Source organism: Taudactylus pleione, unplaced genomic scaffold (genome assembly GCF_031769625.1).
Source record: "Taudactylus pleione unplaced genomic scaffold, aTauple2 ptg000148l, whole genome shotgun sequence".
NCBI classification, from domain to species: Eukaryota; Metazoa; Chordata; class Amphibia; order Anura; family Myobatrachidae; genus Taudactylus; species Taudactylus pleione.
In genome coordinates, this window is record NW_028284550.1 from 1,676,167 (window position 1) to 1,748,255 (window position 72,089).

General features: G+C 42.2%; 3 protein-coding genes across 3 annotated transcripts; all 3 read right to left on the minus strand.

Annotated features, from left to right (window-relative positions):
* Window positions 1-4,437: 4,437 nt before the first annotated feature.
* Window positions 4,438-33,367, minus strand: LOC148522272 (olfactory receptor 5V1-like). The gene is made up of 3 exons (XM_088474148.1): window positions 32,453-33,367; window positions 29,878-29,962; window positions 4,438-4,541 (listed from the first exon to the last, which is right to left on the minus strand). The coding sequence occupies exons 1-3, from the start codon at window positions 33,353-33,355 to the stop codon at window positions 4,438-4,440; spliced, it is 1,092 nt and encodes a 363-aa protein (XP_088330274.1). The 5' UTR covers window positions 33,356-33,367.
* A 9,708-nt stretch (window positions 33,368-43,075) lies between these two features.
* On the minus strand, window positions 43,076-44,011 carry LOC148522273 (olfactory receptor 5V1-like). Its single transcript, XM_088474190.1, has one exon. It carries the CDS (start codon window positions 43,997-43,999, stop codon window positions 43,076-43,078), a length of 924 nt encoding a protein of 307 aa, XP_088330316.1. The 5' UTR covers window positions 44,000-44,011.
* Window positions 44,012-59,397: 15,386 nt separating this feature from the next.
* Window positions 59,398-60,342, minus strand: LOC148522274 (olfactory receptor 5V1-like). Its single transcript, XM_088474191.1, has one exon. It carries the CDS (start codon window positions 60,331-60,333, stop codon window positions 59,398-59,400), a length of 936 nt encoding a protein of 311 aa, XP_088330317.1. The 5' UTR covers window positions 60,334-60,342.
* Window positions 60,343-72,089: the final 11,747 nt, after the last annotated feature.

Genomic DNA, 72,089 nt, shown 5'->3' on the forward strand with positions numbered 1-72,089 from the left:
TTTGTGACATAGTGTGCCCCAATTAGGAGAGATTTCTTCTTTCTGCTTGTTTTCAAATCCAGTTTATCAACTCTTAGGGAGCACCTCTGTCATTTACGTGAATATAGATTTTCTTTTCACCATGATCTATTCATAATATCCAATTTTCATTACTCTGGAATTACCAAGTTGGTTCAGTGCGGCGTCATTTTTTCCTTCCCCTTCTACTTCCCCTTTTTTCTTACAACCTGTGAAGTGACAGGAGCTGAATGGTTGGTACTTTATCTCTGTCCACTTTATTTCTCTCCAAGCCTTAGTGCATAGACCCTTTAGTGTTATCTGTTACTTGTTTTAACCTGTTTTGGATTTTTGCACTGTACGACATTTCAGATAGTTGTGGCAGTTTATTATTATTATTTAATTCTAATTATTATTATTATTATTATTATTATTATTATGATTATTATGATTATTATGATTATGATTATTATTAATTGACCAGAGATTAATACATTTCAACATTAGAGATGAGCGGTTTGGTTTTACTCACTTATGTCCGAATCGCAACCAGCATCTTATTGGCTATCTCATGTTTTGGATAACCCATAAGATGTCCAAACTTTTGTCAATTCAGTGAAAAGAACGGAGTCAAAACCAACCTGCTCATCTCTATTCAAAATACATCGCCATTGTAATGTACCAGACTTAATGCCCGAGTTCCTTTGTGTGACACTTGCCCTATTTCATCGGGTATCCTGTGTTTCTAGTAGCGCCACTGTCCCTCTACTCACCTCTCCTGGTCCGGTCTTCAGCAGTAGTAATTTGCTGGTGCGGCCGGTCATCCGCTGACCGGTGTTACTTCCTCTCTTCCCGGCTGTAGCATCTCCGAGCGGCAATTTTTCAGCCTGCACCTTCCTTTTGGTTCCTTTGTTCATCCTCTAGATCAGTGGTTCTCACACTCTGCTCTCAGGCTTTTATATTGATACACTATTGATACACTTTTTATTATATTTTTGCTGAAAAATGTTTTTATGAGAAATACTCGTTGTGGATTACTAAATTACTGTTTTCATACCATTGGGCAGTGAGTTACTGTCACTTATTCTATTCCCTCGTTATCTATCTTTTTTCTTCCCATCCCGTTCTCCTCCCCTGTCCCTTTAAGGACTGCGCCGAAAACAACTCTATTACGATTTTCTATATATTAAACATATTAAGTTGTTCAAACTTACAAGTAAACGTGAAGTTCGTTATTTCCATGACGGTACGATGGCTGAAATTTCCATATTTTAATAACCATCACAGAGAGCCTCTTCCAGTATGACAAGGGTCAGCACAGCAAAGTCCTATTTCCCTTTATATAGGATGCTAAGGGTTGGCTTATTGACTGGATAGTGAGTTATGGGGGTTACATCATCCCAGTTCAATTAAACGTCTCTGCTGCTGAAACTCCCATGTTCCCTGTAATCAGAGTCTCTACGGCATCGCTGCTTACTTCTGAAATTTATTTTGTTTGTTCCAAATGTTTTTGTGAAGATGTCAAACTTTTTTCCTTATTCCAACTGCGATCTCTGCATTAGCTTAAAGTATTGAATCGGAATAATTATTTTTTTTTTTTGGGGGGGGGGGCTCCCACGGCTATTATTTTTCATATTCTACGCACAGAAGCCTTCACGGATATCTAAAGATGGCGTTGCCAATCGGAGCCTGGTGCATCGCTTTCCAGAGCTGGGTGCATATAGAAAATGCAGACAAACCCCCGAAGACTGCATTTTCGGAGGTTTGACTACAATGTTTGAGTTGCTGCATCCCGCCCTTGGAGATAGAGTGTAGGAGCTGGCTAAAGCAACCAATCAGCTTCTGTCATTTATCTAGCACAGTCTATGAAGTGACAGTTTGAAGATTTATTTATCTGCAAGGGTTGATACATCTCTCCTTATGTATGTTTTTGCTTTTGCGTGGCTTTTTATACCGACTGTATATTATAATTGATAAATTATGTTTTATAATTAATTACATATTTAATGATGTAGGAAGAATTTTTTTTCTTTATTTTTTGGAAAAATGCGAGACTGAAAAATCACCAGTGCTATTCCGGAAAGAGTCCCCCGAGCACAGATAAACGCAAATCTGTTTATAATAACTCTAAATGTCTCTAAATCTGGTTGAAGTTGAGGCGGTCCTCCACTCGGAAACATTCGCGCACGGTCACATCTGTTTAAAAAGTGAAAAGTTGGAAAAGTTTATTTCTTCCTGCAAAACCATCACTGATAAATGCACCTTATTTTTCTCCAATCACTTTCACTGTAAGTTTCAATTCCCCTCTCTCTTGGCACATGTGTACATTTTTCATTTCTCCTTTGCTCAACAAGATCTTTAACAACTTAACACTTTCCGGCAAAACTGCCCAGAAATCAGTTAAATGGTTAAATAGTTTAAAAGGAATCTCCCTCTTCATGGAACAACGAGGAAAAGCCAAACTTCATTACCATTGTCTCACTTCCTGCCAGGCCAGAAACCAATTCTCCACGGTGTCATAGAGGCTTTGGGAATAGAAAATCCTGAAATAAAAAGATGTCTGCTGACTTGTCAGTGTTTTCTACAGGAATCGTCCGTCTTAGAAATTAAAAAATATAAACAAAAAAGACCAAGGGCCTGATTCCCAGACTTACTGGACTGCAATCACAGCTGTATTCTCTGACAGATCGCAGTTGCTAAAATATGCTAATGCCTTCCAAAGCCAAGCCGAGCACAGGGACTCCCACTGCTGCCTTCTTATATCCGTACGATGAGGTGCAACAGTATACATTGGTACCATTGACGCAGATCAGCCAGTCAGACAGCATGTAAGGTCATGCCGTAAACGCTACAGCTCTCCTGACACGCTGAGGGCTGTCAGGCTGCGAAGGAGAGCGCAATGGCTACAATATGCACGCCCATGAAACGGCGTCTAAACAGTCAGTCACGCCTGCGTTTTTCTAATCACCCCAAAAGCTGACTACAACTCACTCGGGGGCAAATCTATAACGGGTGCAGGGTGTGCGGTGCACACGGCCCCAGGGGGACCCACACCGCACACCCATAGTCTTATACCCACCAACCCGTAGTCCTGCTCTGCAGAGCAGCAAATACTGGGAAAATGCCTGCAACCATTTTCCTGGGGCCTCGAGCATGAGCAGTACTGCTGTCCCCGGGTGCCATTTTCCTGGAGACCTGAGCATGCGCAGTAGATTTTGGCACTAAGCCAGAGAGAGAGAGGTGGGGGTCCGCACTGAGTCTGCACACGGGCCGCCTCCGCTCTTAAATTGCCCCTGCATTCACTCACTTTGCAGGTGGTTCCTCTAAACGAACCTAATCGCTGGGTGTTCGTGGTGTGGCATTCATGCTTGCGCAATAGCAAACAGTCGCTCGATCTGTGAAAATATCTGCATTGCATAGAACTCTGGCTCAGGCCTTAAGGCATTTAAAATATCTAATGAAACACTTCCCATTTATCAAAATTTTGATTGGTTGAATGTGTCACATGCAACGTTCAGCCAACCACTGCTTGGGAAGAGTGAACCTATTATCATATAATTGACCCTGATTGACATCAGGTAATCACGTTTGTGTGATGACCTAATCGCAGCTGCGGCTGGCGCGAGCATGTCACACCTAATGTGCAGGGCGCACACCCCCAGCTCCTATTGTGCATGCTGTGACCACTAGGTGTGACTTACGTGTGTACCACAGTGTATACACACAGCGACTGGACAGAAAGGACCGGGAACAGGGGGGTAGTATTACGGGGCAGGAGGGGGGACGGGAAGGTTGAGGTGACCCAGCAGATACTAGTAAATGATCCAGGTATTTCATAATTTACCATGTTCATTTGTGCAACCATTGGCTAGAGAGCTGAAGGGTGGAGTCAGATATCACATGTTTTCTTTACATTTTTAATTGACTTAACATTGATTCTTTTAGGTAAAGGAACCTGGCCAGGTTTTAGGGAGGTTAGGGTCCCAGTCGGACCTCCCGTTGGTGTACGCTGGGTAGAACTTTGACCCGGGGAGCCTGTTCTGAGCTACGAATGGCCAATTCATAACTGGCCCCTTCCTCCTTACTGGGTGAGTAAAGGTCACTAGGGGTTTCTGGATCTGTCATTCACCTACATACATGGAGTACATATATGAATGGTGTACAGGGGTCAATTTTTAAGAGTATGTAGTCATAATCCTGGTTGTTGGGATGCTGGGGCACAGAATGTCGACTCCAGTCAGAATCCTGTAACCACATGTCGACCACTGGCATCCTGACGGTGGGGTTAGGGTTAGGCACTAGGGAGAGGGTTAGGGTTAGGCACTGGGGAGGGGGGGGGGTTAGGATACATACCGACAGGTGTCATATTTTAATCCTGTCGGGTTGCCGACGTCTGGATTCTGATCGCCGGGATCCCGAACACCAACATCCAGTACCCAACTAATGTTTAAGCTTTGCCTCCAGCTCCACTTTGTCTAGGAAAGGGATTACATCAGAGCAATATCTTGTCTTGTGCACCATAATGATGATGTAGGCTTTGGCCACTGGAACCCAGAAGAACCCAATAAAAGGTTAATGATGAAACTACGATAATTAATTGACCTCAAATGCAAGAACAAGATTTTGCATAGAAAGTTCTTGCAGGCACAAACCATCTTGATCCATCACATGTTATGTCTCTCTAAGCGTAAGGAGGCGTAAGCTCCAAATATCTCCAAATCTACATATGTTGGATGGGTAAGAGTTGTCTATACACATGTGATGTATAAAAATGCTTCGTTTTCACCAATAAAATGATCTTCCGCCCAACTCTGCATCAGAACCTTAGTATTTAACAAACTCTAAAACTGCAACCGATTTTGGGGTCTATTTACTAAGCCTTGGATAGAGATAAAGTGTACGGAGATAAAGTACCAGCCAATCAGCTCCTAAATGTAATTTTTTTTACACTGTGACATGGCAGTTAGGAGCTGATTGGCTGGTACTTTATCTTTGTTCACGTTATCTCCATCCAAAGCTTAATAAATAGACCCCATAAGAGTTAGCTAGTTACTTTGGACTAGATTTATCAAACATTAACTGTCAGTTATCAATGGACTGTTGTGAAAAATGGGGTGTGGCCATGCCATCATGGGGGTGTGGCTGCGCTGCCTCGGTAGGCCCAGACTCCAGCCCATGTGCCCAGACAGGCCCATGGACTTTTTACCCCCCCTTTCCCGGTGTGTTTTTTTTTTTTGTACTTTGTTGGTATGTCACCTCTATTGATTAATGCAATGCACAGCAGTGAGCAATCCCAGCAGTACAAAGCATAATCCAAGCAGTGCAGTGACATCCAGTGACGGGTACAGGAGTACGGATAAGGCAAATAGCTGTAGCCAGAGTCAGCAGTCAGTGGTGAGGGGAAGGCACAACAGCTCTCAATGGGATATAGTCAGGAAGAAGCCGATGATCTAAATGCCAGCTGGCTTCCCGACTGTGTAATCCCGGCAAGGTACTATTTCCAGGCGTCGAAATCCCGACGCCTGTCATTAGACCTACGCCGGCAGCCAGACACCCAGCATCCCGATTGAAGGTAAGCTGGGCGCGGACAGCTGCCGGGGGGGGAGTTAGGTTAGGGGGAACAGGGTTAGGCACCCCAGAAGGGGGGGGTTAGGGTTAGGCACCCCTGGGGGGAGGTTAGGTTTAGGCACATAGAGGGGGGTCAGGGTTAGGCACCCCTAAAGGAGGGTTAGGGTAGGGAATTAGGTTAGCGATCAGGATCTTCACCCCTGCCAGGCTTACGCTGTCGGATTTGAACTACTGGCCATGCAGCCAGCGGTAATACCTTCTACACCCCTCTCAATGATCCTGTGCCATCGTATGGATGAACAGGCAGTGTCAGAGTCGACTATTGGGATGAGGCTGCAAAGTGCAAGGGGAAAAACATGAGGGAAGAGGGCTCAGCCCAAGAGTTTACATTCTACAGTTAGAGGTAAACAGTCAGAGGGTGATCTGGGATGGAGACAATGAACATCTGCCTAGAGGGCTGTAATAAGCAGTAATGGGGGTATATAGAGTTACAGCTTCAATACGACCTCATTGTCTTTCTCAAGGACATAGGTGTGCGCAGAACAAAGCACAGGGGTTTTGCCCTCTGCCAGGTCATGGACTACTCACCTGGGCGGCCAGGTGACTCCAGGTGAAATTCATCGCCAACTTGTCATCGTATCACAGAAAGAGGATTGTGTTTAATCCACTCAGTGGTATCATGAAGGGGGTGCGGGCCGTACCCAGGTATCACCCTCGGAGGGGGTGACACCAAAACGCCGACTCCTCTGCAGTGACGGGAGCTGGGTGCTGCAGTGTGGCATTCTCCTGCAGCAATCGGCTCTTGTCATAGAAGAGGAGCCAACAGTGCTGACTCCGTCCCCGGGGAGCATGGATAGTCAGAGTATGCATTGGGTGTCACCAGATCTGGTGGTGCCTCTGGGTGCACTGCCTTTGATAACGGCAGGACATACTTTCAAGATGAGCAGCGACTATCTTACACAGAATTAAATACGTCTTTGATTTTAGGACTTGTCTATGCTCTGTACTCTTGATTACATCTGGATAAAGGGCAGAGATCTTGGTGCCTCCTTTTATAGATTCATCAAACTTAAAAGTGCAAATCCAATCAGGAATTTCCCAAACAGAAAGCTGTGAGTTGCTGTAATTAGTTACATCCTGAAGTGAGCCAGCTCTGATCCCTGAATGCTTTCACTGCTGTTACTGTTTATGTAGCACTTATTACAGGAAAATGTAGTAACCACTACTAGTGCTGCGGTCGGCTTTCATGTTCTCTGACTATTTATAGACCCGTCACAATGATTGTAAATACCTTTATCATATTTTACACATTATAAATCTAATGAACACCTAGGGGGTCTATTTATTAGTGGTTCTCAAATTCCGGAAATAAGTATATATACATTCACGATTACTGCATGCATTTATAGAGAAATCCCTGTTATTACTCAGCTCCTAGCAGGGTCGGACTGGCCCACAGGGGTACAGGGAAAATCCCTGGTGGGCCCCACCCTCTCCTCTAGGGATAGTGTTCCAGACTGTACACTGAATTGTACATGATTCCTTTATTAGAGGGGCAGATACCTTGTGAAGCAGGACCACTGATAAACATCGGTTCTTGGTTTGCTTCTATAGAAGCTACATCAATATTTGCCTAATGGTTAGCCAAGCAACTGTGGTGTCTGGCCACACCCCCTCTGGTGGATAACCACACCCCTTAAGCATGGGGCCTTATTACTGTATTACCCTGGTGGGCCCTTTATGCCCCAGTCCGACACTGGCTCCCAGCGATACTGGCCCAGAGCTGCCTCTGTACATGCACAATGGCATTGAAAGCTTAGCTTTGGGCTTTCATATTGGCTAGTTTCAAAAATAAAATAAAAATAATAAAGTATAAACACATTATTTAAACAAAGTAACTAAATAATAATTTTAAACATTGGTATATTTAAAAAAAAAATTGTTGTAAGAATAAAGCTTCTTCAGATGCTTTTATTCCATGAACGCATCTTGAGATATTAACGGAACAGGAGGTAAAAGTAATGTTAAATGGGCTTCCCCTTACACTCTTTAGATGCACAGTATATGGCAATGTCATACAAGCCCTAACGGTGGCAAAAACCCCTATTGTCAGTAACACGTTTTTCGCTGTTACTAAATAGACCCTGTTGACACAAACAGTTCTAAGTATTTTCATTTGTACTAAAGAGTCTATTTATCAATGGAAGAAGAGCCCTAGATCATACTTGCCTACCCTCCCAATTCTGCTGGGAGCCTCCTGAAAATCGGGCACCGCTCCCGGCCCCTGGAAAGTCAGGGAAGCCGACCCATCCGGTCCCCCTAGCGGTTACACTAGAAACTCCTGCAGCAGGGGAGGGGGGGCGGTGACGCGCTTTGCGCTGTATCGCATCATTGTGGCCCCACCCCCTGCTTTACAATTCTGTTAAGTTTGGCATTGTGCAAAGAGGGGACGTTGCTATGATGACACAATCGTGCTGTCACGCCCATGCTCTGCCCCCATTGGAGCATCATCGCCGCATCATGACCCCTTTCAGATGTAACACGCCCCCCGCTGTGGAAGCCTGACAGCTCCCTCCCGGAAGTAGGGATCTGAAAGTAGGCAAGTATACCCTAAATCCAGCGAAAGCAGAAGTTTTCACTGGAGATAAGGCCTCTAGGCCTGGCCAACTGATTGTGATGTCAGCGATGTTGATTGCAGGCGCTGAAGTGACTTTGTCAAAATCAGTCATATGGCGAAACGCGTCTATTTCAGGACTGTACTTGTGTCATGTGTGTAGAATTCTGTAGATCTGGCCTGCGACCCTTGGGTCATACTGAAGTACAGGTGAGACGTGGAGGTTGTATGTAACTCTTGATCATGAGTCAGACAGGTAGTACGGTACACTAGTGACAGGAATTGGAACCAGACTGGAGTGATGCTGGGATATGGGCCTGGAACCGAGGGGGATTGACCTATACCCTCCTGGGTGGCCCTTAGCCCACTGACCAGAAAAGCCAGTAGAGATAAGGACACACTCCAGTGACAAAGGTGACCTCCCAGGAACTCGGGCCAACATAGTACCGGCAGAATGGAATCAGAACATTATGTACAGTATGCAGAGCCAAGCTTGGGGAAGCTAGAAATCTGGCTCTGCAGTGACACAAAACCTGAAACCCAGTCAGGAACTCAAGCACTGAGCCTGGATAAGAAACACCCCAGCATGAATACTGTATTCTGCACACTGACCACAGCCCTGGAACCTGCACACCTTCCTCAGCGCCAGCCCCAGACAGCAACACACTGCACAGGGAAACCAGTATTCAGTCAGCACAATAATGTAACCGCTAACCGGAGAGCTGAGTGTAACACCGGAGTACTGAGTAAGGCTTGCACGTAATGTCCCACTAGTACAGCAGCTGGGTGAATTAGCACGGAGGCAAATTATGTAGTACACTGAGAAGAATCTAGTTCACAGGAACAATGGAAACAGCAGTACTGAGACATGGGAGTGTATTTATTAAAGGTCGATGTTTGGTCGATTTTCTAATTCAGGGTCTAAATCAGGGGAGGGCAATAAGCGCCCCTCCAGCTGTTGTTGAACTACAAATCCCTGCATGCCTTGCAACTGTTTTAACATGGCCAAATAACAAATCTGTGGCAGGGCATGCTGGGATGTGTAGTTCTACAACAGCTGGGGTTCTGCTTATTGCCCACCCCAAGTCTAATACATTTACTAACATGACTTTTGACAATTTTTTTTTAAACAATGTCAAAAACCATCTGTTAGTATATGTGTGATTTAGGGGTATATTTACTGAAAATCGATTTTGGGTACATTTTTGGCCGATGTTTGGTCGATTTTGTGTTTCAGGGTCTAAAACACACATTAGATAACCGGGGTTTGCATAGAACAGAGGGCCTGATTCAGACCCGCTCGCAAGCGCTATGCGCTCGCAAGCGGGTCGATGGTGGCCCAGTGCGCATGTGCACGACGGAGCCGGTTCTGTCGTGCGCATGCGCGAGACCCGGATAGCAACAGGCAAACTGTCGCTCCGGGTCTTGTACCAAAGGGGGCGTGCTGTCGATGTTGAGTGACAGCACTCCCCCTTTGGTGGGCGTGCCGGGGGAGTGGCTGCCCAAACCGAGGCGTTCCCATGTGAACGCCTCCATTTGGGGCTGGCCCCACTGACATCATGAGTGAGAGCCGAAATCTCTCTGGGGCTTGCGGCAACGAGACCCTACCACAAGGGTCTCGTCGCAAGCCTGATGGTTGCGATGGTCTTGACCATCGCGACCATCTTCCTGGCCACTCTCTATAGCTGTGGGTGGTCAGCCACAGCTATGCGAGCGGCCAGGAGGCCGTTCTAAAAAACAAGAAGGCCGGCCCTGATTCAGAGCGAGCGCTCTGTTAGAGCGTCCGGCTCTGAATCAGGCCCAGAGGGCATATAAACCTCTAGACAGGGAATGATGGGGTTAATAAAGTGAAAGGAGTGGTAATTTAGGATTGGCAGTTGTTAAAGTCACAGGGATATGTTGTTTGTTGTTAAGGGGCAGTGGTTACTGGGCTTGTCAGTAATAGCTGTAGGATATTCTGCCTCTTTGATTCTGATCTCCCACCCTCCCTTCCCTATTGTGTCTGCTTTATTTCATAGTGGGAAAGACCGGCAGTCTATAAAGCATCCATATTGCTGCAGTAGGAGTGATGCACTCCCTTCAATCCACTGGTTAGGCTGGTTTCACCCTACTGGGGTCAGTGGTGCCTCTCATCTGGGTGGGCCAAAATGGTGCATCGGTATGGGTGTGTTATGATTCCTGGGTGTGTTATGATTCGATGGTAAATGTAAAGGCAAGTGATGACAGCCTTGAGGGCTGGAATGTATTGTACTAGTTGTGCCGAGGGCAAGAGGTGTGATGCAGCCTGTGGGCTGTAGGAGCAGCCTTGGGGGCTGGTAGTGGCCTTTCTAGTCGTGGCCAAGGGACTGATGGTGTGAAGCAGCCTTTGGGCTGTTGGAGCAGCCTTGAGGGCTGATTGTGACCTGGAGCCCCAGGACCGTTGCAGCCTTTGGACTGATGATACTCAAGCGAGGTATGCAACAGAAGGTGGGGCTGTTACTAGTGCCGCCGGGATGACACTGGTGATGGTGTGCTAATTTGCGCACCTGGAACGCAGAATGGGTACCAGTGTTGCCGGGATGACACTGGCGATGGTGTGCGAGGTTGCGCACCTGGAACGCAGAGCTGCTACCAGTGCCACCAGGATGACAGTGGCAACCGGATGATGACAGACGCTTCTGGGATAGGAAGCGCTCCGTGCTGCTCAGATGGTACAAGCAGCACGTGTGGATGGGATGCGGGTGGAGCCGCCTGGATGGAGTAAACGGCACACACGAAACACAGCTAGACTGCCTCAGAAACTCGACTGACAAGCAGGAGAGGAACCGGAAGTACGAAAAAACTTCTATCACCGACATGGAGTGATGGACTGGCTGGAATTTAACAGGAACAAGGCCCAACAAGAGCAAGTCTCCCTTAATGATAGACCAGTGTGCAGCTGTGCACAGACAGGGGAATTAAGAAGCATGCACCTGACACTGCACACAGACAGGCAGTAATTAGTGCAGTGCTTTAGGATGGAAGCTGCAGATCCTGACAGGGTGTTGGATACCGTCTTACTTGCTATAAAGGGAGAGTGCCCCTTGCAAGTATTTTATATCTCACTTACCATTAATTAGGATATCGTCCCTGGTAAGTGGGGGACATCTTTTGCCTAAGTCAAGTGGGTGCCGGTGATTGGCCGTTCTTTCCTCTGCCACCATACTCATTATTGTAAATAAATAAAGCTGACCTATTATTTTTGAACCACATTAACTTGGTCTGTGTCTTTATTTTGAGCAAATATGGTTTTAAAGAACTTATGGTTACATCCATCATCTGACGATAGAGAGTTTATACTTTGAGATGTTTTTTGACATTGTTTAAAAAAAAAGATGTAAAAAATCATGTTAGTAAATGTCGACCAAAAATCGACTTTTAGTAAATACACCCCCAGGTGCAGGTTTAAATAGGGAGTGATTCAGCAGATTTGTGAGAACTTGCAACTCGCCACCAAGGACTCATATTGCCTTGTGCAGAGAACCATCATCTTGTCTGGCTCAGTTATACAACTTCCAAATAAAGGTACTGGATCAGAAGTGTTCAGATTTTTAATTTTTTTTGGAATATTTACATAACATAATGAGATGTCTTGGATGTATATATGGGATGTCAGCACTCATGATTCTGGCGGTGTGAATACTGACTGGATTGGAATACCTACACCTGCCGGTAAGTACCTTACCCTTACATTTAACCTCCCCCCCCCCCCCGCAGCCTAAACCATAACCTTAACCCCAATACTTACCGTCGGGATTCCGGGGACCGGGATTCTGACTGGTGTCAGGTTTCCAATGCCGGCATCCTGACCGCCGGGATGTCGACTACATCCTGATACATGGAGGCAATCTCCATTCACAGCCTGAAGTTGGCTGAACGATGGTCTGGTGGATCGGACAGGTTTGGAATCCAGGCTGTGCATTAACCATTCTCAGGCCATGACCTATCATCGTTCAGCACCATACACTGAAAGATAAGCGTTCATTACCATTCACTGTCATTGAGTTGGCTGGTTTACGCGGTTATCACATAATGTATGGCCAGCTCAAATGTCCCCTCCATATAGAAACTTGATCAGTGCTGTTCTTGTATAGCTAAACAATTGTATCTGTTTTTAATTAATTTTATCTTTAGTAAATTGAACACAGATTGGATTCTACTCTTTAACATCGGCGTTACCCATTTCCCTGGATTTGTATCAACAATTTATTTTGGTAAAACATGTAAAGTAGATTTAAAAAGATAGTTTAAGAACTTTCAAAATCTTATTCCTCACCGTACCCTCCAGGACCTTCTGTAATAATTGCCGACGTATGCCGATCTCCAGGGGTTGGTTGGTTGATCTCCCTGCACAGAGAGCAAAGTCGCTCTCACGTAAATTGTGTGATAATCACTTTTCCATCTCAAGGGCAGACAGTGGAGCAAAATGTTGAATCATAGCTCCCTGGACACCTTATTATTTATTCTGTCTTCATTTCAACCAAGATATTAATAATATAGAAAAAAAAACAAAATACACCTCTACACAGCTGTTTTAATGCAATTTATTATAATTTTTGTTCTATTTTTTTTTCTACAATACATGTATATTTATGACCTTTTTTGTACATATTCTGCATTGCTATACATTAAGGTGTAATCGTTAAATACAAATTAATTTTAAGGCAAACAAGAGTCATTCGGCAATTACCATCAAAGAAATAAAAAGACTAGAAACCAGGATCAGCGTATAAAAAATAATCGCATCCAGCAGCGGCTCTTATCCTCTCACCTGAGGGGGCTGCCGCTGTGGCTGGTCTGGACTGGTGTTCCCGGCGCCTGCGCAATAGATCCGGCACATGCGCAGTGGTGACGCCGCGCATACGCATGACACCGGCTTCTGGGGGCTGCATTGACTGCAGCCCCGAGAAGCTGTGTAGGGCTGCCCGAAAGGCAGAGCAGCGGCTTCCACTGGAGGCCGCTCTCTACTAATCGCAGCCCGGACTGGCAGCTCCAGGGGGAGGAGACACTTCCCCCCCTGGAGCTGCCTGTCCAGTGCGTGACTGGCAGGTGGTGCTTCCAGTGGGAAGCCACCTCCAGTCACAGTGTAGCCAGTGCAGTCACAGACTGCAACTGGCTCACTGAGGTGGTGGATTTTCCTGGGGGGGCTGCAGCCCCGTCCGCCCCTAGGTAAAATCCCATAAAGTGGAGAGAGACCAAGTACCAACCAATCAGCTTCTACCTATCACTTATCTAGCGCAGTCTATAAAATGAGTTTGAAGCTGATTGGTTGCTATGGGCAACTTCTCCACTTTATCTCTCTCCAAGGTTTGATACATCTCGCCCTGGGCAAGCAATTTATTTTTAAAAAACTTTTATATTTGTACCTTTTGGAGCTGATGTGATTTCAGTAAAATCCCATGTAAACTGCCTACTGAACCAAACGGGGTTAGGTCTCAAAGAGTCGGATTAATAGCAGGGCAGCCGGGGCAGTCGCCCAGGGACCCACACACACTGCCCCCCCCCCACACATAGCTACATCACTAGTGTGGGGGGCCACTGTAGCATATGTTTAAGCTTTTGGGATGCTGATAGTTGGTGGAGTTGAGCGAAGCTTTCAAATTGGGTAGCATCCGGGAAGCCGACGGATGTAATCCTGACCGCCGGCTTCCCGACTGTCTAATCCTGGCAGGGGTCTAATGACAGACGTTGAAATCCCGGCACCTGTCTTTAGATCTACGCTGGGAGCCCGACACCTGGCTTACTGATCGAAGGTGCACCGAGCGCGGTCAGCCGCGGGGGGGTTAGGTTTAGGGCTCCCGGGGGAGGACTTGGGGTCAGGCACCCCCCCCAAGGGACTTAGGTTTAGGTGGCGGGGAAGGGGGGAGTTAGGTTTAAGCACTTAAAAGGGGGATTAGGGTTAGGCACTTGGGGGGGAGGTTAGGGTTAGGCACCCCTAAGGGAGGGTTAGAGTTAAGGGGTAGAATAGGGTTAGGAAATACTTACGTTGGACGATTGGGATTTTCACCCCTGCCGGGCAGCCGCTGTGAATCATACTGATTCCTTTCAAATCCTGTTAAGCCGCATGATATGCTGATCCATTGGTTAAAACATAATTTCTTATTTTTAATTACTGTCCAGGTTTCTCGAAATCCAGAACAAGGAAAGCTGGAAAATAGTTTTCCAACTTTGTTGTCCTGTCTAAAATTGCTTCAAATTCTATTGAGTATATTGATGGTATTAAAACTATTCTACATCCTTTGATCTTGCGTTCACTCCTGACCCTCATACAGATTGGAGCGTAGGATGAGTTTCAATGTCAGGGGCTGATCCAGCGCAATGCCAATAGTTTTGCAGATTGAGCCATTGTTCGCTATTGCGCATGTGCGAACGCCCCTCTGCGCACGTGCAGGAGGTTGGGATATATCCATTTTTGCCTCCATACCGGAATTTGTAATCGCCGGTATGCAGGGATACTTATCCTTTTAGGACACCTTTTCCGATAAGAGCTCCTCCGGCTGTGAGAAGACTTCCGGATCTATGACACATGATTCCTATTGCGCATATGCGTCCATCCGCAAGCCATGGGGGACACCATTGCATCATTAGGATTGGTGTCACCCGGTGCGCCTCCTCGCCGGGTTGCCCCATCTTTGGACTCCTTGCGCACACCTGTAAAAGGGGACAAGGCCTCATGCCCGTGGAGCCATGCCCTCTGTTGTATGACATTTTGGGGGAGTTACTGCGTGTCTCGCCCATTTGCCCAACACAATGGGAGCTTCTTGACAACCCCCAGACTTGGTTTTTGGGAGGTTTTAACACATTTTTACATTAATACATTCCACCCACAGAGACATTTGTGGTCCTATGACATTACTCACACCAGGAGGCAGCTGATACATAGGGACTTCTACAGATGACTTTTCAAGACCTACAGTAACTTCTCTAATGAATAACAAAGGTGAAGTAGTGGGAACAGAACAGGACTATGGGGAGATGGATCAAACCTGCTAGGGAGCAGAGCAGTCGGCCATCGCAACCAATCAGCTTCTACCTCTCATTTTATAGACCGTACTAGGTAAATGCTATTTAGAAGAGTTGATACAGTTCCCCCTATATACTGTAACAATGACAAGTAAACAAATATTGGTGCGGTCCACTCACTTTTCGTTGTGATAATGGACGTGCATTATTTATAGGACATAAAATGGACAACCCGCCAATAGACCGTTCCATGTTAATCAGAGTAAAATATGGTGGACCCCTGACTGAAAGGATCATCTCACAAATACTTGGGTGAAATAGCAATGGCAGCTGCTTAGGTGCAAAGCTGAACGCTGGCATTGGTGAGGAACCTATAGTATAGCCAGGGCCATTAAAAGCCTGCCTCGGCCCATTACTGACAAGGGGCATGTGGGAGGCGTAGCCACGTCCCCTTAGATAAAAAAAAACAAAAAACCTATGACTCTGCGTGCTGGGGAGGGGGCGCTGTGAGCCCTTCAGCCCAGCACAAATCCAGGGAGGCGGCATGATCAGTGTGATGGCTCCCTACACGGACAGAGGAGAGGAGACTGCTGTGGCTTAGTGACAGCAGCAGTCTCCCAGTACAGTCAAGCACACAGCAGCGTGTGCTGGGCTGCTGACAGGTAAGAAGGAGGGGGTGCGGCATTGCACCCGGGACCTCCCCCAACAAGCCCAGGTAATTAGTACCCGTTTCCCCTTCCCACTTGGTGCCCCTGAGTATTTAGCGCAGGTGAGTTTTTGATTATAAAGCATTTTTTATATATTCCTGAAGAGAAACACAACAAGCTACAAAAATGAGCTGTGGAAGGAATTCTCGTTTGGTACAGTGAGAGTTCCAAAGGATACAGAACTCTAGACCCAAGAACTGACATGGTGACTTTCAGTAACAGGGCAACTTATTTTTCTTAGAAACCTTATGTAGTTTAGTTATAGAGAAAATCCAAAACTAATCAGATCACCAATACATCTTATGAACAAACTCAGGGCGTGATTCACAACGGATCGCTATTCTGCTAATATGCACGCAGCGCAGGTGCTAATATCAGCGGTGATATGTCAATGTCTGCATTGACGTCCACTTCCCCTTACTCACATCCGTATACTTGGGCAACATAGCGAAACAATCGGTAACTTTGAGTAACATTGGATCCCAATGCACTGGCACACCTACTTTCATCCTACCCCGTCACCACCCACAAATAGCGCTTCCTGTTAATCACTCTGCCATGGGTCTGCGTAGTCACTGCGATTGTAATTTCGATTGCAGTGGCCGGCAACAATCATCCAATTGCGTGCTTATAAGCAACTGCGATCCTTGCTGAATCAGGCCCTCAGTTCAGTGTAGGATCGGGAACTATTGATGAGAGTACACAGTCAAGAACAGAGGACAAATTAGGCCATATAACATCCTGGGAAGACATTCCTCATCTATCCGAAAGGAAGCCACCAGGGACAAAGGGACAGAGCGGAAATAAAGTCCATATACGACAACTAAATCTGGAACTCTCTCCTATCTGCTGGGCTCCTTTGGACTTTGCTGCAGTACCATGTCCCACCTGTGGTGCTGCTCTCCTCTGGACTTTGCTGCAGTACCACTGTCCCACCAGTGGTGCTGCTCTCCCTAAACTGGGTTTATTACCTGTTCCACCTGTTATGAGTTCCACCTGTTTGCATAGTATTCAGACCTGCTCCTCTGCCTTTCCCATGGAAAGATCATCTCGTTACAGTCTGTGCTTCGAACCTGCATCGTGTTACCCTCTTGGAATTCATGTGTGTGATCTGTGATTACTCACCTGCTCAATCCCTGAGGCTTATTGTGAGTTTCCAGTTCTCCTCACTTTGACCTATTTGATTATTTTCCTGGTTATTCCTCGTGGCTAATACAGTACATGTGCTCTAGTGTACCAGATATTGGCCTGTTTGACCACCTGTTTCTGAACCTGTGCCTTCACCAGTGAGTTACCTACAGCACTTGCAAAATGCTCACAACCTCCATATGTGTCCTCATGCATGTAACCTCCCAAATGCCAGCAGGGAGAAAGGCCACAGGCTGCAAATAGACATTAAGGGGTATATTTACTAAAGTGAAAGTTTTTAGAAGTGGAGATGTTTTCCCATAGCAACCAATCAGATTCTAGCTATTTTTTTATGCAATTTAAAGTTTTTAGTAAGATCACCAAAATCGTTAACAAGGTATGAAATACCGACCTGGTACAAACCTTTTTTTTTTTTCAATAACCTCTAAATATATATATAAAATAAATTAGACATATCGCAGAGCGCAAAATATATAAAACCATAGACATCAAGAGCTCAAAACAATTAGTAAAAAAAAAAAAAGTAGAAAAGAAGAAATGGGGAAAAGGAGAAAAATAGGGGTGTCACCCGAGGAAAAAGTTCAAACAAAATAGAAAACCAAAAAATTTACTTAGCATCCACCCTGAACAATACTTAGATAGGAGGGAAACTCTTTAAACAAAAGCCAAGGGGTCCAGATTGCGCTACACTCGTTAAATTTAGTAATGCCAGACATCATGAGATCATCCATAATCATGTAGAACTCCAGGCTAGAGAACCATTTAGTTATAGTGGGGGAGATTTCCAATAAACTAGGATCACAGCGTTGGTGGCACTATTTGAATGTTTCAGAAGTGATTTTCTGTAGGACGATACTGGTTCAGTGATCAAATTGAGGAGCCAACTCCGAACTAACTCCCTGAACCAGGTTCTCCCTAGATATGGAAATCACTAAATTCCAAAAGTGCTGTACAGCTACGCAGTCCCATCAAATATGAAGTGGGGATCCTACAGCTGAGGCACATCGCCAACAAGAGGCAGGAACCCCTGGGAACATTTTAGCAAAGATTCTATTATCTATTATCTTCTAGAAGGTGCTAGGTGAATGTTAAGTAGAATCTGATTGGTTGCTATTGGCAACATCTCCACTTAGTGAATATACCCCTTAAGGTTACTTGCATTACTGATGATAAAGTTGATCAGTATAATTCCTCACTACTGGACAAGGGATATTCACAAAAGCATGGAGAGAATTATAGGCAGTTGATGGTTTGCAGCCCCGATGATAATGAAATGATTGAAGTGGTTGTCACCATGGCTCTCGTCTTTCCGATGTGTGCTCTCCTGATGTGTAGCTATGTATCACATCGCAAGGAGAGTCAGCGCTCCTTTGTGAATGCATATAACCGAATCGGTGAAAATGTAACCATTCCATACCACCCATCTGAAGGCCAACCTTACTCCAGGAGTCTAGCGCTCTACGGTTGGGTAGCCTATATGTGGATTCTAGTGGACTGCTTTTTATTTGTGCATCACTTTTCTCCAGCCATTTGGCACAAAAAGCTATCTATATTTGTATGTTCACCAGCGGTGCCTCTGGTGTATTGGATACCAAGCTATACTTTGCAAGATCCAATCATTTACCCCACAATACTCCGCTCAACAGCGTGGTGAGCTGTGATATCAGCCGGATGCCACCTTCATTTTCTACACGTCGGAGCTTACAGCAGCTGGAGCGGCACAGCTCTGAGATACACTTCAGTGTGGGACACCAACATAGCAGCCGGACTTTGCTCTTTTCTACACGTTGGAGCTATCAGCTGTTGGAGAGGCTATTTGGGACATACAGTAGAGCGGTACACTGCACCTGGTATCGCACTTTGTCCCTACTCATACGCCGGTGCTGGTGAGTGCCGCAGCGGTGCTGCATTTGGATACCAGAGTCCTCTCTGTGTGGGTGGGCATACCGCTGGCACGGTAACCCACAGGACATTAACCTCGTTATTGGGGTCCGCACTGGTGACTATAATAGCTACTTTACTCAATTCAAATCATTTTTACCCCCAATAAGAGGGGATCAAATACCATTCGATTACTGTATTTGCTAATGTTTCTAACCATTGGTTTGGGATGTTTCTTCCAGTGTACCTCTAATTAATAATTATATACCAATGAGTACACTTTAAATGAAGTTTATGTGATGCATTTTATGTGATGTTATATTATGTTTTTTTACTGAACTGCAGTTCTAATTACATGTTTGAATAAATTCATATAATTAATTACACCTGTACATTTGTGTATAGACGACTGCGCAGACATCTTTTTCCCTTTTATCTATATTATTGAGGGTTACTGGCAGAATACCCTCTGGTGTCAGCAACAACTGTCTATACGTAACAGTAGTTGAGCGGATCTAGCGCACCCACTTCTTCTTTTATGGTTTTAGTAGTGCAGTTTCGACAAACTCCTGCAACCAATGTGCAATCACAAGTGCTAAGATTAATAGTAAAACCACAGCGTGGACTACTTGTCCCTTATCCTGTAGTGTTAGTCATATGTGGTTAGTTATATTTTCTGGTACATACAGTATCACTCCGTCAGGGCAGCCACCCCCCCAGCCCGCCCACCAAAGGGGGCGTGCTGTCACTCAACATCGACAGCACGCCCCCTTTGGTGCGAGACCCAGAGCGCCGGTTTGCCCGTCGCTATCCGGGTCCCACGCATGCGCACGACGGAGCCGGCTCCGTTGTGCGCATGTGCTCTGGACCACCATCGACCCGGTTGCGAGCACTCAGCGCTTGCGACCGGGTCTGAATCAGGCTCTAGGTGTTATCATAGATTCACTCATGTCCAACTTAGCATGTGACTCCAAAGCTAACGCTGACCGATCTTCAACCCTAGTGGCCGATTGGTAGGCTATACACACTTACGAATCGGCCGCTCTGTGTGTCTGGGCTGACATCACAACTGGACGCTTATTTAAATTTGTCCGTATAGGCGGTCCCTGCAGCCAGTGTACGGGCAGTCGGCGAGTAGCTCGTACACAAAGCCAGATACACCGATATATATTTTGTTATCAGCTATGATGCAGGGCCGACCTGTTATGTCTATGAACGACGTCGTTCATAGACATATCGGGTGTGCACACCCGCCGATGTACTCGCGATATATCTTTTGTCGATCGAACAATATATCGACAAGTGTGTACCCAGCATAACTTGTTCTGGGTGACTAGTGACTCATTAAAACAATGTTATTGACCCTTCTGTATGAGCTAAAATTGTTCAGCCAGAAATGATCGATACACTAACATTGATTTAAGCAGTGGCTTTCAACTCCAGTCCTTAACTACATGTCATGTTTTCTGGATTCCTTGAATTTTGCTTAGGTGAGCTTGTCTATTTTGCTGGGTCAATAATTATCCCACCTGCTTTCATAGACAGAAATCCTGAAAACATGACCTGTTGGAAAAACTTGAGGGTTGAGAACCACTGGTTTAGAGCTCAGACACGGGTACTAAAAAACAGAAGGATATCCAAGTGTCATAGCACATAAGAAAATACTGTATCATTTGAAACTTGGCGATATTAAATACACATTGCAAAATTTGGAGGAGGGCCCTTTGCTGCATTCTGCTTTGCATGGTCTGCCCAGCTTGTTTGGAGTTTTAGCCCTGATGCACCAGACCAGCGCAGGCTCAGAGGGGGCCCAGCAGGGTTGTTCTGAGCATCTGTGGCATTGTGGCCCATACTCTGGCAGTGGCAATAGCTCTGCCACCGTATGTGGTGATTAATATTCGTGCATTTAAAAGTGGCAGTCAGTGACTCTACACTTTCTCTTCCCAGCACAGAACCTTTTGCTGCACAAACCTACTAATAAAACATAAACATATACTAGGTCACCTACACTGTTATATGTACAATTATTAACTACAGTAAATTACACATAAACCTTCATTAAAACACATTTGTGCATTTAGCGTATCCCAGCATATATGTAACTATGGGGGCCAAACAGGGGCGTATCTATAATGGGTGCAGGATGCGGGGAACACTGGCCCCTGGTTCCAGGGGGGCCCCGCACCGCACACCCTGCACCCATAGAAATGCTTACCTCTCCATAGTCCCAAGTCGGTGCGGAGGTCTGGCGCTGTAAAAATGACTGGAAAATGGCCGCCGCAGCCATTTTCCTGTCGTATGCGCAGTACAGGGAAAATGGCCACCGCGGTCATTTTCCCGGTGACCGGCGCATCCTCTATAGACTCTGGGCGCACTCTAGTGCCCAGAGTCTATAACTCCAGAGCTGGCCGTGCACAGCTCAGTGCGCTGCCTGTCACCGGACAGAGGAGGGGGCCCGTGTCGGAGACTGCACACGGCCCCCCCCTCTCTAGAAACGCCCCTGGGGCCAAATGTAATAGGGCGAGAGTTTAGAAAATGTGAGAGTTTAGCAGTAATCTTTACATTGGTTGAGTTTCATCTTCAAAATGGGAAACCATCTGGATGAGAGTTTAAATCGTGAGAGTTTTTTGAGTTTAAAAACATGCGAGTTTGCAGGTTCTCGGACTCTGTTACATTGACCGAGTTTAAAAAAGAGTTTGCTGCTAATCTCTATAATTTTCTAAACTCTCGCCCTATTACATGTGCCCCTGGATCTCCAATATGAATGTGTAGACTGATTTAGCCAAACTGATATTGGCTGTAAATAAAACTGTAAATGCTATTTCCAGAATACGATTCAGTTATGCTCATGTTATTGGGAAATGTCGCCATCTAGTGGCAAATCAGAAGAATGAGATACTTAAAACCATTCAATCATTCTGTAAAGACTCATTATACTGTATACACATCAAACATTTAAAGTGTATAGCTTATTGCTCAGCCCATTATTATGCAGCTTATTGTATACCAGCATACCTTCCAACATTGGGGTGGATGGTTTCGGGATAAATGGTCACGGTCTCATGATGTTTGAGGAGGTGCACATTCTGTACTACTGGCATGAATACAAATAGATATCCACTAATATGTAATGGTGGTGATAGAACTAAACACAATAATGTATCGCTTATGGAATGTGATAGAATTATATGCTGTAAAAAAGTAAAATGCTAGAAAACAGAACGGTGCTTGTATGAAACCAGTGATTGTGCGTGTAGCATTAGAAGATATTGACTGCACTTAGCTGGATAGAGGATAGTTCCCAACAGCCTCAATCAAGGGGTATTCCAAAGAATCTTTGAAGGTGTATGATATGATATATGGAAAAAGGGCCGTGTCACCAACCGTGACACCAACTTGTCTACCGAACAATGGCCCTCATTCAGAGCCGTACGCTCTGAGCAGAGCGCACGCTCTGAATGAGGGCCGGGCTCCATGAAAATGGAGCGTCCTCCTGGACGCTCGTATAGCTGTGGGTCACCACCCACAGGCTATACGAGCGTGCATTGTGATGGCCGCGATGGTCGAGACCATCGCGACCATCGAAATTGTGAGCCAGAGCCTGCGGTTGAGGTTTTCAACAGCAAGCTCCGGAGTGATTTTGGCTCTATCAGAGCCAAAACCACTCCCACTGACATCACTAGTGATGTCAGTGGGCCGGCTTTTGATGGGAGGCGTTCCCGTGGGAACGCCCCCATCAGGGAGGCACGCCCCCGGCATGCCCACCAAAGGGGGCGTGCTGTCAATCAACATTGACAGCATGCCCCCTTTGATCGGACACAACGAGCAAAGGACTTTCCTTCGCTCGTCGCGTCTGGCGCATGCGCACGACGGAGCTCCCTCCGTCGTGCGCATGCTCAGTCCATAACATCGACCCACTTGCGAGCGGACAGCCGCTCGCGAGTGGGTCTGAATCAGGCCCAATATCTTTTTGGGGCTTGGTTTCTTTCTTTCCTGAGCCACTGAGGGCACTGGGCCCTATAGTAATTGTAGCAGGCCCTTAATAGGTCACCATTAGGCCTGAGCCACTGATGGCGCTAGGACCTACAGTAACTGTAGCAGGCTCTTGATAGCTGGGCACTACAGCTGTGCCACTGAGGGTTCTAGGCCCTTTGGTAAATGTATTGGGTCCTTGCTATGCAGGCCCTATGCACTGAGGGCACTAGGCCTAATTGTAGCAAGCCCTTAAAAGGTGAGCACTAGGCCTGAGCCACTGATGGTGCTAAGCCCTATAGTAACTGTAGCAGGCTCTTGTTAGTGGGCACTAGTTCCGAGCCACTGAGGGCACTAGGCCCTACAGTAATTATAGCAGCCCCTTGATAGGCAGGTAATAGGCCCTATAGTAATTGTAGCAGGCCCTTGATAGGTGGGCACTAAGCCCTAAAATAATTGTAGCAGGCTTTTGTTAGGCAGGCACTAGGCCAAAGCAGCTGACACCATTAGGCCCCTAAAATAATTGTAACAAGTTCTTAATAGGAGGACCCTAGGCCCTATTTGTACTTGTGTCCTTGATAGGCAGGCACTAAGCCTTAGACACGGAAGGCACTAGGCACTTTAATAATTGTAGAAGGCTCTTGATAGGCAGGCACTAAGCAAGAGCCACTAAGGGCGCTAGGCCCTAAAATAGGTGTAACGGGACCTTGATAGGTGGGCCTAAGGCACTGAAGATGTTAGGTCCTATAGTAATTGTAGCAGGCCCTTGATAGGCAGGCACTAGGATAAAGCCAATGAGGGCACTAGGCCCTATAGTAATTGTAGCAGGCCCTTGATAGGCAGGCACTAGGACCAAGCCAATGAGGGTGCTAGGCCCTATAGTAATTGTAGCAGGCTCTTGATAGGCGGGCACTAGGCCTGAGCCACTGTGGACATTATGCTTTAATTGGTGTGTAAGCCCATTGATAGGCTTCATTGAAGGTAGACTGTGGTAAGGTACCTACTTGTGTTTATTACATTTTGTGACTGTATTGTTGGGGAATATAGTAATAGTGTTTTGTCTATAAATTAGTGCTCTACACCCAGCCTGCAGTCGTCATTGTTGTTATATCTGGTCAGTCAGGGTTATAAGGTCCTGATACCTGCTCTGTTGTGGGTGTGACAAGCATAGAGAAACCTCAGTGTTGTACAGCAGTGTGATTTAATTGTAGGTACTGTGATCGTGACTGCATCCATCAAGGTAGAGTAGTTAGTTGCATTCTGGTGCTTGGCATAGGGGTGTAGCTACTGTAAGTCTGAGGCCAAGAGTTCCAATGATCACCTTACACTGAAGCCAGTGGAGGTCATCCAGACTTTGCTCATCTGCCGTCCTTTGCAGGGTCCAAAGGTCGGGATTTTCACTCCTGCACCGTCAGCTTCCAACCCATATACCATGACCATCATTCATCGGCAGCCAAAAGGTGAGAACAGATGGAGCAAAGTAAGTGGGTGACTACACCTGCATGGCAGCAGGCTTTTATCACCACCCAGGCACCTCTCACAGTTGGAGGATGCATCTTGTGATTTTTAGCACTGTGTATGCTCTACAGCCAATCATACATATATATGGGTAATCCTGAGTCATACGCATCTTTGTTTGCAACACCACTTGCAGCTGAACGGTGTAACTGCGTGTCATCTAGGCTAAGCTTACTGAGGGAGTGTTGAGGGCATGTGCTTGGAATTGTGGGCTATGCGGAGTTGTGTGTACGCAAACATCCATCTGATTTCAGGCACAGAAACAGACAAAATCTTAGGTGCACAACTCCAAATTACTGATAATATATAAATGCAATATAATTTTGCAATCAGTAAAGGTTTTTAGCATAATCATGGCCAAGGTTATGGGCCTACCCACCATATCCAGGTAACCTCTAACCTAGGGTAGGTCCCTAACATACTAGGGTTCAAATCCAGAGCATAGGACACCCCTAAATCAGCGCAGCCTAGCCACCCCAGGGCATTGCAATAGTGAGAAAAGTGAAGTAAAAAAAAGTAAGAGCAGCTATGGCTACAATAATTTCGCATTCATATTCTACTGTCTAATCTTAAATAATTATAAGAGATTTTATATAAATTCCAGATCTATATTATCATTCAAACCTTGTGGCTTAAGGGACTGCATTTTCAGAATCCATGCAGCCTCTTGTCTGCAAAGGACTCTGGACCTCATTCAGAGTCGGTAGTTGTGGCCGCACGGTCGTACGCCACCGATGTTCGCTGAACTGCGCATGCGTAAAGTTCGCAATGCGCGTGCGCAAACTGGCTGCTATGATCAGAAATTTCTCTCTCCTTGAACACAGCCAGGTCGTTAGTTTGAGTGACAGAATGAGGCGTTTGTGGGTGGTAACAGGGGAAGGTGCTTGAAAACGGGGGAGTGGAGATCCGAACACAGGCGTGCCTAATTATGCGAATGGCGTTTTATGGGAGTGCATAATTAACAAAGTAGTATCATGGCACACATGACATGGGTGGTTTGTACACTGACCTGATCATAGTGCTTAAGAGAGGGTATGGTCAACCTTAAGTTCTACGACCAGTTCCGATGGTTCCCGATGCTCGCGATTAATCCTTATATGCACGGAGATGACGTGTAATGCGTACGAGAAGGGGGCATATTTTTTGTCTTACGGCCGCTTCCTCCCCTTGGTCGGCCAGCTAACGATCCGATCTTAAGGACACAACATGCGAGTGCATCATTTGCATATCTGGCCCCTTTTCCCGTACGACCGTGCGGCCGCAACGACTGACTCTGAATGAGGTCCTCTGAACTGATCTCCACCTCTACAGATCCTGGGTATCACTACCAAACCAACTAGTTTTAAACCTGTTGGATTGCCTTGATGTGACTCCTGAAAATGTATGGGAACGCTATGTTTTTCAGAAATGATTTATAAAGTTTCTTCTATACTCCATAAATCTGGATTTTAGAGTACGTGTAGTATGTCCAATATAATATAGCCCACAAGGGCATATCGGTAAATATACAACATATTGAGGTTTGTTTTCAATAGAAAATTTGGTTTTAGAGATTGCTGAGTATACTCTTTTTTTAGTATTATTAAAAACAAACAAACACGTAGTACATTTATTAGAGTTGCATCTATAAAATCCCGTGGTAGGAAGACCTAACCATGTATATTTATTTTCGAGCTTGTTCTTATTTAATGTGTTTTTTAAAGAAACTCGGGGCAAGGAAATTTGATTTTTTTGAGCGTTTGAAGACAATAGTAGGTCTCCTATCTAGATTCTTCTTTAAGATAGAGTCTACAAAGAGAGCTCTATAGTTCTTTTTTTATTTTTTATTTTACCAGCTGCCACATTAAATTTTGACACAAAGGATAAGCCTATTAAAAAATAAAAAATTAAAAAATAAATAAATATATATATATATATATATATTTTATTCATTAAGTATTGAGTGATTTATCTATTTTTCAATGTTTGCTTATTATCTCAGACTTATTTAAAGCTAAAGAATATTCGACAGCTTGATCAAGAATATGTTGCAGATAGTTACATTCTTTAAAGGACTCTACTAAAGTTGCATCTTGACTCTGAAATGTGTCGATATTCGTACAATTTCTTCTAATTCGATGTAGTTGGCTCTTAGGAAATTGAAAAAGTCACTTTTTATTATGATTACTAGAGTATGGTATAAATGTGCAAACATCAACTGTTTTTTTGTATGTTGAAGTTACTGTCTTTACCTCTACCACCTCCACCGTAATGTCTAAATAATTAATTTGTGAGGGATCATGAGTGCAAGTGATGGATAAACCATAACTGTTGTTGTTAATATATTCAACAACTTTTGTGACAGAATTAGGGTCCCCTTTCCAAATAATGAACAAGTCATCGATAGAGTGGCAATAGATGACTAGATTCAAAGCGAAGGCGCCATCCCCGATCATAGCCTATTCAAAGCGGCCCATGTAGATGTTTATAAAACTCGGTGCAAATCTGGTCCCCATCACTGTACCGACGACCTGTAAATAGTGATCGTGATCAAAAAGAAAATTGTGCTGTAAAGTAAACATAATAGAATCCAAAATAAATTTCTGTTTCCTCTCTGAGATCCCTTCATCATAAGTAAGACTAATAACCAATTGATTCCACACCTTTTTCTTGGGGGATATTGGTATATAGCGATTGAACGTCACAGGTGACGAATAGATAGTCTTCTTCCCATTCAATACCTTCTACCAAATTTATAAATTTGGTTGTATCTTTGATGTGGGATCTCGGAGAGGAAACGTGGGGTTGTAAATCAAACAAAAAATGACAGATTCGAAGTAAGACCCTCAATACCCGAAATAATAGGATGCCCCAGGGGATTGTGCAGTGATTTGTGTATTTTGGGGAGGTAATAATATATGGGTATGATTAGGTGGAGGGGGTAGAGGAAATCCATCTCTTCTTTACTCAAGACACCGTCATTTAAGGCTTTCTGCAATAGTTTTAAATTCTAATTGAAATTTAAATGTGGGGTTGAATGATAATTTTTGATAGAAGAAAGGATCTTCTAACTGACGTTTTGCCTCTTTTTTTTTATTTTTTTTATATATAATCTTCCGTATCTTGTATAACTATCCCCCTTCATTGTCAGCTGGCTTGATGACAAGGGAGGGGCTTGTGGCCAGTGTTTTAATCGCCTGTTTTTCGCCCTTGTGATATTATATAGACATGGATGAATTTTATTTTCACATAGAGAATGAAAATTATCTATCTGATAAAATGTGTCTATAGTACTAGATTTGTGATTTAAAGGGAAAAATGTAAAAATTTTCATTAAAAATTTGTGAAGGACTTTCGTTGATATATATTAAAAAAAAAAAAAAATTCAGGTTGCTCATCTAAAAAGTTATTTTCATTAAATAATTATTTTAGAGTATCCAAACCTTCTAGATCAGTGTAATCTAGTACTATTATATTACTGCCTGATTGAGTTTTTGTTGAGCTTTCATTAGTGGCAAAGAATCATTTCCTACAGAGGCCTCCTAATAAATCTGTTCAATTCTACAAACCGATCAAAAAAATTGGGTGCAGAAGTCCGTGCAAAGTTTAAACCCTTCGAAAGTAACTTACTCTGTATTTTTCTCTAAATATGATGTTATATCACTATACATGACCCATTGCAAGATTAGTGTAGTAAACATATATATTTATGCTCAGATTAACCATCAGGTAAGGAGGAGGTATTTAAATTCCCCCCCGTACACAGATGGGAATCTGTTTCTTGAAAAAGCTGCCCCATTGCAGAGACGCGTTGAAGTTCACGGATTCCTTTGGCAAACACCGGATACCAATGCTGCATACAGCCACCCACAGTGGCTCTCAGACAAGGACACAGCACTACCAGCGCTTGCAGCCTGGGCAACACTACGCACACACCAGGAGGTGTTAGTGCCACACAGCAACCCCCGATGGGGGTCACCAGCAGGTGCCCGCATCACTGGTCCCAGTGGGCTCTCTCCTCAGGATGCCCCCTGCCAACGACCTACAATATACAAGCCGTCTGACTGTAAATATACTGCTGCTCGTTGACAAGTACCTTTTGGACTGCGTTTATATACAAGCCGCCTGATGGTGAATATATACACCATTGCCGCTACTTAACAAGTACTTTTTGGACTACGTGCTCTTAACATGTAGAGACTGATGAGGACTACATCAAGAGTCTCCATTGTATATAAATATCTAATTGTCACTATTTAATCGTGTAGAGACTGATGAGGAATATATTGTTTCTAATATCTAGATAACTTGCCAACAGGATCCATAATTTAGAATTGGGCAGAAGGGGGGGGGGGGAGGATTTTATCCACAAGCATTGAGTTTATGTTGTTGTCACAGAATCGGTATGTAATGACGCCAGACGTAAACCTGGCGGATGAAATCCCAACGCCGGAAGGCTGGCAGGTAAAGATCCTGACTAGGGTAAGTAAGCCCCCTAACCCTCCCCTCTCTCCCCCCCTAACCCTCCCTTTGTGATGCCTATCCCTAACCCCCCTACCCTAATGCCTAACCCTAAACTCCCCACAGGGGTGCCTAAACTTAACCCCCTCACTACCCGTACAAAAAACCTAACCGTACTGGGGGGGTACCTTACCCTAAATTTTCCCCGGTGGTGCCTAACCCCCCCCTTTCCCTAGCCCAACCCTAACCCTCCCGGGGGTGTGCCTAACCATTAGTCCCCACGGGAGTCCATAACCCTTCCCGCCCGACTTACCTATGTTCAGTATTCCGAGTATTGGATTTTTGGCGTGGGGCAAATGATAGGCGACACCTATCTTTAGTCCCATGCCAGGCTTTCACTGTCGGGATTTTGACCACCGGCATCCTGACTACATCCCATTGTCAGTTATTAGACTCTGTGTTAGATTCAGCTTCTGTCACTGCTCTACATCCACTTGGTGGCTAAGCAATGGCAGTCGTCTTCCTTCTCCATGATGTCATGGTCACTTCCGAGCTCATTGCTAGTTAGCATGGTAACCCTGGTCAGCATCTATTTTCTCTCTATCTTTTGGCTTTCCTCAGCTTCCACATTCATTAATTAAAAGGATTATGGCCTTCAATGCTCACAGCCCATTTTGAATACCCCCACATGCATTCACACCAATGCTGGTTATGTTGCCTGTTACTTGTGTACACTTGAACCTTTGCCTATTTTCGTATACTTTTTTGTCTGTTACCTGTCCTGACTCTGGATTGTGTATCTACAAAGTTTGTTTACCACCAGCACTGATCACAGAGGAGAATCTTCCATTTCTACTTACCTAATATGAGAGGTAGGAGAGACCCAAGTTACTATTGACATAATTGATGACGCCAGGTAGTATTCCAGATATTCAGATGTCCTCTCCTGCTTTACTCCATTGATTTACCTGTTGCGGACTCGGATTGTTCCTAACTTTACTGCTTAACACTTGACCTTTGCCTATTTTTGGATACTTTTTTGTCTGTTACCTGTCCCGAATCTGGATTGTGTATCTACAAAGTTTGTTTCCTGCCAGCCCTGATCACAGATCAATTTAGTTTTGATGATGTTGAAGTTGACAGTTATATTTTTTTGCCTTCAAATGTCTTTTCCTGTTAGGGCCTCTGGATTTTGCCAGGTACTGTTTTGTGGAAATCTGATTCATAGTAATGTTGTTGATGAGTCTGACTGGCATCCAGTAATTATGGGATCTATTTACTAAGCCTTGGATGGAGATAAAGTACCAACCAAGCAGCTCTTAACTGTCATTTTTTAAACACAGCCTGTGACATGGCAGTTAGGAGCTCATTGGTTGGGACTTTATCTCTGTTCACTTTAACATGGGCGTAACTACCATAGGTGCAAGGGGTGATAGGCCCCTCTGAGCTATAAGGCCCAGAGCTGAGGGGGGCCCATCTTCCTTGTCAAAGTTATATACATTTTTCACCATTGGGTGGTACATGGGGGCCTTTGCTAACTTTTTGCTATGGGGCCTTCAAATACCTAGCTACGCCCCTGGTGATCAGTATAGTTCAATAATATCTGTCAATCATGATGTCCTACAATATATAAGGAGCATATTAATCAGTTGTTCTGTACAGTATCATGCACTTTGTCTGGTTATGTTTTTATAGTAACCGTTATGCAAATACTATTTAAATCTTTACATTTTATCGAATAATAAAATATACAAACATTATTAATGACAAACAATGGGAGTCAACCCATAAATGCAGCGAAAATTTTTTTTTTTTTGCAATACAGATAAATAAAACAGTCTTAAATATCATATTGCATAAACAGAACATCAGATATATAAATATACTAAATGCTTCATATTTCTAGTAATACTATAAAGAAAAAAGGAAGAGAGAAAAAAAAAAAAAATGTACTGAGGAAAATTATAGATTCAGTAGAGACCTGCGGTAGGTAGTGATTGATATTGGAACCATGGGGACCATATCTTCTGAAACTTAACAACCCCATTATTATGTAGACTGGTGATGTACTCAATGGAAGCTATATAATTAATCTTTGTCTCTAATGCAGATAATGGCGGAGGACTATGATTTTTCCAAAATTTGGCTATTAAAGAGTTGGCTGCGTTACAAATGTGCATGATTAGTTTGTCCTGAGTTCTGGAGATCCCACTTATAGGGACATTTAACAGAGCTACTGCAGGCTCCAATGGCACATCAATACCAATCACATAACAGATCAATGAACGAACCTGATCCCAAAAAGAGGTTATCACGGGACAAGTCCACCATGTATGGAAAAAGGTTCCTTCATTTCCACATGATCTCCAACACAAATTTGATGTGGCTGGGAAAATAGAGTGGAGCTTAGTTGGAACCATGTACCAGCGAGAGTAAACTTTGTAACAAGTGTCTCTAACCGATACATTAATAGAGGCTTTGGCAGTGCGCATTCTGATCTCCTCCCACTGCTCATCTTCCATAGACAAAGATAAATAATTTTCCCAAGCTAATTCGTGGGGTTCGCAAGATGGGGGGTCAGGAAGTAAAACCGAGTGATAAATCACAGAGATATTACCCTTCCGGTTAACTGCATGAAGACATAACCTTTCAAACGGAGGAGGGGTACGAAGTGAAGGAGACCTAATTTGAGATCGAATAAAGCTAAGGATCTGAAGGTACTGGAAATGACACGAGGAGGGCAGGCTGTATTGATCCTGAAAATCTGAAAATGATGATGGTGCAAACGGACCTTTAATATGTGTGAAACGGTCAATACCATGATTACGCCACATAGCCGCAATCATGACGTCATACCCCGTAATAAACAGAGGATGGTTCCAAATCGGAGTCAGAGGTGAGGGGTAAGAGGTTAAATCCCGTGTAGTACAAATCCTATCCCACAGCCGAAGAGTAAAGCTAATAGTTGGAACCGAAAGCGCCGAGACTGGTCTGCACTGCTTGGGAAGCCATATTAAGGAGCCAAGATTACTTCCTGTGAGAAAAGAATTTTCTATGTCCACCCATTTTTTGAGTCCAGGTGTAGAATGCCATGAAACAATATGATTGAGTTGGCATGCTACATAGTAATCTTGAAGCACAGGAAGACCAAGCCCACCCGAAACCACACTTTTAGCTAGTATTGATCTATGAAGGCGGGATTTGTGTCCAGCCCATATAAATCTGTTACAGAGTTTCTGTAGGAGGATGAGGGCTGAGTTGGGAACTGCAACGGGGAGAGTCTGAAACAGATACAATAGACGAGGGAGGAAATTCATTTTAATTGTATTTATCCTACCTATCCATGAAATAAACAAACTGTGCCATCTGTCCAAGTCTTGTGTAAGTGTTTTGATCAGGGGAGCATAATTAGTTTTATGCAAATACTATTTAGTATACAACTGTTGACTGTTTTATCAAGACTCCATATTCTAGAGATAATTTCCCATCCAGCTCCTAAACCACATAAGTGTTCCACCATAGAATCTTTAATAAAACAAGTGAAAATGAAACACAACTGAATATGAGGTCAGTTCATATTAAATATTAGTTTCAGATTGTTCATCACCTACTTTAGGTTACTGATTATTGTTTCTTTCACATCCTTATTCCTCACACTGTATATGAAGGGGTTCAACATTGGAGTCACTGCTGTATAGAGAATAGATACAATTGTGTCTGTTTCATGTGAGTAACTGGATTGGGGCTGCATATACATGAACATGATGGTCCCATAGTAGAGGGTGACAACATTGAGGTGGGAGGCACAGGTGGAGAAAGCTTTATACCTCCCTTGGGAGTAACGGATCTTTAAGACGGAGTAGATAATATGGACATATGAAATTAGAGTCAAGAAGAAAGAACCTATGACGATAATCCCTGCTGAAATATACACTGAAATCTCATTGAGCCGAGTATCTCTACAGGACAATCGCAGGAATGGAGGTACCTCACAGAAGAAGTGATTGACATGGTGGGACCTGCAGAATGGTAGTTGGAATGTGAGGGCCACTTGAATGAAGGAGTTTATGAAGCCCACAGTCCATGACCCGGCAGCTAAGCAAAAGCATAATTTCTTGTTCATGATGTTGTTGTAGTACAACGGCTTACAGATAGCAGCAAATCTATCGTAAGCCATGACTGCAAGTATTACACACTCTGTAGCTCCCAGGGCCAAATGGAAATACATTTGTACCGCGCATCCTAGTAGGGAAATACTCCTGTCCTTGGCTAGGGTGTTTATAAGGAGTATCGGAACTATAGAGGAGGAGAAGCAAATATCAATAATAGAGAGGTTACTTAGGAAGAAGTACATGGGACTTTGTAGTTTGGGGTTGATCCTCACTACAATGATCAGTAGAAAATTTCCTGATAATGTGATTATATACATCAACAAGAACACAAGGAAACAGATAACCTGGAGGTAAGGGACATTGGATAAACCAAGGAGTATGAACCTGTCTGGAAAGGTTTGGTTTGAGTCTTCCATAATGTCCAATTGGTGCCTGATGGTAATGAATGAAGATTAAGTTAAGGAAGAATCACCTTTGTTCCTTCTTGAAGACCCTTATTTATCTGTCCCATCACCAAGACCAATGAATACAAATCCTAATAATAGAAACACAGGTAATCCATTTATTCATCTAAATTTGAATCAATAAAAAACATTAATTATTTTTCTAATTTTGAGAAACTGAACATGGTCATTTTGTATTCAGAGAGTTGGTCTGCAATAATATTAAAATATGAATTAGCCTCTTGCAAGGAGACTTGGGACCTTGATGACTGAACAGTAAGCTGAAGTGGTTGCCCATTGTAGGAACGTTTCTGTCTTCTGCTGGACTGCCTTTTGTTTCCATTTAACCACCAAGTGATGCTGTTTCAGAGGCTGAGGACAGCAGATGCAGAACTGCTATAGTTAGGAGGCCTAGGTGTAAACTACACATCTCTGGCATGTGAATATGAAGTCTGTATCACTGATGATGGAAGTGTTGTCCTTACTTGGACAACCATTTAAAGTTGGCCCTATGGTGATTATCTTCTGAAAGTCTACACCTCTATACAGTGCATACCAAAAGGCTACACAGCCTTAGGAAAGGGTGTATACACTTATGCAACCAAGTTATTGTAGTTTTTTAATTTTCAGTTCTTTTTCATAAAATTGTTTTGCCACTTGAAGTTTGTTGGTTTCAAGGTCACATTAAAGGGAAAAAGGTCCGACATGATTTATTTTGAACTCCAGGTTTACATCACAAAACCCTCAACCGTAAATAAGGGTGTCTATACGTTATGTCCACTCTGTATGACCCTGGTGTAAGTTTTGGTATTGGTGATGAGGATCCAAATTGTTAGGCTAGATTAACAGGTTTCTCATCATTTGTATCTGATTTGTGCTCTCAAAGACAAGACATGGAAACGCAAGTGTGCAGACTGTTATATCTGTAATATTATTTTGCTTTATGTAGTAATTTTTGGGAAATGTTGTTTATATTATAGCTTTTTATCTTCTTGTTTTTCAGTTTTGTGTCTTAAGAACCTTCTGTTCCCTGTCCTAGGGTGTAAAGACTCACTCCATATATATAGATCCAAATAACGGTGACATTCACAGGTCTTTAAATCACTGGACTACTAAGCCAAGAATTGGTCCAACGTTTCAATCTTTATAAACAAGATTTTCCTCAGGGAAAGATGTGCGCAACTTTGAAATGAATGTTGACCTTCACCTATATTTAGAGCAAGCAAAGCAGCACCATCTGCAGCTGCCTTGTGCTCAATTCTGAGTGAGCCCTTCATATGCAAACTTGGATATACCAAAAACAAAATGGGGGCGATTGCAGCTGTACACATCGCTAATACCTCTGGAAACCCAAAATTTATAAGTTTACTGTGCATCCCTATGGGGTTAAAGGAGCAATGTTGTGGTCGTGATGTGTCGCCGTTACGAGCGCTCTCTCACTGTTTAGATGACACATCTCCCACATCACATTTAATTGAATTGCCCACTTTCTGGGGTATATTTACTACAGTGAGAGTTTTTAGAAGTGGAGATGTTGCCCATAGCAACCAATCAGATTCTACTTAACATTTAACTAGCAGCTTTTAGAAGATAATAGCTAGAACCTGATTGGTTGCTATAGGCTACATCTCCACTTCTAAAAACTCTCACTTTAGTAAATATACCCCTCTGTCTTTTTGTTCTCAGTCAACACAAGTTGGGTTATATTTGCCAACATCTGCTTTCCCATATTCTCTGGATGGTTTGGTTAGCTGCAAAGTACTTACCTTAAGAAGAATTGCTCTTCAGGTGGCCATATAATAATCTAGTACTTTTATTTTTTATTTAAACAAGTCATATACATTTCATTAAAATCTACAAACTTTTATCAATTCTTCTGTCACCGTTATAGTAATTAACCACATCTGCCGGTCTCTTACCGTTTGGTTGATTTCTGTAAACACCCAACAAACATTCCCTCTTTTATAAATTCTATGATAAAAATATTTTGCTCTCAAGGGGCAGACTACTGAGCTGTGCCCCAAGCTCCCGGTTGGATTCTAGTTCTCCAGTCCTTTGTGATTTTTCATTATACTGTATGTCTCTTTATTTCCTCCAAGGTATTAATTATATGTAACATTTTCATTTTGTTATGTCAATGAAATATATAATTTTTTTTTATTACATTTTGTATTTGTGTAATTTCAACAAATTCTGTACAGCTACAGTAGACTTAAACATTTAAGGGTATATTTACCAGGGCCCAAACTAGCGGGGGCTAAGGGGGCACCTGACACGGGTGCCGGACTTGAGGGGGTTCCGGGGAGAGGCTGCCGGGAGGCTAGGTTGCTGCTCTTGTGTGTTTGGAGCTGCATCGTGGCCTTGAGGGGCACAGAGACACTGTCAGTCTAATGTGGTGCCTTTCTCAAGCCAATACGTGCTCGCAGACCGGCAGCCAATCAGCAGAGGCTGGCGGTCTGTGAGCTCCAATTGGTTCGCGAGCAGCGCCACATTACAACGACGGTAGTACTGACAGTTCCTCAGCGTGTGGCAGCCCCATCCTGTGCCACCCCGAGCTCACCCACCCCACAACCCTGGCAGGTGAGAGGAGGGTGATGGGGCCTTACTGTGGCATAATGTATATGGGGCATTACTGTGGCATAATGTATATGGGGCAATACTGTGGCCTAATGTGTTGTAAGGGGCATTACTGTGGCACCATGTGTTATAAGGGACATTACTGGGTGGCATAATGTGTTGTAAGGGGCATTACTGTGTCACAAAACCACACACCCTTTTCGTCCTCTGTGTTATATTATCTTTGGGGGGGGTGCCGTATTATGGCTTTGCCCCAGGTGACAAAAATCCTAGTTTCGGCCCTGTATTCACTATAATTTCAGTTAATGCCATCAAACACATATTGTGGTGACTGCATGCTGATTCAAGCTGCGCCCCTGCTGACCTGTGCCCCTGCTGACCTGTGCCCCTTCTCTGCTGTGACTCTGTTGGGATGTGCCTCTGAACTGGTCCTTCTCACACTGGTACCAAATCAGAGAGATTCACGCCCTGTCCACCATGACACGATATCTGGCAGACTGCTCCAACACATTAGCGGATCTAAATCCAGAGATGAAGGTGGCAATAGGTGCTATAGGAATTGTATTGCGCCTTTGCTAGGCAGGCACTAGGTCCGAGCCACTGAGGGGGCTAGGCCCTATAGTAATTGCATACCTCCCAACATGACCCATTCCAGGAGGGACAAAATGCTCTGTTTCCTATTAATTTATGATTGCCATCACTGTGTTGAAGACACCTTTATAACTATTTCAACACAGGTGACAACAAACATAAATTAAGAGGGAAGTCCAGGAAGAGAGCATTTTGATCCTTCTGGAATGGGTTATGTTAGGAGGTATGCAATTGTATTGGACCCTTGTTAGGCAGGCACTAGACACGAGCAGGCCCTTAATAGGTGGGCGCTAAGCTTGAGTCACTGAAGGCACTAGGCCCAAATGTAATTGTAGCAGGCCCTTAATAGGTGGGAACTAGGCCTGAGCCACTGATGGCACTAGGCCCTATATTAATTGTAGCAGGCTTTTTATCGGTGGACACTAGGCTCCGGCCACTGAAGGTACTAGGCCCTATAGTAATTGTAGCAGCCCCTTGATAGGCAGGCATTAGGCCCTATAGTAATTGTAGCAGCCCCTTGATATGCAGGCACTAGGCCCTATAGTAATTGTAGCAGGCACTGGGCCCTATAGTAACTGTAGCAGGCTTGATAGGTGAACACTAGGTCTAAGCCACTGAGGACACTAGGCCCTTTGGTAATTGTATTGGGCCCTTGCTAGGCAGGCACTGGGGCCGAGCCACTTAGGGCACTAGAGAACCTATAGTAATTGTAGCAGGCCCTTAATAGGTGGGCGCTAAGCCTTATAGTAACTGTAGCAGGCTTTGGATAGGTGGACGCTAAGTTTGAGCCACTGAGGGTTTTAGGCTCTTCAGTAATTGTATTGAGCCCTTGCTAGGCAGGCACTAGGTCTGAGCCACTGAGGGAACTGGGCCCTATTGTAATTGTAGCAAGCCCTTACAAGGTGGGTACTAGGCCTGAGCCACTGATGGTCCTAAGCCCTATTGTAACTGTAGCAGCCTCTTGTTAGTGGGCATAGTTCTGAGCCACTGAAGGCACTAGGCCCTATAGGAATTGTATCGGGCCCTTGCTAGGCAGGCACTAGCCACTAGGCATGAGCCACTTAGGGCACTAGGTCCTATTGTATATGTAGCCGGTCCTTGATAGGTGGCCACTGGGCCAGAGCCACTGAGGGTGCTAGGCCCTAAAATAATTGCAGCAGGCCCTTGATAGGTGGGCACTAGGCCCTAAAATAATTGTAGAAGGCTCTTGTTAGGCAGGCACTAGGCCAAAACCACTGAGACGGTTAGGCCCTAAAATAATTGTAACAAGCCCTTAATAGGTGATGTACTGGGGACACTAGACCCTATTGTACTTGTAGCAGGCCCTTGATAGGCAGGCACTAAGCCTTAGACACTGAGGGAACTAGGCTCTATTGTAATTCCAGGGCCGTAACTAGGGTGGTGCAGCTGATGTAGCCGCACAGAACGCAGTATGTCCTGGGGCGTAACCGGCCACTTCCAGTGGTGTATGTCATTCACTTGCACTTGGCTCCTATTCAGTCCAGAACTTCACCTCCCAACTTAAGTTGCTTTGTTTTGTGGGCATCACCAGCACTGTGCAGCTCAGCATCAGCCCTGATAGGCAGATCCCTGGGCCAATGGCTGCTTAAGGTACCGTGTCGGCAGCCAATGGCGGCAGCTGGTGGTGTGGGGGTGAGAGGGCAGTGACAGAGGCATGGAGGAGTTAGCAGGAGAGAGGAGGAGGACACTGGCAGCCCTCAGTAGCGCAGGTAACCAGCACTCTGTCACTGGTGCGCTCCGTGTGAGGGGTGATAGGTGGATGGAGAGGTGAGGGGTGGGCATCCAGGAGACCCCTTCTCCTGCCAGACATCGTTCCCACTCTGGCCAGTGATGAGCCATTACTGGGTGCCACAGCTTGGCTTCATGAACCTGTAGTTACTCACTGAGTGACTCACACTATCTTGTCACAGATACGATGGGTGGCCTGGTCTGGTAAGTGCATTGATTATCAGAGATGTACGTCTTTTTTCATACCTTGACTGCTTCCATGTCCATTCTACGCAATAAGTGGTGCACTCTCGGGGATCACCTGTGCCAGGTACTAAAAGCCAAGGGCTGCCACTCCAACTATTTGCTACTCCCAGCCAGTCACCCCACTATCTGCCACCCTCCTCCTATGTCTTGTCACCACACTATCTGCCAGCCCCTACCATTCACACCACTATCTGCCACCCCTTACCAGTCACTGCTATGATTTGAAAACCTCCCTTTGTCACCCACAACCAGCCCCCATTCTCTGCCAGTCTCCTATGCCCTGTCACCTCTGCTATCTGCTATCCTGCCAAGAGTGCCAATGATGGCCTTACACTGAACCCAGTGGAGGTCATCCAGCCTTTGCTCATCTGCCTTCCATTGCAGGGTCCAGAGGTCGGGATTTTCACTCCTGCACTGTCCGCTTCCAACCTACATTCCATGACCATTGTTCATCGGTGGCCAGAAGGTGAAAACAGATGGAGCAAGGTAAGTGGCTGACTACACCTCCATGGCAGCAGGCTTTCATCACCACCCAGGCACCTCTCACAGAAGTCCGTTTGGAGGACGGTTCTTGTGATTTTTAGCACTGTGTATGCTCTAGAGCCAATCATACATATATATGGGTAATCCTGAGTCATACGCATCTTTGTTTGCAACACCACTTGCAGCTGAACGGGTGTAACTGCGTGTCATCTAGGCTAAGCTTACTGAGGGAGTTTTGAGGACATGTACATGGAATTGTGGGCTATGCTGAGTTGTGTGTATACAGACATCCATCTGATTTTCAGACTGATCTCTTGTACCAGGTATACAGTAGGGCAGGTAACTGATGATGATGACTATTTGGCCCAAGTACATTTAGTAGATCCTTAGACAGAGTCCTGTGAAATTTTAGGTGAAACTTTATAGAGTGAGAAAGTACCAACCAATTGGCTTCTAACCATGCACAAATTCACACAACCTGTGAATGTTTAAATCTTTGTTCCTATAGGACTGAGGGCCTGATTCAGAGCCGGACACTCTGACAGAGCACTCGCTCTGAATCAGGGCTGGCCTTCTGTTTTTTTCAGAGCGGCCTCCTGGCCGCTCGCATAGCTGTGGGTGACCACCCACAGCTATAGCGAGCGGCCAGGAAGATGGTCACGATGGTCAAGACCATCACGACCATTGGGCTTGTGACGAGACCCTTGTGGTAGGGTCTCGTTGCCGCAAGCCCCAGAGTGCTTTCGGCTCTAACAGAGCCGAAAAGCACTCCCACTGACATCACTTGTGATGTCAGTGGGGCCGGCCCCAGACGGTAGGCGTTCCCATGGGAACGCCTCTGTCTGGGCAGCCATGCCCCCGGCCCGCCCACCAAAGAGGGCGTGCTGTCACTCAACATCAACAGCATGCCCCCTTTGGTATGAGACCCGGAGCTATGGATTGCCCGTCGCTATCCGGGTCTTGCGCATGCGCACGACAGAGCCGGCTCCATCGTGCGCATGCGCACTGGGCCACCATCGACCCGCTTGCGAGCGCATAGAGCTCACGAGCGGGTCTGAATCAGGCCCTGAGTGCAAGAGATATTACATGAAGTCTAATTGGCTGAACAGTGAAAGGTTAGTGGATAATGCTGCAGTGAACAGTACACAATAGAGGAGGGTGAGTGTCTTTCCACAAGCTATGAAGTGTCCGCTTTTGGGAACCAACATCAGTTTATTGATGAATTTTATTGTAACTCATGTTTGTGCAGGAGATAATAATCAATGGATGGTCTAGTGGTGATTCCACTGACACCACTGATTTGTTATAATGTTCCTCTAGGGTCCTTTTCTATGTATTCACACACAACACAGGAATGCAGAGAGTCTGGGCTAGCCAAACAAGATGATTGGCACTGATGTGGATATGAGGCTGGTAAACCCACAATGCCAACCGATGCACTTACTATACACTACCACCAATCATGACATGGGGCCACACACAGATCTATTACATGCCCTGTTTAAGTTCTCTATAAAGCTTCTAATTGTGGCCTTTGGTTCGTACTGATGAGCAGCTTGAGTCAGGTTGTGGGTACAAGATGGTGGAAATGTGACCACAATGGGCATAGACCATATCTAACCATCTTTGTAAGCCTAGGTCTTTCCTGATTTACTCTGGTTTGTGTGTGTGATGCAGCATAAGCCAGATTTACTACCTTATGATAATGCCAGTTTCCGTAGGGCTATTGCGGGGATCCAAGCGGAAAGCTGCTCCTTTTTCTGTCCACAGCTGCAGCCGTCATGATTGGTTTCTGCACATGTTCCACCCCCATGCAAGGTGCCAGAGATTCATCAGACACAGGCTTAATGCCCTATACACATGGCTCAGAGCAGCACGGAACTCCAACTACATGCCCATGGCACTCCCACAAGATGGAACAGACTAGAGAGGATTGGACAACTTCAACAGATACAAAGGAAGGAGCCACTCTGTCCGCACTTCCTAGAGCTTGGGGGCAGGAGCAACTATACATTTTGAGGAGCCTATCTGGGGTCTATACTTAATAAAGGTTGATCAAGCTTGAGGGTGGTTTGCAAGGTCCTCCCTTCATCATATTGTACCAATAGCCCTACTGAGGCATACAGTAAATCCTAAATCTCATTCATGCCCTATAGAGTCAGGTTACCGTAGTAGCTCTGTTAAATGTTCCTACACCGGGGATCTCCAAATCTCAAGATAAATTAATCATGCACATTTGTAATGCAGCCAAGTCTCTAATAGCCAAATTTTGGAAAAATCACAGTCCTCCACCACTATCTGCCCTGGAGGCAAATATTAATCATATAGCTTCCATGGAGTACATTACTAGTTTACAAAATAATGGGGTTGTTAAGTTTCAGACGACATGGTCTCCATGGTTCCAATCTCAATCTCTACCTACTCCCGGCCTCTACTGGCTTTTCAATCTCCCCCATAATTTTTTACCACCCTTTATTTTTTTTTCTTTTCATTTGTTTCTCTCTTTCATTCTATTTTTTAATTTCTATAGTATTATTAGTAATTTGAAGAATTTCAGTTAATTTTTATTTTATATTTGATGTTTTGTCAATGTGATATGATATTTGAGACTGTTTCATTTATCTGTATTGCAAAAATTTCTATTGTATTTCTGGGATGACTCCCACTGTTTCTGTCACCAATAATGTTTGATTATTTTATCATTCAATAAAAATTTAGAGCTAAAAAGAAAAAAATAATTTCTTGTCAGAAGTCCCCTTTAGAGGTTGGCAGCAGAAGGGTCTCCAGTCTAATATCTAGATAACTTGCCAAAAGGATCCATCACTGCACTTCATGCACTTGGTGGCTAAGCAATGGCAGTCGGCTTCCTTCTCCATGATGTCATGGCCACTTCCGAGGTCATGGCTAGATAGCATGGTAACCCTGGACAGCATCTATATGCTCTCCCTAGCTTTTTGGCTTTCCTCAGCTTCCACATTCATTAATTAAAAGGATTATGGCCTTCAATGCTCACAGACCATTTTGAATACCCCCCACATACATTCACACCAATGCTGGTTATGTTGCCTGTCACTTGTGCCTTGCTGAACCTGCATTACTCCATTGATTTACCTGTTGCTGACTCGGATTGTTCCTAACTTTACTGCTTTCTCTAACACTTGACCTTTGCCTGTTTTTGGATACTTTTTTGTCTGTTACCTTTCCCAACTCTGGATTGTGTATCTACAAAGTTTGTTTCCTGCCAGCCCTGATCACAGATCAATTATGTTTTGATGATGTAAGTTGACAGTTATATCTTTTTTTTTCCTTCAAATGTCTTTTCCTGTTAGGGCCTCTGGATTTTGCCAGGTACTGTTCTGTGGAAATCCGATTTATAGTAATGTTGTTGATGAGTCTGACTGGCATCCAGTAATTATGGGATCTATTTACTAAGCCTTGGATGGAGATAAAGTGAAGGGAGATAAAGTACCAACCAATCAGCTCCTAACTGTCATTTTTATTCAAACACAGCCTGTGACATGGTAGTTAGGAACTGATTGGTTGGGACTTTATCTCTGTTCACTTTAATTACCATAGGTGCAAGGGGTGATAGGCCCCCCTGAGCTATAAGGCCCAGAGCTGAGGGGGGCCCATCTTCCTTGTCAAAGTTATATACATTTTTCACCATTGGGTGGTACATGGGGGCCCTTGCAAACTTTTTGCTATGGGACCTTCAAATACCTAGTTACACCCCAGTTGATCAGTATAGTTCAATAATATCTGTCAATCATGATGTCCTACAATATATAAGGAGCATATTAATCAGTTGTTCTGTACAGTATCATGCACTTTGTCTGGTTATGTTTTTATAGTAACCGTTATGCAAATACTATTTAGTATACAACTGTTGACTGTTTTATCAAGACTCCATATTCTATAGACAATTTACCATCCAGCTCCTAAACCACATAACTGATCATCCATAGAATCTTTAATAAAACAATTGAAAATGAAACTCAACTGAATATGAGGTCACTTCATATTAAATCTTAGTTTTCAGATAGTTCATCACCTACTTAGGTTATTGATTATTGTTTCTTTCACGTCCTTATTCCTCACACTGTATATGAAGGGGTTCAACAATGGAGTCACTGCTGTATAGAGAATAGACAGAACCATGTCTGTTTCATGTGAGTAACTGGAGTGGGGCTGCATATACATGAACATGATGGTCCCATAGTAGAGGGTGACAACATTGAGGTGGGAGGCACAGGTGGAGAAAGCTTTATACCTCCCTTGGGTGTAACGGATCTTCAAGATGGAGTAGATAATATGGACATATGAAATTAGAGTCAAGAAGAAAGAACATATGACGATAATCCCTGCTGAGATATACACTGCTATCTCATTGAGCCGAGTATCTCTGCAGGACAATCGCAGCAATGGAGGTACCTCACAGAAGAAGTGGTTGACATGGTGGGACCTGCAGAATGGTAGTTGGAATGTGAGGGCCACATGAATGAAGGAGTTTATGGAGCCCAGACTCCATGACCCGGCAGCTAAGTAGAAGCATAATTTTTTGTTCATGATGTTGTTGTAGTACAATGGCTTACATATAGCAGCAAATCTATCGTAAGCCATGACTGCAAGTATTACACACTCTGTTGCCGCTAATGCTAAAGAGAAGTACATCTGGGCTGCACATCCTAATAGAGAAATACTTCTGTCTTTGGCTAGGGTGTTTATAAGGAGTATCGGAACTATAGAGGAGGAGAAGCAAATATCAATAATAGAGAGGTTACTCAGGAAGAAGTACATGGGACTTTGTAGTTTGGGGTTGATCCTCACTACAATGATCAGTAGAAGATTTCCTGATAATGTGATTATATACATCAACAAGAACACGAGGAAACAGATAACCTGGAGGTAAGGGACATTAGATAAACCAAGGAGTATAAACCTGTCTGGAAAGGTTTGGTTTGAGTCTTCCATAACATCCAATTGGTACCTGGTGGTAATGAATGAAGATTAAGTAAAGGAATATTCACCTTTGTTCCTTCTTGAAGACCCTTATTTATCTGTCCCATCACCAAGACCAATGAATACTAATCCTAATAATATAAACACAGGTAATCATTTATTCATTTAAATTTGAATCAATAAAAAACATAAATAATTTTTCACATTTTGAGAAACAACATGGTCATTTTGTATTCAGAGAGTTGGTCTGCAAAAATATTAAAATATGAATTAGCCTCTTGCAAGGAGACTTGGGACCTTGGTGATTGATCAGTAAGCTGAAGTGGTTGCCCATTGTAGGAACGTTTCTGTCTTCTGCTGGTCTGCATTTTGTTTCCATTTAACCATCAAGTGATGTTGTTTCAGAGGCTGGGACAGCAGATGCAGAACTGCTATAGTTAGGAGGCCTAGGTGTAGCCTACACACCTCTAGCACGTGAATCTGCTGTTGTCTGAAGTCTGTATCACTAATGATGGAAGTGTTGTCCTCACTTGGACAACCATTTAAAGTTGGCCCTATGGTGATTATCTTCTGAAAGTCTACACCTCTATACAGTGCATACCAAAAGGCTACACAACCTTAGGAAAGGTTGTATACACTTATGCAACCAAGTTATTGTAGTTTTTAAATTTTCAGTTCTTTTTCGGAAAATTGTTTTGCTACTTGAAGTTTGTTGGTTTCAAGGTCACATTAAAGGGAAAAAGGTCCGACATGATTTATTTTGAATTCCAGGTTTACATCACAAAAACCTCAATTTTAAATAAGGGTGTCTATACTTTATGTCCACTCTGTATAACCCTGGTGCAAGTTTTGGTATTGATGATGAGGAACCAAATTGTTAGGATAGATTAACAGGTTTCTCATCATTTGTATCTGATTCTTGCTCTTAAAGACAAGACATGGAAACGCAAGTGTGCAGACTATTATATCCTGTAATACTAGGTAGTAATTATTGGGTAATGTTGTTTATATATTATAGCTTTTTATCTTCTTGTTTTTCAGATTTGTGCCTTTGTTGCCTTTGTTGCTTGTTGTGCATTTTACTTATTATTTGGCACAAAACACCAACAGATAAGTGTGTGTGTGTGTGTGTGTATATATATATTAGGGATGTGCAGGCTCGGTTCTACTCGGTTCCGTTCAGGTTTTTTTACCGAATCTTATTGGCTATCCAAAACTCGTGACAGCTGAAACCCAATAAGATTCGGGAAAAAAAACCGAACGGAACCGAGTAGAACCGAGCCTGCACATCCCTAATATATATATATATATATATATATATATATATATATATATATATAAATATATCAATTTAATAGTTACACTCAACTCTGTGCTATACTGAACATGTTTTCTTTCTAATAACATCACTGTGAAAAAGAAAACAAGACATAAAAGCTCAAACTGATGTCTCATACATTTTACAGTAATTTATAGAGAGGTGCGCCGACCCCCGTGTTTTGGTTTTGGATCTAGATTCACCTTCGTGTTTTGGTTTTGCAAAACAACCCTCATGTTTTTTTGGTTTTGGATCTGTATTTAGAAAACAAACAAAAAAACCTGCTAAAATAACATAATATTGACCTGTAAGCATGCAATCCAAAACCCGAGTTGAGTTTTTATATTCGAGTTTCGAACTGTGGGAAGATCCGAACCGGGACTCTGTTCTACTCTGTACCCCAAAGTGATTCCAAACTCTGTTCGATGCGAACCCCTAAATTCAGTTGTTGCCTGTTATCTGAGAACTGGATCCGCACATCTCCAGTAATTTATATTGTTAAATAGTGATACTAAAATGTTTTGAAGCAGAATAAAGTAAAAGTATATGAAGAAGGAATTTGCCTTCAGTCATGTTTTTTAAATTTAGGATAGAATTGTTTCTTTCCTTTGAATACATACAGTATGACTGTTAATTTGATCTTTTATGTAGAAACAACTGTGTACATTGCAAAGAACGACAACTTATTTGTCGGGTCTAAGGGTTATAAAAATTAAAATAATCTGCCTACAAGCTGATAATGTCATCATGCACAGCAGAAGGACTATCCAAGATTATTTGCATATATTATACATGTAGTAACACTTGACTCTTAAATTGTATATTTCTTGGTAGTTTTCCTAGAGATGAGCGGTTTAGTTTTAGATCGGATCTTCCCTCCAAGTCTGGATCTCAGAATGAGGGACAACGTCATTTTTCACAGACATAATTACTACACATTGTTTCATTAAAATGCTCCTTTTTGTAGGAGGTCTCAAGAGAGCTTGTGATAGGGACAGGAGTGCAGGGATGAAGAGGCTATGGTATTTTATCTACTGAGAATTGGGTTCTAAAACCTGGCACTTCCGATCATGGTTATGGCCGAAATGTAAAAGGACAACTCTCTTACTAGCTTTGTTTTATTAGTAAAATCATTCCCTTTATAAATTGCTGGTATATATACATGATCTGAAACGCCTGGTTTTAGAACCCAATGCTTGGTGAATAAAACCCTATGTCCCATGTTGAACACAATACTACTGTAAAACCAATGGGGCCTAGCTCAAGTTCATGGTTGATTGATGAACTACCCGTAGTCTATTGGCTTAGGCTGTGTTACATATAGGTTGCTCTCTTTGGGAACCATTCAGAGTTGCACGCACGTCCGCTTTGCAGACTGTTCTTGTGTTTTTCAGAAAGTGGTGCAGAGCCGAGAACACGTACCTCCTGACGATTCAGAGAGGCATGGATCTCACTTGCATCTGAATGGGCATTACTGAGTGGCAAAGGGGCGTGCGCACATAGGCTAAGTGTTCTGAGGGCATCTTGTGGGCATGTAGGTGGAACTGCTTGCTATTTAGAGTTAAGAACATGGAGAGATCCATCTGATTTCGGACCTCTTGCACCAAGTACTATATATTCTGGTGGAAACCTGCACTGATCGTCATGACAGCCACTCCTGCAAGCCAATGGATAAAGGCGGTGTGTGATCGCAGAGATGTGCGTAACTTTAAATACAGGTGAAGGTCAACATTTATTTCAGAGCATGCAATGCGGCGCCATCTGCAGCCGCTGTGTGCTCAGTTCTGAATGAGCCCCTTAATATGCAAACTTGGATATACCCCCCAAAAAATGGCGACGATTGCATCAAATGCACAATGTGTAGCATTGCACAGTGACAATACTACTTGAAAACCCCAAATGGCTAATTTTACTGCGCACCCTTATGGGGGGAGGGGATGGGGTCAAAGGAGCAATGTGATGTGTCGACACTACGAGCGCTCTCTCACTGTTTAGATGACACATCTACCACATCACATTTAATTGAGTTGCCCTATCTGGGGTAAATTTACTAAAGTGAGAGCTTTTAGAAGTGGAGATGTTGCCCATAGCAACCAATCAGATTCTACTTAACATTTAACAAGCACCTTTTATAAGATAATAGCTAGAATCTGATTGGTTGCTATGGGCAACATCTCCACTTCTAAAAACTCTCACTTTAGTAAATATACCCCTCTGTCTTTTTTGTTCTATTCTATGGATGGTTTGGTTAGCTGCAATGTACTTACCTTAAGAAGAATTGCTCTTCAGGTGGCCATATAATAATCCGGTACTTTATTTTTTATTTAAACAAGTCAAATACATTTCATTAAAATCTACAAACCTTTATCAATTCTTCTGTCACCGTTATAGTAATTAACCACATCTGCCGGTCTCTTCCCGTTTGGTTGATTTCTGTAAACACCCAACTAACATTCCCTCTTTTATAAATTATATGATAAAAATATTTTGCTCTCAAGGGGCAGACTACTGAGCTGTGCCCCAAGCTCCCGAGTGGATTCTAGTTCTCCAGCCCTTTGTGGTTTTTCATTATATCTCTGTCTTCATTTCCTCCAAGGTATTAATTATAAAGAAATAATTAAAGTTGTACGTAAAATTTTCACTCTATTATTTCAATGGAAAATATTATTTTTTTAAATTACATTTTGTATTTGTGTAATTTCGACAAATTATGTACAGCTACAGTAGACTTGAACATTTAGGGGTATATTTACTAAAGTGAGCGTTTTTAGAATTGGAGATGTTGCCCATAGCAACCAATTAGATACTAGCTATTCACTTCTAGAAGGTGCTAGTTAAATGTTAAGAATAATCTTATTGGTTGTTATGGGCAACATCTCCACTTCTAAAAACTCTCACTTTAGTAAATATACCACTTAGTATCAACTGAGTACAGTACATGAACAGACATGAATATGCTAAACGTGTGCTTTGAGGAATGTGAAATACCGTAAGGAGAGAGTGTAACAAAGGAGAGTGTAATGAAATCAGCAGATGAGTTTGATCACAACAAAGGAAGGAAGAAAGAAAAAGTTGTGTTAGATCAAAATCTTACCTGCACCCATGACCTCAAAAGATCATTGAACTGTAACTGTAAGATAAAGGGGAAGCAATCGGGAACCGACTGCCTAAATACCGGCAGCCGGCTTCCCGACTGTCTTATCCCAGCATGGGTGAAATGCCGGGCGTCTACATCTATTTCCTTGACGCCGGGAGTCCGGCGCCCGGCATCTCGATCGTAGTGATGCCGGGCGCCACGAGCGGACAGCCGCGCAGGGGGGAGGGTTAGGTTTAGGGCTCCCGTGGGGACTTAGGGTTAGGCACCCCCCCGGGGGACTTGGGTTTAGGCAGCGGGGAAGGGGGTGGTTAGGGTTAGGCACTTAGAGGGGGGATTAGGGTTAGGCACTTGGGGGGAAGTTAGGGTTAGGCACCCCTAAGGAGGGTTAGGGGGGTTAGGTTAGGTTAGTGTATACTTACCTATCCACGATCGGGATTTCCAGCGCTGTCGGGCTTCCGCTGCTTCTAACTCTGCTCCTGTCGGGCTGGCGCTGACGGGAATCGAACCGCCGGCCATGCGGCTGGCGGTATATCATACCCATTCCAGATAAAGAGAATACGCACAAAGTTGTACACTTAAATGAGAATCTCCAGGAATGCATTGAGGAAACAGTTGAAGGTGCATTAATTGTAAGAAGTAGTCCTTAGGGTTTTCAAGTGTGACCACTTCCTTTTGTGGTCACCTGAGAAGCAACCACGCCAAGCTGAGCTTTCCTTGACATGGTTGCATTTGATGCAACCATGTCAAAAATACTAAAATTCCAGCAGCCGCCTGGTTCGCATCGGCTGCCAAGCCCCTGTTGACCCGCTGCTCCTTCCAGAGCCTCCGCCTGCTCTTCTCGGTCATGGCTGCAAGAAGAGTTTCTCTTCCTGCAGCCTGAATTATGATGGATCACTGCAGCTGTGGTTCCCAGAGAACACGTAGTAGCCAAGGAGAGACTATCCATATAGGGTAAAGAATACCACATACAGGTTAAGTAAATATTGTTTTTATTATAATCACCAATAAATTACAACAATGTATCAACAATACCATCCATGTCCTATCACAACATTTAATGGTATGTAGCTAGAGTCCTGACAGTCGGGAAGCCAGCACTTAGAATACCGGTGCCGGATTCCTGACACCTGTCAGAATCCCGGTGCCAGCATCCCCATGCTAAGTACTGGGGTTAGGGATAGGGGTTAGGGTTAGGCACTAAGGGAAGGATTAGGGTTAGGTACTAGGAGGGACGGTAAGGTTTAGGCAATATGAAGGGAGGGTATGCGGTCAGGAAGCCGAAGGTCGAAATGCCAACCACCGGCTCCCGACTGTAAAATCCCAGCATGGGACTAATGATAGGCATCGAAATCCCAACGCCTATCATTATCCACCCGGCGAAATACCAATGCCCAGCGTACGAACAAAGGTAAGCCGGGAGCGGACAGCTGTGCGGCGGGGGGGAAGTTAGGTTCAGGGGCTCCCGGGGGGACTTAGGGTTAGGCACCCACCCGGGAGGATTAGGGTTAGCTAGGGGAAGGGAGGCCACCCCAGGGGGAGGTTAGGGTTAGGCACCCCCCCTGGAGTGTTAGGTTTAGGGTGTGGGGAGGGGGGGTTTGGTTTAGGCACCTCAGGGGGGAGGTTAGGGTTAGGGGGGGGAGAGGGTTAGGGATAGTTAAAATACTTACCCTGTCGGAACTTCAGTCTTCTGCCTTCCGGCGTCGGTATTACATCCGCCGGGTTTATGTCCGACGGTATGTCATACTGATTCCGATGGGAGGGTTAGGTTTAGGCAGCAGGGAGGGTTAAGGGTATGGAGCGGGGTAGGGTTAGGATACTGACCGACAGGTGTCGGTATCCTAACCCTGTCGGGATACCAGCATCGGGGTTCTGACAACCAGAATCCCGAGTGCCGGCATCGCCATACCCATCACAAATTAACACGCATTGAATCTGGTTAAAGTTATTTTATAAAAAATTTAGAAAAGGTAAAGAGAGAGAGGAAAGATTTTCTAATATTGTCAAATAATATCCGTTTATTTTGTTAATGAGTAAAAAAAATTATTTCTGAGGAGCACCAAATCATATTAAATTGCCATAGGGCTGGTGTGACCGTTGGTGACGTCTAAAGATGCATCAATCGGTATATCAGTGCCTACGGACACTGAAAGTGGGCGTCTTGGTCCTCGCACATAAGGACATACGGATGAATTCCAGGGAAGGGCTTTGTAGCCCCATTTGCATTAAGTTGCAGACAGGTATTAGAGTGTAATAATAAATAATTAATAGCAACTGATTGTCAACACTAGAGATGTGCAGGTCCGGATTTCTGAAATCCAAACACACTCAAATTTAGGGGTTCCGAGAAGAAATGTGTCAAGGTTTGGATTAACTTTTGTGTCCCGGTTCAAACCTGTTGCCATTTCAGGAACTCGGATTTAAAAATCGAAATCTGGTTTTGGATTTGGAAGTTAAGGCTGTTTTTTATTGTTTTTTTATCCAAAACCAAAACATGACAATGAATCCAGATCCAAAACCAAAAATGGTAACCATAAATAGCACACAAACCAGCCCCTTTAGTGACGCAGCACAGACAATAAACGCATTTATAGAGGTCCTGATTCCCTAACATGTCTCTTATCACTGAGATTTATACACGACAGACTACCTAGGCTAATACATATTCATAATTATTCATAGCCCATCGCTTGAAATTCTGAATAGACAACAGATATCTGCACTTAAAGGGAGAAGCATCAAATATGATTGATTGTATGTAAAGAAGTATTATGTAAAACAGTCTATTTGCTATTGGTTCTCAGTGTTAATTTTCCTTGGACATGTCCTTCACATATTCAATTAGTCTTCTCCTAGTGCCAGCTCCAATTGTTTCCCAGCTCTGGATAGTCTGTATCAGACAACTGCATGAACTAACAATAATACATCAGTAACTATATGAGAACATGAGAAAAAAAGAAAGATTTTATTGGTTGGAGAAGTAAGTAGAGCTTGTTAAAATTCCATAATAGTTTGCGTGTGTGTATATTATGTATAATAAATATATAATATTGCTACTGGTCCGGCACTCCAAAAAATCATATAAGCTGCAGTCTGTGCCCTCACAGATATAAATCCAAAATGTTCAAAGGTGGGGGCCATCAGGACTCTTAATAATTTATATCAACACTGGTAGCTCATGACAACGTTTCAGTATTTACTGAAGACCGTAGTAAATACTGAAACGTTGTCACGAGCTACCAGTGTTGATATGAAGTATTAAGAGTCCTGAGTGCCGCACCCTTGAACATTTTGGATTTATATCTGTGAGGGCACAAACTGCAGCTTATATGATTTTTGGGAGTGCCGGACCAGTGGCAATATATATATATATATATATATATATATACAGTATATATATATATATATATATATATATATTACCATAAAGGTCTTTGATTGTTTGGTGTGGGCTTGACAAAGGGGGTTGCACCTCGAAACGTAGCTCAATACATCATTATTGATTTACTACAAGTCACTGTGTGCTGTTCTTTTCTATGGCTATTATTCTGTTGAACCATAGCACTGGAGCCTGCTGTCTTCTATTGAGAGTGTTGACTGGAATATATATAGGCGCCCTCTGCATGTATGTTGCATGGAGGTGAAAAAACAGCGGCACTCCGGAATTTAATGTAGCAAAACGACTATATGTACAGTAAAAAAAGCCGACGTTTCGGGGCCACAACTCCCCTTTGTCAAGGTATACAAAAAGAAAGACAGAAGGGCATTGTGGCCCCGAAATGTCAACTTTTTTAACTTTAAATACAGTCTTTTTGCTACATTAAATCCCGGAGTGCCGCTGATATCCAAAATGCTTGGGACCATAAAATATTCTGACTGACTACTTACTGGCTCATCAACGCCCAGCCCAAACCCTTGGACCTAGAAAGATAAAAATCGGGGAGTATATTTTTTCCATGACATACAGTAGGTGCCCACTAACAAAAGGATTTTTCAAAATTCTTCTCCTAAGAGGGTGAAAACGGCTAAAATGTTTCCTCCCCCTGTGCAGTGTTCTGCCTGACAGTCTCATCGTGGCTGCAGCAGAGTTCAGAATTTAAACACCAACTGTCATCCCAAGTGGCTCCCCTATTTGAATGAGGTAAGGAAATGTGTTACTGCAGAGGTGAGAGAGGAAAATGTGTTACTACACAGGTGAGGGGGAGGAATGTGTTACTACACAGGTGAGGGAGGAGAATGTAAAGTGTGTTACTACGGGGTGAAGGAAGGAAATGTGTTACAACACAGACGAGGGAGGCAAATGTGTTACTACAGGGGTGAGTGAGAAGAATATGTTACTGGTGGGGTGAGTGGGAATAATGTGTTACTACAGAGGTGAGGGAGGGTAATATGTTATTCCAGAGGTGAGGGAGGGGAATAAGTTACTACAGGTGTAAGTGAGGGTAATGTGTTACTATGGGGTGAAGGAAGGGAATGTGTTACAACATAGGTGATGGGGTTTCAGACAATAGATAGACAGTAATTTAGTTGTTTATCTAGACATTATCTATCTATTGCCTGGAACCCCTTCACCTATGTTGTAACACATTCCCTTCCTTCACCCCATAGTAACACATTACCCTCCCTCACCTCTGGAATAACATATTCCCCTTCCACATCTCTGTAGTAGTACATTATTCACACTCACCCCCTAGTAACACATTCCTCTCACTCACCTCTGTAGTAACACATTACCGCCGCTCACCCCTGTAGTAACACATTCCTCTCCCTCACCCAGGTTTGGTTTAAAAGATAGGCAGGAATTCGACAGTAATTAGTTGTTTATCAAGACATTTCTGTTTATCTTTTATACCAAACCTGGGCGAGGGAGAGGAATGTGTTACTACAGGGGTGAACGGGGGTAATGTGTTACTACAGAGATGAGGGAGGGGAATATCATAATCCAGAGGTGAGGGAGGGGAATAAGTTACTACAGGTGTGAGTGAGGGTAATGTGTTATCACAGGTGTGAGGGAGGGATTGTACGTCTGCACAGGTGAGGGAGGGTAATGTTGAATGTGTTACAACACGGGCTCTGTTTTACTCCTGACCATGGATTGTTAAATTATTTAGCTTTTTCCAGCTGTCTACCCCAGACCTTGGATTACTACTGGAACTGGTCTCGTTTGCGGCCTTCCCTGACCTCCGCTTTTTAATCTAATTTCTGCCAGCCTCATACTGTACCTGGTCCATCTATATTTTGCACTCATTGCATCTATTCTTGTGCAACTGTATGTGTATTACTACCATTTACTTGCCTCCTTCAGTGCGTCCATCCATTAAGTTATTTCTGCAATATTCTGAGTTAATAAATCCCTATTATGTGGAGCTTGAAGGACTGGCAGCAGTTAGAAGTACCAATGAGTGTATTGAACTCTATGGGAAAGGCAGCTTGTTATACAGTAGGTAAAAACACTATGAAGTGGTTCTTGAAATCTCCTTATCTTTCCATAGGTAGTATTGTCATAACATTTATTGGTGTTGGAGGCAAGATAGTTAACATCTGGTCCCATGATGTAATTTGATACTCCCCCTTATGGATTTTACCAAGAAAATTATTATATTTTCTATAAAATATTTTTTAAAATGTTTTTTTTTTTTTTAATTTGTATAGGTGATTAAAGGTGTATAAATATGTCCCAATATGTCTTGTGGCAAAGCGGGTTCTTTGCCCTGTTCTGTTATAAAGAACATGACTCATTCCCTGGGTAAAGATGTTGTTTTGTGCTGGATAGCTTTAAAACACAGCTGCGCCACATGGGTTTGATTGGTGTGTCTCTGTGTGCAGCGTAAAGCATTCTGGGATTCAAGGGGAAGGTGCTCCTCATGCAGAATTAGTCGGCCAGGTGATAGTGAGTTGCTAATGTTAGCTCATTGTCAGGGAGCCATATACTGTTTGGGAAATGTGCATATATAACATTTTGTTCAGTAAAAACTCATCTGACAGGGACAACTGCTGTCAAGAGTGTTTCTTTCTTTGTAAGGACAATCTTACAGTATATTGATTTACAATGAAAGCTGTACAATATTAATGAAGCTCAATCTTTTCTATCAATCAGGATGCCACTTAATTTCGAAGAGTGGATCATTTCTATTCACAGAAGTTGGTCTTTACATTATTTTATATTATATAAGTGATTCCATTTTATTGTAACTGACCTGTTTCTATAGGTATGAAACAACACAATTGAATCAAATAGTTCTTCCCTATTACCTCCGTATCTTTATTATGTCACAATTGGGAGGTGCACCCAGGAATAATTTGAGCAATCATACAACAAAAATGAAAAGTATTCCTACATGGTGCACTCATTAACTTTATATATGAACAATTTGACAGCAAAATTTCAACAAATTGGGGATATCACATATTAATATTATAATACAACTTTTATTCATTTATTATTAAAATGATGCCAGTGAATCATTTAAAAAAATTAATTGTGAAAAAAGTGTAAATTAATTAAAATTAAAGTGATGACCACAAAACTCTAATTTGTGATTGTCAACCTCTTAATAATTTATTCTTATTGTACTCCATATAGACCATTATCCCTATTGAGTATAATGTGGTGCAGTCTATAAGGATTTTAATTTGGAATAGTAGGTCGTATAGAGGATTTTTTCCTAAGGCTTAATTTGCCCTACTACAGTTCAATATATACTTATATCCTGCAATGTGTCTTGATATTATTGACCGATTGGCTGCTTGTGAGCTTGAGTATACAAATGTTCATCTAGTTGTTTATCACTAAAATGCAAAAAGAGACAGCTGGTCCACGGTTTGGGGTTATACACTCTCCCAAATCAGTGGCGTCACAAGGGGGGCGTGGACGGTTCGGGACGCACCCGGGTGTCATCTGCTGAGAGGTGACACAAACGTGCAGACTCAGTGATAGGAGCCGGGTGCTGCACTGTAGCATTAAGGGCAGCACTCGGTTACTGTCACAGTGAGGGAGCCGGCACTGCACACAGGGCAGTCCGCACCTCCGGCAGCACCCACCCCAGTAATAAGTACGGGACCACGGGGGTTTGGGCTGCGTGGCCACACCCCCTACCCACGTGCCCCTCCCTTTTCGGTGGTGTGCCGCTAAGCCGCGCACACAGTATCCCTCCCCGCACCGGGTGACACCACAGATAGGGACGCCACTGTCCCAATTATAATATCAATATATGAATCTAATGTCTTGTTACTCTGGTTGTTTTATGCTGGCATTCTTGAAATCAGCGGCTGTACAATAAGACACATGGACTGCTGCCTGACAATATTGGAGATAATATGGACTCTTTTTAGTAATCCATAATTCCACTAGTAGGGTGATCTGTAATACTGTATTTCACTCCTGATTTATTGCTGCTTCCACATCATTTTATAATCCTTACAGCCAAGAAACGTGACCTATATTAGAGAAACTGCTATAATACTCTAGTTCAGGCCTGGCCAACCTGTGGCTTTCCAGCTGTTGTGGAACTACACATCCCAGCATGCCCTGCCACAGTTTTAGCATTCCCTAATAGCAAAAGTTTTGCAGGGCATGCTGGGACTTGTAGTTTCACAACAGCTGGAGAGCCACAGGTTGGCCAGGCCTGCTCTAGAGCAGTGGTTCCTAAACTGTGTGCCGCGACACACTGGGGTTTCCTTCGGGACACTTGCAGGGGTGCCTCAGGTTGGTGCTCCAGCACCAAATCAAATTATTTATGGTCAATGTAATGTAAATGTAAATATGTGGACACACCAATTCACAAACCTGTCCCCCACTACAAGACTGAACCTAAGGATGACAGGTAAGCACAATTTACTTCACTTTATTACTTTACTTAAAAATTTTCAGGATTTCTCAATAACAAACTTTTGGCTTAGTGGTGGCGTGAAAACAATTCTGAAAACAAGTCTAGGGCGCTGTGATTCTAAAAATTTTTAGGAAGCACAGCTCTAAAGTATTCACCCTTGTATTTGAGCATATATCAAAATAAAAAAGATAAAAAAAAAGGGCTAGGCGCTTAAGTATAGGTCTGAAGTTATGGATCTTAAAGCAGCTCACCAGATGGGGATGGCTAGCCCCTGAGAGAACATATGAAGAAGGACAAAGGAGACTGGGAGTGTTAAAATAACCAAGATGTAGTTTAATATCTCATTAAGATAATAATTCAAAAATATTCTAATCAATAAGCATATAACAAACCATTTGGGGCATGAACTAGTACATACAGTATATCAGGGGCCTGGTGGTCATCCTTATAAATCTTTTTTAACAGAGGCATGTGACACAATATATTACTCCTGATGTATTGCAATTTATGAATTGTTGTATCTTGTACAGCTCATTATGAATTGTTGTATCTTGTACAGCTCATCTCTAAACTCAGTAGTAAACTGCGTGTATGTGCAGGCCTTGCAATTCTCACATTTAAAGGATCCTTCTGCAGCAGGCTTCTTATGTTTATTATTTGTAAAGTGGTTGTGGACTAATTTATCTTTAAAGTTGGAGGCACATCTCCAAGTAATTAATGCTCTAGGTCCAAGAGTCCTTTTTAGAACCAGGTCTAATGTCAATGTGAACCAATGTTTCTGAATGATTCTTGCAATTTAACACCAATCTGAACCGAAATCTCCAACAAAATGAACAACATTGTTTTTCTTTTTTACTAATAATTTCATAAGACCTACAGATTCGAACTCCTATATACCTAGGGATAGCAACCATCTACCAAGATGGTTTGATAATGTACCCAAAAGCCAACTGGTATGTCTACATCGAAATTACTTCTAACATTGTTACATATAAAAAAAAACAATCTAGGCAAATGGTGAATATGTCTGAAAATAAAGGTTATGAATCGAGCACTAGAAGAAGTTGAACTCGTTGACCGCATGATACTGCTATCAGATAATGTAAAACCTAAAGGAACAAAGATTAAGGTTTACATTTTTGTACTAAATTCAACAAAAGACACAGAAATATTGAAAATAAAGTTATAGAAACTTTAAGTATCTTACTTAAAGACAGTAATATGAATAAGGTCTTACCAACAAAGCCTAATTTTATTTACAGAAATGCCTCCAATATATAGCAAAGTTTGGTTTCTAGCGTATTGTTTGTTATATATCTGTATTGTATTTTTATATGTGATTAAGTTATTTTTATTATTATTGGCAAACCTGACTGCTATATAATTTTCTGCCATTTCACAACTTGGTTCTAATAAATGAGCGCAGTCCTATTTTTGTTTATTCACTATTCCTTATTTTAACCTTATATTATATTCGGCATTAGATAGTTGGTAGTAGTATTATTGTTTATTTATTATCCTCAAACACTCCTAGCATTCTGTAAATTATAAAATAGATAACAATAGATTTTTAAAAAGGAATAAAGGGTTCTATAGGTATTGTAAATGTAATATGTACAGATCCTTTGGTGGTAATCATATACAGTAGTCAAAGAATTCTCCAAATAGGGATGCAATGCACAGGTTTATTACGTGCCATACCAAATATGATGTTTATGTTATTGAACGTTCATGTTCATTAGTGTATGTTGAAAAAAACGCTAAAATATGGTGGGCAGCACATGTGCATAATATTGTGAAGGGTTTAGAAAATCACCCCTTCTCACTTCACTTTAAAAAACAACCCCATGGCTGCTCAGTTTCAGGTCTTTGCTGCCATCTCTCTCATTAAAGAAAATTGGAGGAATAATGATACAGATGAGGTTGGCCCAAACTGAGATGAGGTTCAGATATGATCTAAACACTCTGAAACCAAAAGGTCTTAATTCTGACTTTGAGGTCAAATTGTTTATATAAATTCATATATTTTGTCATTAAGAAAACTATTTTATTGTTCTTTTAATTTTTCATTGCGTGTATACATTATATTGGGGAGAGTATCAATAATATAAAGTCACATAGCAGTATATAAGCATATATTAAACTGTAGCAAGGCAAATTAAGCTCTAGAAGAGAATCCTCTATATGACCTTCTATACACAATATAAATCCTTATAGACTGCTTCACATTATATTCAATAGGGATAATTGTCTATGTGGCGTACAATAAGAATACATTTTTAGAAAGTTGACAATCACAAATTTAATTTGAATTCACTTACACTTTTTAATAATTAATTTATTTAATATTTCACTTGCATCTTATTAATAATGCAATAAAAGTTTTATATATTAATATAAACATGTGATATCCCCAATTTGTTGACATATTGGTGTCAAATTGTTAATATATAAAGTTTGTGAGTGCCCCAAGTAGGACTTTTCTTTTTTGTTGTACAGGTTGAGTCTCCCATATCCAAAATGATTGGAACCAGAAGTATTTTGGATATCGGATTGTTCCGTATTTTGGAATATTTGCATACCACAGAATGCATTCATGTTTCATATACACCTTATACACATAGCCTCAGCCTGAAGGTAATTTTATACCATATTTTCATAATTTTGTGCATCAGTTTTTTGTGCACATACATGAAATTAATTTGTTTCATATACACCTTATACACACAGCCTGAAGATTATGTTATCAAATTTTTTTTTTATAATTTTGTGCATTAAACAAAATTTTTCATTGAACCATCAGAAAGCATCTTGGTCGAGGTCAATATGTTTTGGAATATTCTGTATTTCAGAATATTTGGATATGGGAGGCTCACCTGTATAACAGTTTTTCTATAGGTATCATACAAAAATGTGATTTATTGTGAACCATGAAATGGCAAACATTGCAAAAAAAGTTGTAATTACTTTTTTGATATATACTATTAGCGGTTTAGCAAAACTCTATCCCCTTTAGTAAATTTAGTTAACTGTATTCATCATGCTCTAGGAAACTACTATTCAGTTCCTAACATTACACCTCATAAAAGTGTTCCACTATGATATCTTTAATACATGTAGAAATGCAGCTAAACTGTATAGGGAGGTCACTTCATATCCAGAATATGTTTCAAAGATTTTTTCGCCTACTCAGGTGATTGATTATGGTGTCTATCACATCCTTATTCCTCACACTGTAGATGAAGGGGTTCAACATTGGAGTCACTGTTGTATAGAGAATAGACACAATCTTGTCTGTTCCATTAGAGTAAGTTGAGTGTGGTCGTACATACGTGAACAAAATGGTCCCATAGTAGAGGGTGACAACATTAAGGTGGGAGGCACATGTGGAGAAGGTTTTATACCTCCCTTGGGAGTAACGGATTTTCAAGATGGAGGAGATAATATGGACGTATGAAATTAGAGTCAAGAAAAAGGAACAAAAAACGATAATCCCTGCTGAGATATATGTTGCTATTTCATTGAGCCATGTATCTCTGCAGGACAATTTCAGGAATGGCGGTATTTCACAAAAGAAGTGGTTGACATGGTGGGACCTGCAGAATGGTAGTTGGAACGTGAGGGTCACATGAATGAAGGAGTTTATGAAGCCCACACTCCATGTCCCAACAGCTAAATAAAAGCACAATCTCTTGTTCATGATGTTGTTGTAGTACAACGGCTTACAGATGGCAGCAAATCTATCGTAAGCCATAACTGCAAGTATTATACATTCTGCTGCACCTAGTGATAAAGAGCAGAACATTTGGGCTGCACATCCTAATAGAGAAATACTTCTGTCTTTGGATAGGATATTTATTAATATTAAAGGTGCAATGGAAGAGGAGAGACAGATGTCAATAATAGAAAGGTTACAAAGAAGAAAGTACATGGGACTGTGTAATGTTGTGTTGATCTTCACTACAATGATAAGTAGAAGATTTCCTGACAATGTGATTATATACATCAACAAGAACACGAGGAAAGAGATAACCTGGAGGTTAGAGACATTAGTTAATCCAAGTAGAATAAACCTGTCTGGAGAAGTTTGGTTTGAGTCTTCCATAACTGTCAACTGATACCTGGTGGTAAAGAATGGTGACTAAATTAAACTTCACCTCTGTCCCTTCTTGAATCCATCTATCTTATCACCACCACCAAGACCAATTTCAAAGACATTGTATATAACCACGCGCACACTTGTGACCTCTTTCTGCAATGGAACTCAAATATTGCTCAGGAATTCTTCTCAATACTGCTGCAGGTGTTCCCACATATGTGTTGCTCTTGTAGGTCGCTTTGCTTTCACCCTTATTTCCAATTAAACCCCATTGAGCTTGTATGGGTTGAAGTCTGTAGACTGTGCTGACCATTTTCTTATTTGAAGCTTACCATCTTGTTTTTTTTTACTCAGCAATGGTTCTGTTATAGCCTGGGGGTATGTTCTGGGTCATTATTTTGCTATAGATTGAACCCTTGGCTGACTAGACCTAGATCTTGGGGCAATGCATGGCATGGCAACATGCTGTGGTAGCCCTTGTGGGGTGTCTTTTTACATTTTGGGCATAAATGTGCCGGAAAGCAGCAGCTTTTAGAAGCCACTGTTTTGTAAATAAAGCCCACTCACTGGGGAACCATCCTTTCACTTACTTGGCAACATTCACAAACCCTGCTTGATGAACCAAAAGATTTCAAATGTTGATTCATCTGTCCAAAAGAACTTCAAGTGTTCTGTACTCCAGTGTTGGCCATCCCTCATGGCCCAGACAAGCATCCTTATCATTGCTGCAAAATAACTGTAAGTTCTTAACCTGTCACATGTTCCCTGAAAAAGGTCTTTTTTATAACTTTGAGCTTTACATAATTTCAACCTAAACATTTTTATTACTACTTACAGTATACCACTTACTTTTTTTAGGTTATTGACCTGACTTGAATTGCTTACATTTCAATAAAAACTAGTAAAATGGGGGTGTTCTAAAAGTTTTGACTAGTAGATAGATGCGTGGTGCTTATCCTATGTAAGTTGTACCTTCACATGACAATATACATTAGATCTAAAACAGTAAGATATCTGTACACACTTACAGTATAAAAGGATGTGCAGACTTACACAACCAGGTTATTGTAGTTATTTTTCTATTTTCATTTTACCTCACATTATTTTCACTTTTTTTTTCTAAAAATTGTTTATTTGTTTTTTACTTGAAGATTCCTGTTTTCAAGGTCAAACTAAAGGTAGAACAGATTTGGCATGATTTATCTTTGTTTAGGCTTTATATCAGTGTAATCTACAGTACAATTTATGTAAGGCTCTTGACTTTATACATATCCATTTTTAATGAATAGGGCACCTTAATGTATAACTATCATGCCCCCATTATATATGGTTAGCTTTTTTTAGAACAAGTTAGTTATTACTGTAATTTATTTAAAGTATGTATTTTATTTTATTGTAATAAATTATAATTAGCACTCTTTGTTGGATTATTTGTCTCAGATGGTTTTGTATTTAGCATATGGAATTATTTAGATAAATAATCTGTCCATCTACAAGATTGATAAATTTAGATAACAACTAAACAAACATAGACCACATTAATATTAAAAAATATTAATTCCCCCATTTCTATAAAAATGACTGTCTACATTAATTTACTTGTAGAATACACCATTATTTTCAGTAACTCTATGGGGCATATTTAATTGGCTGAATGATTTTTGCTGTAAAAATTACCATGGCTATCATGCCATATTTTCATTACCGCAGGTATGCGCACTCTCGTTACCTGTGGTATCCAATTTTTTCATTACCACAGTATGCGCACTCCCATTACCTATGGTGTCCAATTGAAAAAAATGGTTGCAGTAACTTTTACTGCAAAACCCAGTGGGTAATTTAAACAAATGTTTTTTTTTTTTTAGAACAGCCTGTGCTACCCAAAAATAAAACAAAATATTGGGTAACAATAATAATTTTCTTTGTGGTAGTAATTAACATTATTTTGATATGTAAAATTTTTTTAACTTAAACCCCCCCTCAAACTTTTTTGTTCAATTACAAATTAATATAATAAATAAAATAATAATAAAAGAAAAAAAAATTATAAATAGCAATTGTGTTTTAAAAAATAGTTTATGCAACCCAAATGTAAACTAACAGTGGCTTGAATGTCTCCCTGGCAATTGAATAGGAAAAGCCCTGCGCCGTAGGTTTTTTTTTTTAAATTTCACTTGCAATTGGATATGCCCCTATATTTCTATTAAATAGTTACCATTAGGTAAAGTAGTCTGTTTATATTTTTTTCATAGGTTTTCAATTTTCTTGTTATGTTTCATGTCTTTGAAGATTTTGCCTCCTAATATAATCGCATCAATAGTACATGTTGGACATTTTAGTTTCCTTTTTGACACAAAACTCTATGTATGTCAGTTTCATGGTTGCACTCATTTGTGCAATGTTGCAAAGATATACTTATTTTTCTTAAAGACATTAAACGTGAGAGAGAATAGAGATGAAAGTATATTATGTCCTTGTATACCAAATCAAATATTGTACAATGATTTATTAGAAGGAAAGAAATGGTAAGTATCAAAAGCCCTGTCAATCACTTGACATTTCTTTATTTAATAGCACATCTTAAAACCTATACTCATAGCTCAAGTCCAGAGCCAGTTGAAGGTACAGGAGAACAAAATAAACTGTCATGGCAGAACATGTACTATCTACAAGGAAAAGTTGGTGACCGAATCCAACAGCTTGTAGGGTGCGAATTGAGTCACAGGATTGCTCTGTATAGTGATGAAATTTTTGAAAATGAAATCTGCAACTGATGGTGATGGTTGATAAGGACTTTAAATGGTTACCCAACAAACCACATAGAAGGAGGAGGTAAGTGCAAAGGGTGAACACCCCTTATGCAGCTGATGAGTCAGAATCTAATGTGATTGTCATATACTGTATATTCCAATAAGCTTGATAAATGGTGACGTGATGTAGAAGGGATTACGTAGCAACAGTTGAAAGTACATAAATGACTTATGATCAGATGTGTTCCTATATGTATGTAAAGTTGAGATACAGGTGGCGAATATTTCCTGCAACTGTTCTTGCGCACCAATTCCATCTACATTGTCTGTTTCATCTAATCAGGGGTTCTTCAGTCCCCATGAACCACCAACAGGTCATGTTTTGTGGATGTCTTTAAACATGCACAGGTGAGCTAATCTATGTTGCTGGGTCAGTAATTATGCCACCTGTTTCCACTGGCAGAAATCCTTAAAACACAACCTGTTGGGAAAACTTGAGGCTTGAGGTTGAGAATCAATGATCTAGTCTACAGCTGCCGGACCCATATGAGAAGCAAGAGCACTATTTTGTTTATTTTTCTTTGGAGCTGAAATTCATGGTATTGGCTTGGACTGTATGACCTAATTGTTTTAAATAGTATACATTGTACTGACATGTAAATTGCTCTCTTTATATACTAACTTGGATCCACCTAAAACATTACTATTGGTCTTTGTTCTCAACCTATTGTAAAGTAGAGTAAATTTTACACAAGTTGAGTTGCTTTTCTTAACTTCTGCTTAACCCATTTTGTCTGGACTATAATTAATAATTTATTATTATAATATATATATATATATATATATATATATTTTTTTTACAAAGGACTTACCTCAAAAGTAAATGATCTTCAGATGGCCATATATTAAAGTGGCAGCTTGTTTTGTTTGTTTAAGATTTTTATTTTAAAACTGTAGAATTTCTTCACCACCATAACCTTCCAGAGCAGTTTGTAGTAATTAACATCTGTTGGGTTGGTTGATTTGGGATCGTACAACAATCTTGAATGTTTCAGTCATTCCCTTTATATATTACTGAATGTGATTAAAATGTATGTGATTCAAATGTGTTGCTCTCATGGATTGACAACTGAGCTACGTCTGAATCTCCCAGATGAATCACAGGTCTCCAAACTATTGTGGTTATTTACCATGACTTTATTTCCTCCAAGGGTTTAATTATACATAAATAAATACACAAAGTAATATATAAAGGTTTAATTATAGAATCTCAATGGAATATATTATAATTTCTTTAAAGGTTTTATTACATTTGTGTTTATGGGGTTTTAACAAACTGTTGAGCTGTTATTTTAATATGTGAAGGAAAAAGACAATGTACGGTACTCTCTTTTTTGGGGCCCTCAAACTACCTAAAAATAAAATTTAATATTTATTAATATGCTCTAAAAAGGTCCATGGACTGAGACCGAAATATAAACAGACAAAATACTATGTCCTCCTAATTCCTACTAAGGATATACACTGTCCAGATTCTGAACTGATAATCCTTACCAATGAGGTAAGGACAAAATTATAATTCAAATACAATACATCATAAACATATGGGATAGCACAAACCAATATAAGAAATAAAGGCCATAAGTTATGCATATGCCAATTCTGATGCCCATAGCAAAAATATCATAGAGTGTTATGAATTAATAAAGCTGGGATCCTTCCTGGTATAATCAATAATCGGTGCACTCAAAAAAAAATGGTAGATAATAACCAAATAAACAAAAAATATGTCAGTACATCAACCAGGATATTTAATCATACAATGTATGTGGTCGAGAGCTGCAGTCCCTCATATATCTCCCATCTGTTGTGCAGCGTGAATCACATAAATACAACCACTGTATAATAGGCAAAATTTAAAAGTATAGAAGATACAATCTTCCAGTGTTTGTATGGAAAGGATGGCTGCTGCACATCATGTGTCAGTGACAGTGGATGATGTATGAGCAGACCCAAATCCTATACCTGGCAGATGGAATGAAGTAAATGACATCTGCCTTTGGAGACCCCCCCCAGGTCTGGTTTCTTGATAGACAGTGCAAACCAGCACTCTGAGGGTGCCAGAAAAACAGTGGCAGCAAAGAACGATAGGGGAAGAACCTGAAAGCACACTGCTGCCGGTTGTCTGTGTGTAACTCCAGCGAACAACCAGGGAGCGGTGCTCCCAGGGACACCCAACCAAACCCTGGACTTCAGATGATCCCCTGATACCGGGTAGCGCAGGGGGAATCAAGTGCTGAAACCAACTATGGGAATTCCCAGAAAATTACCTGCTAGTTGTAGAGAGATGGGAGAGTGGACACGCTGCTGGCTGGATTCTGGTCACCAGGTGCTCCCAGGTGTCCAAAGCTTAGTAAATAGACCCCTAACTGTTGTAGGACACACTCTCAATGGGGGAAAAAGGTCAACAAGCAGGAAATATATCTACAGGAGAAGAAGTAGGAGCTGCAGCTGTCCCCCTAAAGGGGAGAAAACATATTCTGCCAAATATACATGTAGTGCCCTGTACTGCCCTAACGATAACTTTCAGTGTATAAGGGTGTTAGAATGAAAAATGATAAGAAATGTCATATAAAGTTTAATGATGTAACAGTATTTAATGCTACTATGCTAGAGACATGTCACATATTTAAATTAAATATTGATTGTAGAGACAGCTAGTAAAGAGACAGCAACTACAGAGAGACTCTGTACAACAGGAATTGATTGTAGAGACAGCTAGTAAAGAAACAGCAACTACAGAGAGACTCTGTACACCATGAATTGATTGTAGAGACGGCTAGTAAAGAGACAGCAACTACAGAGAGACTCTGTACACCACAAATTGATTGTAGAGACGGCTAGTAAAGAGACAGCAACTACAGAGAGACTCTGTACAACATTAATTGATTGTAGAGACAGCTAGTAAAAAGACAGCAACTACAGAGAGACTCTGTACAACATGAATTGATTGTAGAGATGGCTAGTAAAGAGACAGCAACTACAGAGAGACTCTGTACAACAGGAATTAATTGCAGAGACAGCTAGTAAAAAGACAGCAACTACAGAGAGACTCTGTACAACATGAATTGATTGTAGAGACAGCTAGTAAAAAGACAGCAACTACAGAGAGACTCTGTACAACAGGAATTGATTGTAGAGACAGCTAGTAAAAAGACAGCAACTACAGAGAGACTCTGTACACCATGAATTCATTGTAGAGATGGCTAGTAAAGAGGCAGCAACTACAGAGAGACTCTGTACAACAGGAATTGATTGTAGAGACAGCTAGTAAAAAGATAGCACTACAGAGAGACTCTGTACACCATGAATTGATTGTAGAGACGGCTAGTAAAGAGACAGCAACTACAGAGAGACTCTGTACAACAGGAATTGATTGTAGAGACAGCTAGTAAAGAGACAGCAACTACAGAGAGACTCTATACAACAGGAATTGATTGTAGAGACAGCTAGTAAAGAGACAGCAACTCCAGAGAGACTCTGTACAACAGGAATGAGAGATCATCAGAGACTGATGAAATACCCAAAAAAGTGGGGTCATTTATACCCTCTCAGAATTTTTTTTTTACAATACCCAAAAACCATAATGCAAAATAAATAACTGACAGCACAAGCAAGCCTTACAGGGATACATGCTGCATGCCCTGTACTCTCAAATTGTCTTGACGGTACTGTACCTCCCACAGTTCGCTGGCTTGTATGTTAATTTATGCAATTGTACCCCTTACCTATTTCTCAGGTCAGTATCCGTAATGAGGGCACAGGTCTCCATTGGTGGCTATAAGGTGCACAGACTAGTCCAAAATATGTCTCTCCTCTTCCACATGACAATCGGCTCACAGAATGAGAATCTGCAAAGGAGACAAGCCTGCAGCTGCGAGCACCAGCCGGCAGTGGTCAGCCTCACACCAGTCCCTGAAGAACACTGCAGAAGACCCGTAGCCCAACTGCGAGACCCACAGTAGCTCTCAGCCGCAGCCTGCCTCTTTAAATACTGTAGTTTTTATTGCAATCACCAAATGAAGGAAATTCTAACAATGTACTGTATAAATAATACTCTACATATTCTATGATAACATTTAACTGATCATAAATATTAGTCAATGTACTGTATAAATAATACTCTACATATTCTATGATAACATTCAACTGATAATAAATATTAGTCAATGTACTGTATAAATAATACTCTACATATTCTATGATAACATTATATGATCATAAATATTGATCAATGTACTGTATAAATAATACTCTACATATTCTATGATAACATTCAACTGATAATAAATATTAGTCAATGTACTGTATAAATAATACTCTACATATTCTATGATAACATTTTACTGATCATAAATATTGGTTAATGTACTGTATAAATAATACTGTACATATTCTATGATAACATTTATATGATTGTAAATATTGGTCAATGTACTGTATAAATAATACTGTACATATTATATGATGACATTTAACTGATCATAAATATAGGTAAAATTATTTTATATATAATGAAGAAAAGTTAAAGAAAACAAGGAGTGGGAAGATGTCTTAAAGAGTCAGATATTTTGTAAATGTGTGAAGAAAATTGCTTACATTTCCAGGAGCACATGTCTAGCCAAATTGGCAGTCAATGGTAGTTGGTATTTTCACGCCACGCAATTGAGCCATATCATGTCCTGGCATGTGGCTGAGGGCAGTACGAAATGGGTGTTTCTAGAGCAGTGATTCAAAACCTCGGTCCTCAAGGCACACTAACAGTCCTGGTTTTAGTGATATCCATGCTTGTGCACAGATGGTTAAATCAAAATAACTGAGGTGCTAATTAAGTTGCCTGTGCTCAAGTATGGCTATCCCTAAAACCTCGACTGTTAGTTTGCCTTGAGGACCGTGGTTGGGAATCCACACTCTAGAGAGTAACCTCGTCGGTTACCAGATGGTTGGTTTCTTTCCATGGCTCCCCCCCCACTTGAGACCAACCTCGGTACAGGATGTTCCGTGTCTATATTAAAGGTGTGGGACAGACTAATTAAATTTTGTGATATATATTCATAGTCTAGAAATTGATGTCAAACAAAAAGTACTTTTGTTTTAGTTTCAAAAATTTAAATAATTCTAAATAGTTTCCGATTTAATTTTTTTATACACCGATTATTTTAAAACAATTGTACAAGTTTATCTTAAGTTGAACATCTCTTTTATTACTTAGCCCAACCCTTTGTGAATTTGTTATTTTGTTTGTTTAAAATATTGGGGTACATTTATACTGATTTTATTTTTTTCAAATTGTGCTCACATACCTTCTTGTAGTAAACGTTGTCCTTTATATTATGTTTGCTACTCACTGGAGTAGAAAATTAAACTGAGTGTTAAAATTGTTGCTCTCAACTCAATTGTATTAGATCTATAGGCCTATGAGACAGTTCATTAGCAATTTTCAGTTACTTCATAACAAACTTTTTTAGATCGAAACAACTTTTAGTTTGAGTTTATTTTATAGTTTGGTCTGTTTTATGAATATGGAAATCTATTCTCATCTGCTGCTGGAAACCCTCCATTGCCTTATGACTGGTCATCTGCAATACCTGTGTAAAACTACCAACTACTCTGAATTTACTGTCACTTGCAATACCTGTATAAATACATATATAGTCTACAGTTGTTCTCTGTGCTGCAAGCTTCACACAGCTGTAACAAAACCTTGGTCACTAACACGAACCCAAGATAAAACCAAACACTAATTCTTTTTTTTTTTATTTTGAATCTTTTTTTATTCATCAGAGCATAGACAAACATAGTATCATAATTCAAGCTGAAGTCCCTTACAACATATATCAAACAGTCATATAATAACATGGTTCATATACAAAAAACTAAAATTCTCTCCCCGGATGTGGTCGGCTGCACTCCCCCCTCTCCACCCTCACAAAAAATTTCCCTAAAATGTTAATCTGAAGGATCAAAAATAATCAAAGGGTCATTAAGCAATATACGAGTCTCATACCATGAAGTATATCTAAAATAGTTGAAAATTTGATGTTTAAGAGTCATGGATAATGAGTCTATAAACCCCTCTCATATCTGGAAAAAAGAGGTTGTTTTAGCCTCTTTTTGTAAAGTAGATTCCAGCCAATCCATTTGAAAGACATAAAACAATTTTGTTTCTAAATAGTGACAGTGATGGAGGCAATGGATATTATCAACAGCAATTTCTTACTTCCAGGCAGAGCCCTAACCTCAGCAGGTAAAATGCCTAATATCGCCCATTCTGCCGATAGGGGTAAATAATTAACCAGACAAGATGAAGCATATCTATTAACTGACGACCAAAACTGTCTTATCAGAGGACATTCCCATATACAGTGAACAAAGGTTGCCCCATGAGCACCACATTTGGGGCAAGTACTAGTGGTCGAAAGTCCCATCACAAATCTGCGGTGAGGGGAAATATAACCATTGTGGTAAATATTATAGAACATTTCCCTATACATACTTGCTGAAAGTACAGATTGGGAAATTGATTTCAATATTTTATCGATAGATAAGTGAGGGAATATCTTTATCCAAGAAGAAGTCCTGTAGTTGAATCTTATAATGTAAAGATATTGTTCCCCCACCCCCCACAGGATGGGCCAGATCTAGTGAGGTAGACCAGTCCGAAGGTGAGAATACCCTAATTACAGAACTTATATAATGTTGAACTTGATGGATCACCAAGAGGTGAGATTGAGGTAGGTTATATTTATTGGAAATAACATTCACCCGCAATGATTCAAAGGCTTCAATGTCAACCAATGCACGGATCCATCAAACACTAATTCTGACACTGTCTGGCTTGCGGATACCCATTACTACCAATGTTCTCAATCTTCTTAGGCCCTGCATTCATTGAGGGACACACGAGCCCTGCTCCGAAGATAACCTATCCATTCTGGTCTGGTCAGGCCTGATTCACTACTGAAAATTGTAGGAAAGGAAGAGTACATGAGGAACATGGCCCTGCTCTTGAGAGCTTACAATCTATAGAAGAGGGGTAGACAAAGCCATAACTAGACGAGTGCAAGCAGTGTTGCCATGCAGGGCCCTGGGAGTGACACCATTGCTGCCGGGGGGGGGGAGGATTAGGGATTAGGTTACATACCTAGTAGGGTCTGGATTCCGCTGTTGGTATTGTGACCACCAAGATCCTGCTCCCTACCACTATTTAGTACATACAGTATGGCAAGCCACATGCATTGGGCTAAACCTACAAAAACAGTACATTTTGGAGGTTTTACAGCATTTTTACTGGTGATACATCTTGAGACTCTGGTGAATGTCCCATCATTTAGAGAGCTGGGAGTTGTCTAATCATTGCACTCAGCTTGGTGAATGGCTAGCCCAAGTCACACAGGGCAATCCAGTTAGTGGCCCAGCCGCAGTGTGTTGTCCCACATTGAGAACTCCTGGGGTTCCTTCTCCTCTGCTCTGTCTCCAGTTCTGTTGCAGTGACTACTGTATCTTTTCCACAGCAATGAGCGCCTGGCTGCCCTGGATACTGTTACCTGGTTCTGCTCTGTGTACTGCTCAGTGTTGCTCCTCTATGGATAGATCTGTAGAACCTGAGTTGATAATTCCTGATGACCACCTGTTTTATCATTCATATTGTGCTGGAGCCAACTCTACATCCATTTCTGATTGCCACATAGCACCCACTGTCCATACTCTATGTCAGGCATTTCAAACTCAAACTACCAATTGGGCCGAATATTCAAGGTCTAAGAGTGTGTGGGCCGCAAGAATAAAAAAAAAAGTTTTATATGCAATTTTGAAAGGGTTATTATTAATAAAAACCAATTCAGTGCCCCCTGTAGTAGTGCCCCTTATGTAATGCCCCCTGTATTGGAGCCCCTTATGCAATGCCACTGTAATTGTGCCCATTATGCAGTGCCCCCTGTATAAGAGCCCTTTATGCAATGCCCCCTTTATAAGAGCTCCTTATGCAATGCCCCCTGTATTAGAGCCCCTTACGCAGTGCCCCCAGTAGTGTACATTACGCAGTGCCCCCAGTAGTGTCCATTATGCAGTGCCCCTAGTAGTGCCCCTTATCCAGTGCCCCCAGTGATGCCCCTTATGCAGTGCCCCTTATTCAATGCCCCCTGTATTAGAGCCCCTTATGCAGTGCCCCTAGTAGTGTCCATTATGTAGTGCCCCCTTTATAAGAGCTCCTTATGCAATGACCCCTGTATTAGAGCCCCTTATGCAGTGCCCCTAGTAGTGTCCATTATGTAGTGCCCCCTGCATAAGAGCCCTTTATGCAATGCCCCCTTTATAAGAGCTCCTTATGCAATGACCCCTGTATTAGAGCCCCTTATGCAGTGCCCCTAGTAGTGTCCATTATGTAGTGCCCCCTGCATAAGAGCCCTTTATGCAATGCCCCCTTTATAAGAGCTCCTTATGCAATGACCCCTGTATTAGAGCCCCTTATGCAGTACCCCCAGTAGTGTCCTTTACACATTGCCCCCAGTAGTGTCCATTATGCAGTGCCCCCAGTAGTGCCCCTTATTCAGTGCCCCCAGTAATGCCCCTTGTGCAGTGCCCCCAGTAGTGCCCCTTATTCAGTGCCCCCTGTGTTAGAGCCCCTTACACAATGCCCATTATGCAGTGCCCCCTGCATAAGAGCCCCTTATGCAATGCCCCCTTTATAAGAGCTCTTTATGCAATGCCCCCTGAATTAGAGCCCATTAGGCAGTGCCCCCAGTAGTGCCCATTATGCAGTGCACCCAGTAGTGCCCCTTGTGCAGTGCCCCATTAATACCCCTAGTAGTGCCCCTTATGCTGTGCCCCAGTAATGCCCTTATGTTGTGCCACCAGTAATGTCCCTAGTAGTGCCCCTAGTAATGCCCCTTATGCTGTGCCCCCTCCCAGTATAGAACAGGCCTCACTTACCTCTCACTTACTTCTCTTCAC

What these genes read in the sequence shown, in the direction of transcription:
- LOC148522272 (XM_088474148.1), bottom strand. Translation starts at nt 33,355, where the DNA reads ATGGAAGACTCAAACCAAACCTTTCCAGACAGGTTCATACTCCTTGGT. An exon ending in AGGATGTGAAAGAAACAATA is followed by an intron (nt 29,963 to 32,452) that starts ATCAGTAACCTA and finishes ATAACTGTCAAC; the next exon opens with TTCAACATCATCAAAACTAA. An exon ending in ACAATCCAGATTCGGGACAG is followed by an intron (nt 4,542 to 29,877) that starts GTAACAGACAAA and finishes TCTGGGTTCCAG; the next exon opens with TGGCCAAAGCCTACATCATC.
- LOC148522274 (XM_088474191.1), bottom strand. Translation starts at nt 60,333, where the DNA reads ATGGAAGACTCAAACCAAACTTCTCCAGACAGGTTTATTCTACTTGGA.
- LOC148522273 (XM_088474190.1), bottom strand. Translation starts at nt 43,999, where the DNA reads ATGGAAGACTCAAACCAAACCTTTCCAGACAGGTTTATACTCCTTGGT.